Raw genomic sequence first — 71,553 nt, forward strand, 5'->3', positions numbered from 1 at the left:
CAGGTGCGAGATGGCCACTATGTCATGTATCCCTAATGACGTCCAAACGAAGCAAACTCAGAGTAAGTTGCTTGTGCAGACACCCCCTTGGTGAATATTCTCTTCATGATGCTTCTCCTGAGCAGTTAGAAAGATTGTGAATATTCCATTCTGTCACTGAGGCTCAAACAAATAGCTGGGGGAAGGGAGAGATCACAGGCAGGGACACTGAGGATAACAGTCTGTTCTTGGCCTGTTTTTATATGAGAGAGAAAGAGAGAGAGGAAGGGGGGGGGGAGAGAGAGATTTCCTGTTACAATGGAGGCAATCTTTTTACTTATATTTTTCGTCTGTTAGCATAATGTATTCACTAAGAGGCCAAGCAAAGAATAGCAAAGTCACTTGTTCGCATCTCACCTCTGCCCCAGAGGTGGCCTTGAGCAAGCCAAGCCTGCTCTGCTATAACTCCCCCACCTGCTAATGTCACCCTGGCCTGACCTACCCTGCAGGGCTGTTGTATGCATTATGATGTATGAATGAAAAAATAAAAACAAAGGACCATCATAGAAACGGTAGCTGCTCTTCCTACAATTCTTGCAATTTCACTGCAATTTGGGTGGGCTCGTTAAAGGTCATCTCTCCATAGTGTTGAATGCAAAGTGCTGTTGAACACCTTCCGGGGGGAGGCGGGGAGACAGAAGGGGGTTTCAGCCTGGAGTTCCTTTTCCCACACGGCCCAGCTTGGGTTCTGGGTCAGAGACGCATACAATGTAAGGCACAGTAAAACCCAGGAGTCAAGATGTGTGGGTGTCCTGTGTTGACAGGGTGAATGCAGGAGGGGAGAAAATCCCCATTTCAAAACTTCATGTAGACACCCAGGGGGCTAACTGAGGCAGGAGGCACTGTACATCAGGGGTGCAGAACCCCTGATGGCCATAGCCCCTTCCCCAGGCCCCACCCCATTCCCCCTGAACACCTCTCATTGGGTGGTTTCCCAGTTTTTGTCCCATTTTGTCCCCCATTCTAAAAGGTGCTCTCTCCTAAGGCTCAGTTACTGGCAGTCATTCTGAACTGCGCAGAGTTAACCTCTGGAACTCACTTCCACAACAAGTTGTGATGGCCACCTAGTTGGATGGCTTGAAAAGGTTTTCTCATGATCCTTCCTAGACACATCATAACGGAGGGCTGTGGAAGTTTGGGGAGCTGGAAAGATAAAGTTGACTCTTCACTTTCAAGATATGCCTTCATCTATCTGTCAGAGCTATCACACTCGAAAGATGGAGAAGAAAAAAGAGCCAGGGTGTGGAGCCATGCAGATAAGGGACTGGATGAGACTATGCAGGACAAATTCATGGGGATTGCACACATTCATGGGGAAGGCTATCGATGGCTACTAGCCCTGATGGCTCTATGCTACCTCCCGGATCAGAGGCAGTGTGCCTGTGTACACCAGTTGCTGGGGAACATGGGCGGGAGGGTGCTGTTGCACTCGTGTCCTGCTCATGGGTCCCCGGTCGACAGCTGGCTGGCCCCTGTGTGAACAGAATGCTGGACTAGATGGATCCTTGGTCTGATCCAGCAGGGCTCTCTTGATGTTCCTATGTTCTTATAAACTAGACGGATCAATGGTCTGAGCTTCCTATGTCCCTATTTAAAACAGACCTTTCTTTAGAACCCTCAGGACTGGAAACTTCCATTACTTTTAAATGAGTGACAGAGCACATGATTTGCATACAGAAGGCCCCAGGTCCAATTTCTGCCATCTCCATTTAAAAAAAGAGTCTCTGATAGTAAGTGAGGAGAAAGACCTCCAGAGACCCCCACTGCCAGTCAGAATGGACCTGGGGTCTCTAACCAATGTGGCTGCGGATGCCTCTCTTAGCACCCGCCAGGTTCCCTGCCCCTCCTGATTTTTGTTTTATTTCCAAAGGCATTTATAAATTGTTATTCTTTTTTAATTGGGAGTCTGGCATGCTGCAAAGCCAAGTCTGCCCTCCAGCACCACCTTTATCTGTGTTTCAGCAGAGTGGTTTTGCCTTTTAGAGCTCAGCCTCCATCTCTGCTGTTCGCTTAGGTTCTTGGGGAAGTTACTTTTCTTTCTGCGTCACCCATTTGCCTTCTGGGAAAGGAGTGGTTTGCGACTGGCTGAGCCTACCATGACAGCCATTTTAGGAAAGGGCAGCCCTTGCCCCTGCATGGCAGCCATTTTGTGGGAGCGCCCATGGCACACACTCAAAATTCCAAACATGCTCACTGACCCAGGAAGGTTGAGGACCCCTGGAACAGGCAATACTGGTCTAGATGGAGGGAAAAGGATCTGACCTGTCTCACTGACACAGGTTTGGCAGATATATAACTCTTAGATGCTCCTGGCTTTTATGTGGGTGGAAGAAAGGGAAACTTGGGGAAATCCAGGAAAAAATGACTTTAGCTGGGAGTAGGAGGGTGGTGTCTTCTATTTTTCATTTGGCGTTGTTTCCTTTTCAGTACATACAAGTGGAGAGGCGATGGGTTCGTCAACAGCACTCCCTCAGCTGTATTTAAGAACAGTAACAGGCCAAGTGATGACAGTGCAGCCTGCAGGCAGTGGCAGCACTAGAAGAAAAACACATGTGGCGAAGAGAGGAAGAAATAGAAAGAACATAAGATCAGAAGAGCCCTGCTGAATCAGACCCAGGGTCCATCTAGTCCAGGATTCTGTTCACACAGTGGCCAACCAGCTGTCGACCGGGAACCCACAAGCAGGGCATGAGTGCAACAGCACCCTCCCGCCCATGCGCCCCAGCAACTGGCGTACACAGGTATACTGCCTCTGATACTGGAGGTGGCACATAGCCATCGGGACTAGTAGCCATTGATAGCCTTCTCCTCCAGGAATTTGTCTAGTCCCTTTTTAAAGCCATCCAAAGTGGTGGCCATCACCACGTCTTCTGGTAGCGAATTCCATAGTTTAACTTTCCATCCTTCCTTTGATCTGTCCTGAATCTCCCACCACCCTATTGGGTTCTAGTATTATGAGAGAGGGAGAAAAATGTCTCCTTATCCACATTCTCCACACTGTGCATAATTTTGTACACCTCTCTCATGTCTCCCCAACTCTCCTTTTTTTTCCAAGCTAAACAATCCCAGCTGTTGTAACCTTCTCTCATAGGGGAGATGCTCAAGCCCCCTGATCATTTTAGTTGCCCTTCTCTGCACTTTTTCCAGCTGTACAGTATCTTTTTTAAGGTGCAAATTGCAGTGGAGGTTGGTGGCTCTGATGTCAGTGGGGCAGTGAATCCACTCCGAGTTTCAGTCAGAACCAGTCAGAACTGTGAAGGAGCTATCCAAGCACTTTGGATCACTCCTTCACAGTTCTGATTGAAACCCGGAGCGGATTCATTGCCCCACTGACATCGGAGCCACCAGCCTCCACTGGCAAAATGTGTATTTGGGGTGGGGGAGCGCAAAACCATTTTTACAGCATAATCCTGTACATGCCTACTCAGATGTATGTCCCACTGAGTTCAATGGGGCATACTCTCTGGTAAGTGAGTACAGGAGCTGCTTAGGGTCTCTAAAATGATGCAGACACAGATATTTTCCTTGATTTTGATTCGAACACCCCTCCATTCATCCCTTGCTGCCCTGGCCAGTGCATTCAGCATGCAGTGCATGCTCAGGGGCACCCTTGGGAAAGAAAGAAATCCCTCTCATCCACTCCCTTGTTAGGTTCTTCCTGCAAAAAAATGAAGCAAGATTCCAGTCCTCATGGTTTGGAATCAAGGGTGGATTTAATCAGGAACATAGGAAGCTGCCTTATATACTAAGTCAGACCCTTGGTCCATCTAGCCCAGTATTGTCCGCACTCACCAGTAGTGGCTTTTCAGAGTTTCAGATGAGGGTTTTTCCCAGCCCTACATTGAACCTGGGATTTGCTGCATGCAAAGTAGCTGCTCTACCAATGAGCTATGGCCCTTCCCCTAAATTTGAGGGCCTAAAGATAAAGATTCTAACTCTCCCTGGAACCTAACACAATTGTTGCCTATGCCTCCTTCTGGCCAAGAGGTGGAATTCATCTCTATGCCGCAGCTCAGATGCACAGGGCCTCCCTATACATGCTGGGTAATCAGAACCTAAAAACAGCCCTGCTGGACCAAACCAAATCTCCAGCTAATCCAACATCCTGTTTCCAACAGTGGACAGCCAAGTGCTGTTGGAAGAGACGACAAACAGAACACGGAGCGTTCCCAGTTTTTGCATCCCTTCCATATCTGCAAGGCAAACTATTTGCTTAGTTTCAGGCTGGTAGTAAAAATGTGCTTTTATTCCCTATGTCTTGGAATGGTTTTTCACATGAGACTAAGGTCCTCATCCTACTTTAAATGTGGGTGTGGGTGTGGGTGTGGGTGTGAGAGTGAGTAAGTGAAAATAGCTCTGCTCTTAATCTTGTGTGTGGTTCAATTTGGTTTCAATGTTTTGTTTTTGTATGCCCTTGTTAGGACCAAAAGGTGGCTTAGAAATACACTTTATGGATAAAATAGCATTGTAACAAGCTAGCCAGGTTGGCTCCCAGGTGGTGCTTTCTGTGGCGCAGAGATTAGCATAATCTGTCATTGGCTAATAACTGCAGATCACAGTGCCATTAAAGGCGGAGGAGCAGGGTGGCAGCAAAGAAATTGGCAACCCTAGTGAGTGAAGAGAACAGCTGTGTGGGAGATGAGAAAGGTCTCTCCCCTGCTCTCCCTGCCCCCAGAAACACATGAGTTTTCTGACATCAAAGAGGAAATGTTGGTGAGCATAACCATTGGATGGAGAAGTGCAGCGCAAGCAAGATTCAGACCTCAGGTACAGCTGTGAAGGAAGCTGAAGGCTAATACTCAGAGGTCTCATGAAATCCTACTCTGCCCACTCTGGTGTACCAGTTAGGCGAACGAGTCAGTAGCCGAATGTATGTATGCATCAATGCCTATATGTATATTAATAACTACATTTTTTAAAAAAATGACAACACAAAGAGCATTGGTGAAACTGGCCAGTTTCCAGGTGGGGTTTGAAGGAAAGAGGTAATGTTGAAAGGTAGGTAATGGACAAATAGGTAGTGAGAGCCAGTGTGGTGTAGTGGTTAGAGTGTCGGACTGGGACTCAGGAGATCAGGGTTCTAGTCCCCACTCAGCCATGAAGCTCACTGGGGGACTTTGGGCCAATCGCTGACTCTTAGCCTCACCTACCCCACAGGGTTGTTGTGAGGATAAAATGGAGAGCAGGAGGACCATGTAAGCCACCTTGGGCTCCTTGCAGGAGGAAAAAAGGTGGGATATAGATGTAATAATAAGCAATAATAAATATAAATAAATAGTAACAAATTTACTAACCTTGTCATTTTCACCTGACTCCAGAAATAAGGCTGAAAATTACACATTTATTCCACCCCCAAACCATTCTCAATTATTGTTTGGGAATCTTCCCCAGCATTTACAGCATAAAAAGATAAAATACAGTTGTTTTGTTGTTGTTGTTTTGTTGTTTTTAAAGAATATCATATAAAAGAGCAATTTGCAGCATAAATGTTCCAGCCTAGAGAAGAGGAATAAAAGCAGACTCACAACTATATAGCATGTAATCAGTGGATCAAAACACTAGAAACATAGAGGCCTAAGAGGATTTTTAAATAAAGTTTACATGTTGGCACCAACATGACCATAAAGAAGGTGGCCAGACGAGCCTCTCTGGGTGCCGCCACTGAAAAGGCCCTCTCCTACGTAGCCACAGGTTTTGCTTCACTTGGTGGACCCCTGTCTTGGAGTGGAGCCTCTGAACAGGATTTCAAGGTTAATTAATGCAAATTGCCATCATTCACAAGTATTTCTTTATACATCACCACACCCCCTATAGCTAGGATGGGAGAAAGTGCTGCTCTTCTTGCTTAACTTGGATGCCAGCCCAAACTGATATCATTGGTGATGAACAGGTAGTGTGGAGTCCCCATTTCTGAATTACATGCCTGTCCTCCTAAAAGCAATTTATTTCACTGGCTGGGTTCACACAACACGCTGACCTACACTCAGTGCTTGAGTGTGGGTTAGTGTGTTGTGTGAAGCCAGCCACTGTCTCTTTAGAGGTTTCCTTCACCAACTCTCTGTCTCACTTCACCATCTCTCCTGTCTTCTCTGAAACTGACAAGGTTAGGAGGAAAACATTGTTAACCCCACCAGTGTCCCCCTCTGGTGAAACTGATACAGTCAGCAGGGAGTTTGTCAATTTCATTGATCCACTTCAATCTTCCTTTCCCCAGAGTCAGGTGAAACTGAGTAGGTCTGAAAGCCTTGCCCATTTTACCTATTTCCTTCACACAGACACACAGACAAACGTCTGCAAAACTATGCACGCTAGAACTGATGCATATGCACATGTGTATCTGACTGGGGTGGTGTTGGAATAAACACAGTGCTGCAGTTGACAAGTCTTTTCCCCTGACCATGTCATCTTTGGCAAAGATCTAAGAGGAAAAGGGAATAGGAAAAACAAACAGCCATGTGGCAGATGCCTCCAAGCAAAAGACAGGAGATGCCTTAATAATAGTGGGGGAAGAAACATTTCTATGAGGACTCATGGTGAAAAACAGCCATTTCTAAGCTACAGCTTTGTCAGAAAAGTGCAGCTCAGCTTGTAACCAAGCCTAAGACATGCAACAGAAATAGTGGCATATACTTCCTCTATCTACTTCTGCCTCCCCTTCCTCTCTGTTGTTTCCCCTGTAATCAAAATTTAGTTTGTAAGCTCTTGTATCGAAATGATTACTGAATGGGACTCTGTTGTTAACCTCCAGTGAATAGAGGACAAAGCACAGGCTGTCCCAGTACCATCAGAAAGCTAGAAGCATAAAGGGAATAGACTATGGGAGGACAAGACTCTCCAGTGGTGGTGACCTGCAAGGTGTGTGCAATGTTTGTTTTCTTGCCCGAGATCAACATGGCCTACACCTGCAACAGGTGCAGGTTGATCACGCTGCTGGAAGAGAAAGTAAGAGGACTGGAGCGGTGACCCTCCAGGGAATATGAGAACACGAAGAGTTCTTGGACAGAACGGTGGAACTGCAACAGCAAAGCGAAGTACAGGAGCTAGAAGAGCAACAGCAAGCTAAGGCAGAAGAGGGAACTGCTGAGGTGAGGAAAAACGCAGTAGAGGATACTCCATGGAAAAGGGTGACAGGAGAAGAACTAGATGCCACTCTGCACCCGTGGAGGCAGTGGAACTATGGAACCGTTTCCAGGTACTCGAGGGCGAGACTGGAGGACAGGGGACCCCGCAGGAGAGCAAGCAAGAGGCTGAAGGCCAGTCAAGCAGAGGCAAAGGAACCAAGGCCTACAACAACAAGAGAAGAGTAGCCGTTGTGGGAGACTCCTGCTGCATGGGATCGAAACCCAAGTATGTCGCAAAGACCTGTGGACTTGCCAGGTGTGCCGTCTCCCAGGAGGACGGATTAGAGACGTGACGGAAGGGTTGCCTGCCCTCATAAAGCCCACTGACAGGTATCCCTTTCTTCTCATCCACGTGGGAACAAATGATACCGCCAAGCGGAGCTACGAAGAAATCACGTCAGACTTCGAAGCTGTGGGAAGGAAACTCCAGAACTTTGGGGCCCGGATAGTTTTCTCATCCATCCTTTCAGAAGTTAGAAGAGGGATAGTAAGGGAAAGGGAAATACTCCGGGTGAATGACTGGCTACGAAGGTGGTGCCAACACGAGAGATCTGGATTCTGGGACCACGGGCTATACTTCCTGGAAGATGGGCTGCTGGCAAGGGACGGGTTGCACCTCACAAAGGCTGGGAAGAATGTGTTTGGCCACAGCATGAAGAACTTCATCAGGAGGGCTTTAAAATGAATCCTACGGGGGAGGGAGACGTAATGTTGCGGGCAACAATGGACGGAGGCTCATGCACCACAACGGAGAGATCAACTCTAAGAGCACCCAATAATAGTCTTCGAAAACATGTAGGAAGAAAGCCAGACTATTAAGCACAGGGTCTTCAATGTCTATATTCCAATTAGGTATGTTAGAGAAATCCTCCACAGACCCCAATGAGGCTGGATTCTATTGAATCCGCCCCCCCCCCGAAGTCCATGGAGGATCGGATCTCCTACCTTGTCTGGCAGCATGAAGTCCTTGCCGGCGGATCCTCCCTGCCACCAGCTCCGAAGACCCAGCAATATGGCCGGCATGGCTGTATCTCCGGACTGTGGATGCAAATGGCATCCGCTATGCTGGACGCTTTGCGGACACGCCGCGGAGTGGAGCCGGCCTGGGAGGATTCCGGGGGGAGGACCAGATTGCCTCCCACCCCCTGCAGACCTCTCAGCAGACCCAGGTAAGTGGGGCTCGTACACCCCTAATTCTAATGCCCAGAGCATGGGAAAAAAACAGAACAAACTTGAACTCTTAATACAGGAGGGAAATTATGACTTGATAGGTGTAACTGAGACATAGTGGGATGACTCTCTGTTGCACAAAATGCTAGTTTCGCCCCCTGGAGGCTAGTCCAATTTGCCCCAAAGAGGAGAGTCAACTTCAGGCTGGGTCCAACTCGATTTTACTGTTTGCAGACAGTTCGACAGAGGAGCTCATGCTCATAGGCAGAGTCAAACCTGGGCAGCTCCTGCACCACAGTTTTATCACCTCAGCTTGCATTCCTCAGCCAGCCTGTCACTTTGATTGGTTGCTAGCAGTTTGCCTGGCTACCTTATCTTAGGGTTACTGTCTGCTCATTCCAGGCATGCGCGGCTCTCACAATACTACGTGCTGCTTAAGGCACTGTCAAGGGCTCCTTGGAGGCCTCTCTCAGTCTAATCCAGTAGCCAAGTCCAGACACAGACAAAGGGATTCTTTTCAAAGCTTTATTCTTCTTTTACAACTTAACAACTATACCGATTGCAACTAGATCTGAGCAGCAGAGTACCTATGCCCTACGTTGGAACAGTTGGTCCCCATTTGAAAGGGAATTACTGGCAGACCCCTGAACTTAAGGACTAGGGAGAGTCCCTCCCCTTTTCCCTTGGATCCTCGGGGCGCAGCCATTGTTTGCACGCCAACCTGGCTCTTCGCCTCCTTTCCGCGCCCTCCATCATCTGGCGCCGCTCTCTGCGTCTGCGTCGCGCATCCACTAAGTCTGCTATCTGTGCCTGGTCACTCCCTGGACTGCTGACTAAACTAGGAACACTGGTGGGAGGAATCTCCGTCAGCTGTGGGCCCTGGGAAAGAGGAGCGCGCTCCTCTCCCAGGAGCGACTGCTCTTCCTCAGAATCAGAACTACTCTGGGGTTCCATGGGCTCAGTGTCCACCCTGACATCATCCCCACTCCCATGAGGCCCCCCCTCCTGCTCCTCCCCTGGGGCCCCGGGTTTGTGGGGGTACAGCTGGTGGAAGCGCCTGAACAGCAACGGAGCATGCACATTTTCCGCGGGTTCCCAGGATCGCTCATCAGGCCCGTACCCCTTCCAGTCCACCAGATATTGCAGGCGGCCGCAAGAAAGGCAGGAGTCCAGAATCTCCGCGACCTCAAACTCCTCCTCCCCCTTCACCAGCACTGGCGGCGGGGGGGAGCCGACTGAGCAATGAGGGTCGCCAGAAACCAGGGGGGACAGCAAGGACCGATGAAAAGCAGGATGGATCTTCATGGAGGGGGGGAGAGCCAGGCAAAAAGCAACAGGGTTAATCTGGGCCGTAACCTGGAAAGGCCCCGTGCGGCGAGGCGCGAGCTTCCTTGCGGGCGAGTGAGAGGGGATGTAGTGGGTGGACAGCCAAACCCAGTCCCCCGCTTGCAGAGACGGACCCAGCTGGCGCCGCCAGTCTGCAGAGGCCTTGTAGGCTGTCTTGGCTTGCTCGAGGGAGTCCCGTAAGAGGTGGTGTACCGCTCGCAACTCCTCTAAAAAGTCCTGGGCCGCTGGCACCGAAGAGGGAGCTAAGGTCGACAGGAAAGCCTTGGGGTGGTAACCAAAACTGGCAAAAAATGGAGTTTGGCGGGTGGAAGCATGGCAGGCATTGTTATAAGCAAATTCTGCGAGAGGCAGCAAGGAAAACCAGTCATTCTGCTGGTAATTGACATAACAGCGCAAATATTGCTCCAGAGTCGCATTGGTGCACTCGGTCTGACCGTCTGTCTGTGGATGGCGGGCAGAGGAAAGACGGAGCGTCACATGGAGAAGCCCAAGTAGCTCCCTCCAGAAATAGGCAGTGAATTGGGGCCCCCTATCCGAAATGAGACCCTTGGGCCATCTGTGGAGCCGGAAAACATGCGCCAAAAACAGCTCTGCCATCTCCTTGGCTGTGGGCAACCCAGAGCAGGGGATGAAATGGGCCATCTTAGAAAACAAATCCACCACCACCAGAATAGTGGTCTTACCGTGTGAGGGAGGCAAGTCAGTGATGAAGTCAAGGGAGAGCAGTTTCCAAGGTCCTGAGGGGGTAGGCAGGGGGTGAAGCAAGCCTGTGGGCTTGCCTGAGGGGGCCTTCGCCCGCTGGCAGGTTGGGCAGGAGGCGACATAGGACTTGACGTCCTGACACACACGAGGCCACCAAAAATCCCTCGTCACTGCATGCAAAGTCTTGGTGACGCCAAAATGCCCAGCTGTGGGGGAGTCGTGGCACTGATGGAGGACCCTCTCGTGGAGGGGTCTAGAAGGCACATAGACCTGGCAGGAATGGTAAAGCAGGCCACCTCACAAAGAGAAGGGGGTAGAGTTGGGGGGCAGAGGCTAGCCCCAATTCCTCCACCTTTGTGCGAACAAAAGCATCCTGAGCCTGTGCAGAGAGAAGGAGCTCCTCCCAAGAATGAGGCACCGCAGCTGCCGCCTGGCCTTGCGGGGGAAACCGGTCAGCCTCCTTCTTGTCAAACACATCCCGAAAAGCTGCATACTTCTCTGGGAGGATGACGGTAGCTGAAGGACTGCCAGAAGCAGACAAGGAGGGGGAGGGAAGGGTTAAGGCCTGGGCTGGGACTGGCGCCTCCTCCGGGAGGCAATGCTGCCAGCGGTAGGGAGACGCAAACTCCACTTGCTGAAGCCCCCAAGAAATCTGAGGGTTGTGCTTAGAGAGCCAGGAGACACCCAGCACGATTGGGTATAAGGGAACCTTGGCCAAGTGAAACTGAATCTGCTCAACGTGGGACTGGGCGCGCAGAGTGAGCAGAACTGTAATACGGGTCACCGCGCCCGAAGAAAGAGGAAGCCTATCAATGGTCTCCACTGCCAAGGGGGCAGGAAGGGGCAGGGTAGGAATCTTGTGGAAGAGGGCGAAGGTCTTATCCATGAAACTGGTCGTAGCCCCCGAGTCCACTAAAGCTAGGGCCTCCACCCCACTGAGAGGAGCGGAGGTGAACATGCAACAGCAGATGGGAGGGTGGGGGGGTTGGGGAAGGCACCCACCTGGTGCGGAACTGACCCCCACACTGGAGGCCCCCAACAAGCTTGGGGGGCAGTCTAGTCAGGCCTGGGGATGAGGAGGGGGAAGGAGAGGAGGGGGAGGCAGCAGAGCTGTGGATTTAACTCGGCAGGTCTTGGCGAAATGCCCCAGCTTTCCACATCGAAAACATCGGCGCTCAGCATGCCGGCGCTCAAACTCCTCTGGCGGCAGCAAGGCTCGGGTAGCTCCCAGCTGCATCAGGGTCTCCTCCACCCCCAGCGCCGGAGCGGGGGGTGGGGGAGGAGGCAGGAAACGTGGGGGAATGGGAGGAGGGAAATCCCGGCCCCCGGCACCCCGCCGGATCTGCCGGCGCCCCTCCAGCCGACTATCTATCTGAAGGCAAGTCTGGATGAGCTCCTCCAAAGTAGGCAGGCTGGGTGTGCGCACCAACTCATCCAAAATCTCGTCATTCAAACCATCCAAAAACTGAGCCACTAGCACGGCATCATTCCACTGTAAATCCTGCATCAGCAAGCGAAAGGTTGTCGCGTAGTTGGAAACTTGAGTCCTTGCCCTGCCGGAGGCGGCGAATCTCCCGAGAAGCCGTCTGCATGCGCAGGGGGTCACCGAAAAAACGGGCCATGGCTGTCATGAAACCTTGATAGCCCCCGAGCAGGGGGTCATTAGCGAGAAGGAGCCCCGAAGCCCATCTAGCTGCCATGCCTGACAGTAGGTTAATGATGAAACCCACACGAACCTGTTCCATCTGGAAATCCTCAGGCCTAAGACGCATGTACAGCTCTGATTGGGCCCTGAAAATCTGAAAAAGTCCTTTCTCACCAGAAAACTTCTCTGGCAAAGCCACCGGGCACTTGTGGCAGGGGGGAATCGGAGGTGGAGGGGGTTGAAATGCAGCCTGTAGATTCTGCACAGCAGCTGTCAGTTGAGCCATCTGATCATGGAGCATCTGGTTCTCTTGCGCCAGAGCTTGCACCACTGGGTCCCCGGCACCCTCCATAAGGCAATAGGAGAAGAGAGAGAGAGAGAGAGAGAGAGAGAGGAGAGAAAAAAAAAAGAGGAACGGGGACCAAGCTGTCAAGGGCTCTTTGGAGGCCTTTCTCAGTCTAATCCAGTAGCCAAGTCCAGACACAGACAAAGGGATTCCTCTCAAAGCTTTATTCTTCTTTTACAACTTAACAACTCTACCGGTAGCAACTAGATCTGAGCAGCAGAGTACCTATGCCCTACGTTGGAACAGTTGGTCCCCGTTTGAAAGGGAATTACTGGCAGACCCCTGAACTTAAGGACTAGGGAGAGTCCCTCCCCTTTTCCCTTGGATCCTCTGGGCACAGCCATTGTTTGCGCACCAACCGGGCACTACGCCTCCTTTCTGCGCCCTCCATTTGGCACCGCTCTCTGCGTCGGCGTCGCGCATCCATCAAGTCTGCTTCCCATGCTCTGTCACTTCCTGGACTGCTCTCTAAGCTAGGAATGCTGGTGGGAGGAATCTCCGTCAGCTGTTGGCCCTGGGAAAGAGGAGCGCGCTCCTCTACCAGGAGCAACTGCTCTTCCTCAGAATCAGAACTACTCTGGGATTCTATGGGCTCAGTGTCCACACTGACAGGCACATACAATGCCTTTTAGGTTACATTTTTACTACAATTCCCCCCTCAAAAGGCTTTTCTCAAATTTATACTCTCTTTGGTCCAGCGGTAGGGATGTACGAATCCCTTACCTTGTTCCGGTGGCGACATCCGCTGGAGGGGGGGAGGCACTCCGTCCCTCCCCCTGGAATCCTCGACAGCCAGCTCTGCTCTGCGGTGGCTCCACAGAGCAGCCGGCCAGGCCAGGGCCGTCCGCAGCTGGATTTCCGGCCGTGGTGGCTGCTGGGTAAAACAAAAACAAAAAACGGTGTACGCAAATGGTGGCGGCTATGGCCGCCGCCATTTGCATTCCTTCCTTTTGGCCGTCTTAATCTACCTAAATATTTACCTAGACTATGACGGCGAAAATAAAGGGGAACACAAATAGCGTAGCGGGTGCTATTTGCATCCCTTTTTGATTCACTGTTTTAGCCTACGTAAATCTTTACGTAGGCTAAAACGGCGAATCAAAAGGGGACGCAAATAGCGCCTGCTACGCTACTTGTGTTCCCCTTTATTTTTGCCGTCATAGTCTACGTAAATATTTACGTAGACTAAGACAGCCAAAAAGAAGGAACGAAAATGGCAGCGGCCATAGCCGCTGCCATTTGCGTATGCGGGTTTTGTTTTGTTTTTAAACCCAACCAGCCATGATAGTCTACGTAAAGATTTACGTAGCCTATCACGTCTTTTTTTCTTTCTTTTTTTTTATCAAGACTGGAAATGGCGGTGTTGGCAGCTGGTCGGAAGACCAGCAGCCGCAGCCGCCGCCGCCCGGAAGATCCGCCCCAGGTAAGTCTCGTCCCAGAGGGGATCCGCGGGGGGGGCGGGGGTGGCAGGCCGTTCTGCCACAGATTTCGGGGGCTGAATGCACTGGCATTCAGCCTCACCGAGATCCGTGGCGGAATTCTCTGACATCCCTACTGAGATCCCTAAGGAACCCTTGAAACGAGAGTGCCCTCTTTCTGTAGAGCTACCTGTGGTTTTCTAATTAAGGCAGGCAACAAAGTAAAGTTTCTGACATTTGATGGGTGATCGTAATAGAGAGCAAAATTATCTCTATTCTGCTTAAACATAAGCTCAACATGCCTCTTAAACTAATGTTTCTTGATGTTGTTTTTTACTTGAGTGGGGAGAGTTGAGGCAACTAAACTTAAGAAGGAGAGAATAATGCACATGAGTAAGCGTGAGGAGAAAGCTCTCTCATGAACAAATACTTGAGTCCCTCCAGGGTTCATTATTCCAACGGCTGCCTTCAGGTGAGTCAGCTTCCGGTGTGACCCTCTCTGGTGCAGGTAATGCCTTTATTCAGTGTGATGAATCCACTTCTTCCCTTTAGCGACTTTTATAGCAGCGAGAGTGGTAAGCAGGATCTGAAACTGGACCCTTCCGCTTCTCGGTAGGTGGTTCATCTTTCTAGGACTGGATTAGCACCCAATCGCTGGGATTGAGATTATGCACTGGAGCGTCTAAAGGCCAGGATTGGTGCGGTGTCGCAAACCTGCGAAAACAAAACAGACTGCAAGGCAGTAACATAATCTTGAATCTTAAAACTCTTACTTCTAAATTCACATTTAAGATGTCAGCCATAGGTAATATCCAAGGTGGGCACTTATGGAACGTTTAAAGGGTGTCAATTTAATACTTCCCTTGGGGGTGCACCATACTCGAGTCAAGGTGATTGGCAAGGCCTGTGGCCTTTCAACTTAATCTTTAAACACATTCTAGTGAGCATTGTCTTTAAGGTGCAGTTCATCTTCTCAACTTGACTTGTGGATTGAGGTTTCCAAGGGGGGTGTAGCTTCTAGTTAGTTTGTCGGACAATGGCCTTAGACGTGGATCTGGGAACCCCGAGTACTCTGGATAGAAATTTATGCTGCACTGACTCCAATGAAGCAATGTTAGCATGGGTCCAGGCAGGTGCCCCATATAATATCTGGGGAAGTAATTTGCCCTTGTATAGCTCTATTAAAGGGGCCACCATCTTACCACCTGGTCCAGCAGCAAAACGAAGAATGGCATTACTAGTTACATTAGTTGTCAGGGCTATTGCATTCAAGTGCTCCGACCAAGATCCTGAACTTTGAAATGTCACTCCTAGGTATTTATATTTGTTGACCTGATCAAGCAGATGGTTATCCAGCTGCCATCGGTATTTTTTCCTACTTTTGCCGGAGACTAAGATTTTAGTTTTTTCGTAGTTGACCTGAAGGGCTTCTCTCACACAATATGAGCTTAGGGCTCTTAAAAGCCTACGCATCCCCACCTGGGTGTATGACAGGAGAACAGCATCATCTGCATACAATAACACTGAAATATTCCTGTCTTTTAAAAGAGGTGGGAAGAAGTCTGGATTAGATAAGTAGGGAACCATATCGTTAAGATATAGATTGAATAAAAGAGGTACAAGCAAACATCCCTGGCGCACTCCTTTGTTAACAATAATGGGGTCTGAAAGATCACCTGAAGACTCTCTCACATGCAAGATAGAATTCTCATACAGCCCCTGTATTCTCCTGAGCAATTTATGATCCACATTTAAAAGTGTAAGCTTCTGCCAAAGGCGGGGTCTAGATACAGAATCAAAGGCTGCTCGAAGGTCTACAAATGCAGCAAAACGTGAGTGATAAGGGGGAGATGTATATCGCCCAGCCAAATATTTTAGTAGAAAACAATGGTCTACTGTAGATCTGCCACATCGGAAGCCTGCTTGTTCTTCAACTAGGAGATCCTCCCTGAGCACCCAATTTTCCAGCTTATCTAAAAGATGTCTTGCATACAACTTACTTATAACATCCAGTAGACTTATAGGGCGATAATTCTTAGGGTCTGACCAATTGCCCTTTTTATAAATAGGCACTACAATAGCCACTGCCCAATCTTGGGGAAATTTCCCAGTTCTATCAATAAGTGTAAATAAGGTTGCTAACATTGGGATCCACCAATGAGGATAATCCATCAAGAAGTCTGGTGAAATGCCACTCCTTCCGGGGGCCTTTCTGTGCTTCAACTTCCATATCAACATAGCTATTTCGGTGACTGGGGGCCAACTAGGTGATTCTGGGTCTTCCTCCTGCAATGGGGGAAGACAGGCCATCTCATCATAAAAGAGGGAATGGAAGTGTCATTCCCATTCATGTGTCGTAATAACAGAGTCAATGGATGGAGTCCCAGAGTATCTTAAGTCTGAAGTAAGGTGCCAAAATCTAGGTCTATCATTTCTTTCGAGTGCTGATGCTAGTTCCACCCATTGCAACCTAGCATGCTCTTGCTTTTTTTCTTTAATTGTATTTTTATATAATTTACGCAGTGCCAAATAGGACTGTGGTAAAGGGACTATACCTCTGTCTCTTAGGAATTTATGTTGTCTTTTAATTTCCTGCTTAAGTTTCCTACAGTCTAGTCCGACTAGAAACAGCTTGTCACTCAGTGGGAATGCTTGTCCAAAAAGCTGCCACTTTCTTCTGGTTAAAGATAGTGTTCCAACTGGCCTCCCCCTTGGTCTTATTAGCATATGAAGCTATGGGAAGGGGCTCAGGGGCAGACAAGATAACCACATCTATCTCTGAGTTGGGCTTTTCACAATCATATTTGCTTGCGAGGGGCTATGATAGAGCTAGGGATGAGATTTCAAAGAGGTTACAGGATGTTGATATTCAAACAACAATGGCTGTTGCTGCTGAAAGTCACTCTAACAAGATCTATAAAAGCATCATGACCTCTCCGGGGAAGGCTCCCCCGTATTTGATTTCCATCACCTCACATGAATTGAGATGGCTCATGACTAGGTGTAGACCGAACTCACTCCCAATTGATGGAGGTGAAGGCACGTTATAGGACCCATCATGGCATGAGTGAAGATTGCCCAGCCGGTTGCCCCAAGGTAGAGGACATGGTACACTTTCTAGCAGAACGCCCATTGTATATCAATTTGAGGAAGCAATACCTTGAGCCCCTGTTAGCTGTGCTTGAGGATACTTCTGGTGCAAGCATAACTCGATTGTTATTAGCTGGAACAGATCATTATACATCATATAGGACTGCTAAGTTTGTCAGTCGAGCCCTGGAGAGGCGAAAGTCATTGACTGTTATAAAAAAACTAAATCCATAAACATGGTAATAACATTCTGGCAGATATTGTTTTAGGATTTTAAAATGTTTTTAACTTGCTCTTGTTAGTTATTTTATTAATAATTTGTATTTCGGTCTCCCTTTTGGGCTGATGTGAGAATTCTATTTGTTTAGTGTGCGGATGGCCTGATTGGCTAAAAAGCAATAAACTGTATGTATGTATGTTAGTTTGTTATGCCTGGGCCACTACTTGGATCACTTGTCCAATAAAATGGGGCCCCTGATTTGATTCAGTCTCTTTAGGTAACAAGAGCCTAGGGATTACTTTTTAACAGGATCTTGGCTACTGTCTGTGTGGTGCAGTCAATTGGTTTCATTATTACTAGCAGGTACCGATAGCCATGAGTCTGGGGCAACTCTGAAAAGTCAATTTGAAATCTCTGAAAAGGATAGTAAGCCCATGGGCGACTTCTCATTTGAGCTGGGGGCTCAAACATCTTTGAATTGTTTTTGAGGCACAAAGGGCAGTTAGCCACTGCTCTCAGGTCTTGGTCCAACCTGAAGGAGGTGCTATCTGCCTCGGCCACACCCATAATTGGGGTGTTAAAGGGGGATGAGCCCTCTATTAGCCAACCATAATTTTTTGAACTTCTCAATGAGCGGCTTCAAGCCTGCTCGGGTGGCTTTCTTCAGAGGATACTGCCTCACGCACACAGGGCTCTCTCCCTTTTTAAAGAAGATTTTAACTGGTGTTATGCATTTGCTCCCCCTTCATGGATCACTGCCTTGTTGTGGCGAAGGGGCTTGCGTAACTCAGTGAAGCCATAAGCTATGCCGTGCAGGGCCACCCAAGACGGACAGGTCATGGCAGAGAGTTCTGACAAAATGTGGTCCACTGGAGAAGGAAATGGCAACCCACTCCAGTATTCTTGCCAAGAAAACCCCATGGAACGTATCACAAGGCTAAAAGAGATGACGCCGGAAGATGAGCCCCTCAAGTCGGAAGGTGTCCAATATACTACTGGGGAAGAGCAGAGGGTATTTCCAAGTAGCGCCAGAAAGAGTGAAGCAGCTGGGCCAAAGCCGAAAGGACACTCAGCTGTGGATGTATCTGGTGGTGAAAAAAAAATCCGATGCTGTAAAGAACAACATTGTTTAGGAACCTGGAATGTCAGATGAATGAATCAAGGCAAGCTGGAGGTGGTCAAACATGAGATGGCAAGATTGAACATCAACATCTTGGGAATCGGTGAACTAAAATGGACAGGCATGGGCGAATTTAATTCAGGTGACCATCATATCTACTATTGTGGGCAAGAATCCTGTAGAAGAAATGGAGTAGCACTCATAGTCAACAAAAGGGTGGGAAAAGCAGTACTGGGGTACAATTTTAAAAACAATAGAATGATCTCAGTACGAATCCAAGGCAAACCATTCAACATCACAGTAATTCAAGTCTACGTCCCAACCACTGATGCCGAAGAAGCTGAGGTTGATCGGTTCTATGAAGACCTACAACACCTTCTAGAACTAACACCAAAAAAAGATGTCCTCTTCATCATAGGGGATTGGAATGCTAAAGTAGGAAGTCAAGAAATCACCGGGATAACAGGCAGGCATGGCCTTGGTGTACAAAACGAAGCAGGACAAAAGCTAATAGAGTTTTGCCAAGAGAACACGCTGATCATGGCAAACACTCTTTTCCAACAGCACAAGAGGCGACTCTACACATGGACATCACCAGATGGTCAATATCGAAATCAGATTGATTATGTCCTTTGCAGTCAAAGATGGAGAAGCTCTATACAGTCAGTCAAAACAAGACCTGGAGCTGACTGTGGCTCAGATCATGAGCTTCTTGTTGCAAAATTTCGTCTTAAATTGAAGAACGTAGGGAAAACCACTAAACCATTCAGGTATGACCTCAGTCATATCCCTTATGAATATACAGTGGAGGTGAGGAATAGATTTCAGGGATTAGACCTGATAGACAGAGTGCCTGAGGAACTATGGACGGAGGTCCGTAACATCATTCAGGAGGCAGCAACTCAATCCATCCCAAAGAAAAAGAAATGCAAGAAAGCCAAGTGGCTGTCTGATGAGGCTTTACAAGTAGCTGAGGAAAGAAGGGAAGCGAAAAGCAAGGGAGAAAGGGGAAGATATATGCAACTGAATGCAGAGTTCCAGAGAATAGCAAGGAGAGACAAGAAGGCCTTCTTCAATGAACAATGCAAAGAAATGGAGGAAAACAACAGAATAGGAAAGACTAGAGATCTCTTCAAGAAAATCTGAGATCTCAAGGGAACATTTTGTGCAAAGATGGGCATGATAAAGGACAAAGAAGGCAGGGACCTCACAGAAGCAGATGAGATTAAGAAGAGGTGGCAAGAATACACAGAAGAACTATACAAGAAAGATCTGAATGTCCCTGATAGCCATGATAGTGCGGTCACTGAACTTGAGCCGGACATCCTCGAGAGTGAAGTCAAGTGAGCCTTAGGAAGCATTAGTAACAACAACGCTAGCGGAGATGACAGTATTCCAGCTGAGCTATTTAAAATCCTAAAAGATGATGCTGTTAAAGTGCTGCATTCAATATGCCAACAAATTTGGAACACTCAACAGTGGCCACAAGACTGGAAACGGTCAGTTTACATTCCAATTCCAAAGAAGGGCAACGCCAAAGAGTGTTCAAACTACCGCACAATTGCGCTCATTTTACATGCCAGCAAGGTTATGCTCAAAATCCTACAAGCTAGGCTTCAGCAGTATGCGAACCGAGAACTACCGGAAGTACAAGCTGGGTTTTGAAGAGGCAGAGGAACTAGAGATCAAATCGCCAGTGTTCGCTGGATCATGGAGAAAGCAAGAGAATTCCAGAAAAACGTCTATTTCTGCTTCATTGACTACGCTAAAGCCTTTGCTTGTGTGGATCACAACAAACTGTGGCAAATTCTGAAAGAGATGGGAGTACCAGACCACCTTACCTGTCTCCTGAGAAACCTGTATGAGGGTCAAGAAGCAACAGGAAGAACCAGACATGGAACAACCGAGTGGTTCAAAATTGGGAAAGGAGTACGACAAGGCTGCATATTGTCACCCTGCTTATTTAACTTATATGCAGAGTACATCATGAGAAACACCGGGTTGGATGAATCACAGGTCGGAATTAAGATTGCTGGGAGAATTATCAACAACCTCCGATATGCAGACGATACCACCCTAATGGCAGAAAGCGAAGAGGATCTAAAGAGCCTCTTGTTGAGGGTGAAAGTGGAGAGTGCAAAAGCTGGTTTGAAACTCAACATTAACAAAACTAAGATCATGGCATCTGGCCCCATCACTTCCTGGCATATAGAAGGGGAAGAAATGGAAGCAGTGACAGATTTTACTTTCTTGGGCTCCAAGATCACCGCAGATGGTGACTGTAGCCATGGAATTAAAAGACACTTGCTCCTGGGGAGGAAAGCTATGGCAAACCTAGACAGCATAGTAAGAAGCAGAGACATCACCTTGCCAACAAAGGTCCGTCTAATCAAAGCTATGGTTTTCCCAGTAGTAATGTATGGCTGTGAGAGCTGGAGTATAAGGAAGGCTGAGTGCCGAAGAATTGATGCTTTCGAACTGTGGTGCTGGAGAAGACTCTTACGCGTCCCCTGGACTGCAAGGAGGTCAAATCAGTCCATCCTAAAGGAAATCAACCCCGACTGCTCATTGGAAGGACAGAGACTGAAGCTGAAGCTCAAATCTTTTGGCCACCTAATGCGAAGAGAAAACTCCCTGGAAAAGACCCTGATGCTGGGAAAGACTGAAGGCAAAAGGAGAAGGGGACGGCAGAGGATGAGATGGCTAGATAGCATCACCGATGCAATGAATATGGACTTGAGCACGCTCCAGGAGAGAGCGCAGGACAGGAAGGCCTGGCGTGCTATGGTCCATGGGGTCACGAAGAGTCGGACACGACTGAACGACTGAACAACAACATGCATTTGCTCAGGCAGGGGTTCTGTCTGCCCACACACACATGGATCAATAAAGCCCTGCTTTATTGGCAGCTGTACTACAATCTGATTATCACAGAAGAAGATTTTAGCTTGCAGTTTTGTTAACACGTCCCGCCCCAAGAGGGCAACTGGGCATGCAGATGAAACTACAAAGTCATGTTCCAATATGTTGTTTCCAATCTTTGTGAGGAGGGGCTTACACACAGGCAATTAGTTTTTCCCCCTTCAATTCCTTCTACAGTTACATGCTTTCCACTTTCTCTCGCCGGGGGGGCTTCACAGGGATCATAGAAAACGTTGTTAGATAAAAAGTTCTTGCTTCTGGTTGAAAGAAAGGATGCCAGGCAGGCAGCAGTGGATCCAACACTATTTTATTGAATGTTTTGCAAAACCGGTGCAGAGCAGTCTGGACCCCGAGCTAAGCATGCACAAGTCTTTTTATACCTCCGCCCCCTATACATTTTTGCTAGTGATAAGATATTTTAACCGACTAAGCTACTAGCTGACACAGCAGAAGCATTACCTGCAGATGTACAATGAGATAATGTCGGCATGTTTATTTTTGAGATTATGCTTATGTGCCTGTCTCACCAGACTTCCCCTTTTTAACCGATGTACACTGCCACTGGACATGTGTCCGGTGGGCTCAATAATTATGACTAATAGCTCAAAGGTCTAGCAAAGGGCTGACAGCCAAAGAATAAGAGGACAGTCTTTTCCTAACAATTCCCTCCTTTAAGTCTTTACTCATGTCTTAAAGCGTTTTAAAACGGGGTTTCTCTATCAGCACAATAAAGCAAGAGCATCTGTTTTGACAGGGCAGTTTCCATTAACTGCTGGGATTTATAAACAAGAGGCGATTGTGGCTCCTGGGTGGTTTCTTCGCCTGTGTCCCTGGCAGCTTCCGGTGGGGTGCCAGGGAGCAGAGGACCGTTGCCCGTGTCCTCCTGTTCTTTCCGGGTGACAGGAGGAGGCAAGGGTCGCCTAAATGGCTTTATCCGGCTGCAATGTGTCCATTTGCTAGAACCCACAAGTTTTACACATGAATGGCTGGTTGGTCCTACCAAGTAGGGCCCTTCCCACTTTTTTTTTTTTTTTTAGAGCTTCTTTATTCCACTTTTTCAGCAACACCTTATCTCCTGGCTGGAAGAGATGGATAGGTGCGTCTAACGGCAATCTCTGGAACGGAACCGAATAAGCTCGTAGCTGTGAAAGAACAGACTGTAGAGAAGTCAACTGATCTCTTAGCATCTGATCACCCACCTCCCACTTGACTTCCTCCCTCCTTCTGCAGTGTACCCGAGGCGGGAACCTAAACATTAGCTCAAAGGGGGACAGCTTTATGTCTTTTCTTGGCATTTTTCGAAGCTTTGTCAAAGCTATTGGCAGAGCCTCTACCCAAGTGAGTCTTACCCCTTGCTGGAGCTTGGTTAGGGTCTCCTTGGGACTCCGATTGGTTCTTTCAACCTGCCCACTCGCCTAGGGTCTCTAAGGGCAGTGTGAGTGCCACTCCACCCCCAGGGCTCGTGCCAACCCTTGCGTAACAGCTGAGGTGAAATGTGAGCCCTGGTCGGACTCTACAACCTCAGGCAGGGGGAACCGGGGCACCACCTCCTGTAACGACTTAGCAACTACAGTTTTTGCTTGACAGTTTCTGCATGGAAACGCCTCTACCCACCCTGTCATTTGACACACTATTACAAGCAGATGTCTGTAACCCCTACACGGTGGCATTTCAGCAAAATCAATCTGCACCCTCTGGAAGGGATAATACGCCCATGGTCGCCCTCCCCTTGGTGGAGGGGGTGCCCTGGGGGAATTAATTTTCTGGCAAACCTCACATGTTGCTGCTAATCGATGGGCGCGTACAGTTAGGCCAGGAGAGACGAACAGCCTCTTGCAGTGGTCAATCATGGCTGATGCCCCAGGGTGTCCAAGAGAATGATGCACTTGCTCTAAGATAGCTCCCTGCAGGGTCTGCGGTAGGAGCAGCCTCCCATCTGTCATCTGGATCCATCCGTCGCCACGGGGACTTACTCTGTGTTCTTGCGCCATCTGCAACTCGGAAGGGGAGTATGTGGGGGCTCCTCTCTTCTGGGTAAGACGAGAAATGTCTCTTGGATTCTTTCTTTGGCTGCCCTCTTTGCGGCCTCATTTGCCCTTGAGCAACTCGGCCAGCCTCTTGCCACGACATCAAGGACCTTGGAGTAATATCCCACCGGCCTCCAGGAGGGGCCCTTTCGCTGGCAAAGTACTCTCGAGGCTACGCCTTTATTCTCATGCACATAGAGTCTAAATGGTCGACTGGGATTTGGTATGGCCAGGGCAGGTGGCGACACAAGGGCAGCTTTGAGACTGAGGGAAGACTTATTTATCTTGTTAGTCCATTTCCATTTATCTAATTTATCTTTTTGCAGCGCCTCATACAGCGGTCGCGCCGTCTCCCCATCCATGTAGACAAGAGGGTGGGCAGCTGGCTGGGGTTGAGGCACATGGAGATCCACCCAGGAGGAGATTTTATATCCCACAGAGTTGCGTCAGGGCAGGGCCCCTAGAGGTCTTCATCACCAATGCCCTCAAAGGCGTCGTTGGCCCCAATGTCAGCAGAAGAGCTGGAACGGCTAATGGCACGCAGACCGACGGAGCCCAACTTGCTTGAGACTGTTGCAATAGACTCCCTGCTTGCATCAGGAGAATCCAAAAGAGGGGGAGCCTTTACTGCTTGCTGGCTGCCTGGCTGCTGCAGGGCTCCATTGACTCGCCTGCGGAACATCTTGCGGATGCTGCCTCTTGATTTTTTTCATCATCAGTTTATCCACCATAGACTGCAGGCAGATGCTCAGCATTATGGCCTGCAGGCTGGTGATTGTGACCCACTGTAGGCAGTCTTTATTTATCAGGTACTTAAAGGCAAGTTCTAGCTTCACCTCTGACTTGCCAGCGGTAGGGCCTGATGTCTCGTTGTGCACGGGGACCGAGGAAGTGACCCGCCAGCAGCGCATTCGGGTCACCTTGAAACTTCCCTCCTTGATCTGGTCATTGGGCAGCTTGACCTGGAAGTTCAGCTTACTATTCCCAGCCCCCACAATGACGTGGCAGCCCTTCTCGGGGAAGTCTGTGATGCAGGGGTCAAATTTGAGATAGCTGTAATACTTGAGGGTCTGTGCCAAGCGGATGAACTCCTTCTTGGAGACCTTATCTTGTAGGGACTTCAGCTGACGGTGTTGCCAACTTGGCACGAGAGGCCCTTCCGACCCCGGCCCAAACTAGGGGATTGACTCTGTTTTCTATGAAGCACCAGTCCTCGTCTGCCTCTGGGGCGGGCTCCTCTGCGACCTTTGAAAGGGCCATTTGATAGTTACTGCTCTGTTGCTTGGGGAGCTGTACTTCTATCCTTCCGTCAGAAGTGAAAGCAATCTCAATTTGGAGCTTAGTCAATAAGTCCCTTCTTAACAATGCCACCGGACAGGAGGGGGTACAGACAAAGGCGTGTTCTAGGTGTGTTTTCCCAACCTTGGTGAGCAAGGGACGAGAAAGGGGCACTCGGGTTGCCCTTCCCTCGACCCCCATTATGGTGGTAGATCCCCCACTTCCCGTTGGTGGTTGGCTAAGGGGGGAGGATGGACAGGGCGGCCCCTGTATCTACAAGGGCATCGTAGGAGCAGCCCCCAACTTTAATTTTGACTATGGGGTCCCGTCTTGCCTCAGAGATGGCTCAGAGGGGGCTGGGCCCCGGTCTGTCTTAGTCTCTTTCTTGTTCATGCAAAATCCTTTCTGCCCCCCCCTCCACACCCTCCTTTTCCTCTCTTCTTAGCTCCTCCTTTGTTGGGTCTGAGAACCGCAGCGAGGAGCTTCGCTTGCCTCTTGTCTTTCATAAACTTTCTGAGCTCTACTAAAACACTTAGGTCAGCCACCAATCTTCTCTCAACTTTCTGCAACTTCTTTCTGATGTCTTGGCAACTATTTCCCACAAACTGAGTCGTGAGAATCCTTAAATTATTTGGGTCCTTCAAGTCAATATCAGTATACTTGGCGAAGGCTTCTCTTAGCCTTTGGAGGAACACAGCAGGAGGTTCGTTTTTGTCTTGTTTTAAAGTCAGGACTTTTTGCAAATTGGGGGCCCCCCGCGCGGCTTGCTTCATGCCCGCTAAAACGAACCGAAAATACTCAGCATGTAGCTGTCTCTGTGCCGCCATGGCTACCCCCCAATCGGGCCGTCCTGTGGGCAGAGCCGCTGCCGTCTCATCCTCAGTTGCCTGGGGGTGTTCCTCTCTAAACCTGGCCCGTGCCCCTGCAAGGATGGTTGGTTTCTTATTGACCATCACAGGAGGGGCCAGAGACATGCATTTGACAACCCACAGAGCGGGCTTGCCGCCAAGGGGTACGCAGGTCGCCCATGAATCGATATAGGGGAACTGGTGTCAACTTCCCCTCTGTGTTACTATTATACGCACAGCAGATACCAGGGTTGGGTCAAAAGACCCCTCGGGTGGCCATCTGGGTTCTACTACCGGCCATTCCCGGGCACAAAGAAGGACAAGGCGATCCTTTGTCATCTTAGTTCTATAATCTTGCTTAAAATGTGACCAGTTGCACAAACAACACTCCAAGGGCATATGGGACTCTCCTGTAGGCCTGGATTGGGACCTGCCCATGACTGTGGGGATTTCAATCAACAATTCTCGCGCTTCGCCCTCCTCTGACCCAGCCCGTCTCCGGGGTAGGGAAATGCAGATCGGGGCTCCTCACTCGCTTCGCCCGTAGGCGTCTCACACAATCACAAACACACCACCGTCCCGCATTTATCCCCTAATGTAAGCTGTTTCACTTACCCCAAAAGCCTCTTCTGTCCCGCCCACAGCTGCGTCCAGCTGCTTATTGATCCACTGCCGGTGCCTAAAAGGAGTGATCACGTCTCCCTCTTCCTCTGGCGTTGGTCCCCAAGCACTTTCGCCGCCGCCATCGTGAGGAGAAGGCAGTGTAAACAACCGCCTGTGGCCACTTCTCCTCCACGGCCCCTCGGTTCAGCGCAAAGGGGACGCGCCCCGAAGCAGGATCTGAGTCACGGCACCAAATTGTTAGATAAAAAGTTCTTGCTTCTGGTTGAAAGAAAGGATGCCAGGCAGGCAGCAGTGGATCCAACACTATTTTATTGAACGTTTTGCAAAACCGGTGCAGAGCAGTCTGGACCCCGAGCTAAGCAAGCATAAGTCTTTTTATACCTCTGCCCCCTATATATTTTTGCTAGTGATAAGATATTTTAACCGACTAAGCCACTAGCTGACATAGCAGAAGCATGACCTGCGGATGTACAATGAGATAATGTCGGCATGTTTATTTTTGTGATTATGCTTATGTGCCTGTCTCAACCATGTTTTATGACTTCCCTTTTTAACAAATGTACATTCCCACTGGACATGTGTCCGGTGGGCTCAATAATTGTGACTAATAGCTCAAAGGTCTAGCAAAGAGCTGACAGCCAAAGAATAAGAGGACAGTCTTTTCCTAACAACGTGGCTCCAGTAGCTCCTAGGGACTCACAGTCCCTGCCACCAACCCTTACTTTTACCTTGGGATTCTCCTGAGCGCTTGTTCGTAGGGTGGTGGCCCTTCAGCTAGACTCCCCCCCGCCCCCGGAGGACTCTGCCCGTGATTGGCAGCCTTCAGGGTGAGTCTCTTTTCTGTCCTCTTTCAACTCTGGAAAATCTTTCTTCCAGACAATACGCACATTTATCGAGCCCCGTTCGATCCTTTCCTCCTCCCCCCCCCCCCGGTTGCTTCTGTGCTCTCAAGCCGCGGTTTTTATCTCCACCCATGGTGGCTGCCAGCATTGCCTTTTCCTTTTTTCAGGAATGGCACTCTTTTCATCATGTGCTCTCAGCCTCTCCCGTGCATCATAGCTCTAAAAATTTCATGATCTGGGGTCTGATAAGGCTAAAGCAGGTGATGATATTAAGGCTTCCTTCAATTTAAGAAAAGCCTTTTTTTTTTTTTTAATTGTCCACTTCTGGTGGGTAATATCTTTGTTAAAGCTTCATATGGGGGCTTCGCCCCTTTTTATGGCTACTATAGCCTCCCTCTTGTAACAGGCACACTTATCTTTTGGCTTGCCTGTTCTGCAGATCATGTTTCAAATTTTCTGTGCCATGCACCAGTTTTAACTCTTTGTCTTCTCTGCAAGTTAGGCTGTTTGCCATTGCTTCGACAGAGACTCACTTGCTTAGACCTTCTTACTAATCTCGACGACACACATTTGGGATAAGCTCTCTTTCTTCTTTAAGCCTTTTTGTCTGCTACTTTCTTCTGCCTTCTTTAATACCTTTTTCATATCATTAAAATTTAACACCATGAGTGGAAAACATTTGTTTTGCATCGTAGGGCATGGTGGAGCAGATCTAACCAATATACTGCTCCTCTGACTGCATGGTCAGGGCCCATCAAGATCAAGGGAAGGGCATTCTCCTACATGCAAAGAGTTCCAAGTAGGGATGTATGAAAATCACTTACCTTTCGGGGATTATGCTGATGGTGGGGGGGAGGCACTCCGTCCCTCCCCCTGAAACCCTGGACGGGGGGGGAGGCGCTCCGTTCCTAGTGATGTACGAAAGTCACTTACCTGGTCCCGCAGCTTGCTTCGCGGTGGGGGGAGGCGCTTCGGTTCTCCCCCCGAAGTTCAGGCTGGGGTGGGAGGCGCCCCGCCTCGCCCGACCGAAATTCAGGCCGGGGAGAAGCGCCCCGTCTCCCCAGCCGCGAAATACAAAAGTGAATTTAAAAAAACAACAACACACACCCGTGATAGGCTACGTAACGATTTACGTAGCCTATCACGGCTAGATTTCCAAAGTCAGCCCTGATAGGCTACGTAAATCGTTACGTAGCCTATCACAGGTGACTTTGAAAAAAAAAAAGTGTGTACGCAAATGGCGGCGCCCATGGGCGCCGCCATTTGTGTTCCTTATTTGGGCCCGGGTAGTCTACGTAAAGATTTACGTAGACTACGGCGAAAATAAGGGCAACACAAATAGCGTTGCCCTTATTTTCGCCGTAGTCTACGTAAATGTTTACATAGACTACCCGGGCCCAAATAAGGAATGCAAATGGCGGCGCCCATGGGCACCGCCATTTGCGTACGCGCTTTTTTTTTCCCCCCAAAGTCACCCGTGATAGGCTACGTAACGATTAACGTAGCCTATCATGGCTGACTTTGGAAATCTAGGTGTGTGTGTGTTTTTTTTCCATTCACCTTGTAATGGCGGCGGCAGCAGCCGGTCGGAAGACTGGCCGCTGCCCCCGCCCCTGCCATAACGCCGCCGGGACCCGCCACCGAGAGGGACATTCGAGGGAGGTAAATCCCATCCTGGGGGGGGTGGCGGAGAATTTCACCAACAATTTTGGGAGATTCGTGGAGAAATTCACGGCCATCCTTATCCGTTCCTCCCCCCCCCCAGAATCCTGGCTGGCCAGCTGTGCTCCACAGCGATTCTGCGGAGCCGCTGGCTGGCTCTGCCAGCAGCCGGACATCCGGCCGCTGGCTAGCAGGGACGCAAATGCTAGCAGGGACGTAGCGTCTACGCTATTTGCGTGCCCCTTTTTTTCGCCGACTTAGTCTACGTAAATGTTTACGTAGACTAAGATGTGCCAAAATAAGGAACGCAAATGGCGGCGGCCATTTGCATACGTGCATTGTTGTTGTTGTTGTTGTTTTAAGTCAGCCGTGATAGGCTACATAAAGATTCACGTAGCCTATCATGGTGTTTTTTTTTAAATCTAGCTGTGATAGGCTACGTAAATCTTTACGTAGCCTATCACGTTTGTTTTTTTTTTTAACCTGGAAATGGCGGCGGCGGCAGCCGGTCAGAAGACCAGCCGCCGCAGCCGCCTCCAAACCGCTGCCGAACCGCCACCGGAGCCGCCGCCAGAGCCGCCGCCGCCAGGAAGATCCGCCCCAGGTAAGTCTCGTCCTGGGGGGGCGGGGGGGGGGCAGACCGTTCCGCCACCGATTTCGGGGGGCTGAATGCGCTGGCATTCAGCCTCCCCGAGATCCGTGGCAGAATTCTCTGACATCCCTAGGCTCAGGACACCTTGGGCAGGGTCTCCCAATCTTCAAGCTCCTTCCGTGGGGCTTGAGTCAGGGAGAACAGGGGCTTTGGGCTTCACCTCGGAGCATACCATCATGACTTTACAATACTGAACTTTATATTCAACCTTTTCTCGCCTTCAGTGGATTTTGGTCGGCACTTATCCAAACGCCGATAACCTCACTCTCCCTGAGGCAAATCTATCTCACTACTTGATTCAGACACCACCGGGGTCTCTTGCCCCTGCGGTCCTTTGCCAGTAACACATTTACACATTTACACTTCCATAACTAGGGGGGATTCTTTCTGCACCAATTCAACCAACCATCAATATAGGTGAATTGATCCCATTGCCCATTATTCACCACATTTTTATATACAGCATTTACAAGATTTACATCGAAAGATCCTATGTCTGGCCAACTAATTCCAAATGCTGGCCAGTCCAGTTGGCAAAAGAAGGTCAATTTACCTTGGCCATCTTAATTCTAAAATCTCTTTTGAACTCCCTAAATTTCCTGAGCATGCATCCCAGTGGGGTTGCGGAGTTTTCTTAACGGGAGCTACCCGACCCCATTGTGCCTACCTCTGTTCAAAACCATACACGGAGCCTGACAAACCTCAGATGCTCCAAAGGCAACTCAAACAGAAAGGCACAAGGGAAATCAAATACTTACTCTGCCCAGCACCCTGGCGCCATCCCTTCGGACCCATTCAGCTAGGTTGACTCAATCTATGGATTCCACACCTTTAACCTCCCGGGTGTCCCAGCCCCTGTTCTCCGGTGCCATGGCAGCCCTCAAAGGCGGTCCAGCATGCCCCACTTGCACCTTTGCCGGTCTTGTCGTTCGACCCCGGAGTGGTCCAAGGGGACTCCTGACTGCTCCCCAGATTGTTGCACCAAATGCTAGTGTCGCCCCCTGGAGGCTAGTCCAATTTGCCCCAAAGAGGAGAGTCAACTTCAGGCCGGGTCCAACTCGATTTTATTGTTTGCAAACAGTTTGACAAAGGAGCTCACGCTCAAAAGCAGAGTTGACCCTAGGTAACTCCCGCACTACAGTTTTATCACCTCAGCTTGCATTCCTTAGCTAGCATGTCACTTTCATTGGTTGCTAGCAGTTTGCCTGGCTACCTTATCTTAGGGTTACTGCTTACTCATTCCAGGCATGCACAGCTCTTACAATACTACGTGCTGCTTAAGGCACATACAATGGCTTTTAGGTTACATTTTTACTACATCTCATGACTGGAATACAGCACTTGAAGGATATAACTTGTTCAAAAAGAACAGGAGGAACAGAAATGGAGGTGAAGTTGCACTGTATGTGAAAAATACATATCTCTGCACAGAAATAAAGGAGGATGAGTTTGGTAGCCCCATCCAGAGCATCTGGGTTAAAATAAACGGAGAAAAGAATAAAAGGAACCTGGTGGTCGGAGTCTACTCCCAGCCACCCTATCAAGGAGAAGACAAGGATGAAACTTTTGAAAAGCAAATTGCCAGTGTTTCAAGGAAGCATGATGTAGTAGTAATGAGGGACTTCAATTTCCCCAATAACTGTTGGGAGACAAATTCTTTAAAACATGGCCCCTCCGAGAAATTTCTGACTGGTGTCGCTGATAACGTCCTCCTACAGAAAGTCAAGGAAGGAACTAGGGCATCGGCTATCCATGACTTGATCCTAACCAACAGAGATGAGTTGGTGGATAATGTAGCACGTTACAGGAACTCTGGGGGAAAGCGACCATGTTGTACTTGAGTTCTTGGTTCTAAAGGAAGTAAAAGCCGAGTGTGGCCAAACGTGTACCCTGGATTTTAGGAAAGCCGATTTCAGTAAACTCAGAACAATGATCAGTAAGGTCCCATGGCAAGCGGCTCTAATGGGAAAAGCAGTCCAAGATGGGTGGGAGTTTTTAACTTTTTGAAGGCTGTTTCCTTTGTAGTCTGTGAATCTCTAGCAATTTGCATCTGCATGCTTCATTAGGGTAAATGAAATCAAAGCCTTGGAAATGCAGCTTTTTATCAGAGTGTTGAAGTTACAAATCAAACTGTACACTGAGCAAACACACCATCTACAACAACGGGAGTTTAAGGCTATGACAAGCCTCACAGTACTTTTCACGGCAAGTCTTTAACTGTCCAAAGTTCCAGTCCATGTGCAGAGTGCCTCTCAAAAGTCTGAACAATAATGGATCCAAACAAAGAAGGCTTTGGGCAATAAAGACGGGATGTTTTTAGCAAAGACTCTCTGTCTCTTCATTAGTTCAAAAGGGGAAGGTGTAACCTTACACCTCCTCTAGATTCCTCCACAGATAAGAACAGAGCAGTGCTGCTCAGCTTTCCAGCTGTGATGCTTTAACTTGGGCAGTTCTTTTGCAAATCTTACTGTTTCTATTAGGTCCTCACAGACATCTTCTAGCGGGGCCAGGCAACCCCCTCTTAGCTCTGCTCTGAGCAGACTGGCAGAGATAAGCTCACGCAGACCCAGACATTTTAAGAGCTTGCTCTGTCTTTGTTTTTTTTTAGTTTTGCCACAGTCTTTAAGACTTCAAACAAATCTCTTTCTTCAGAGTTTACAACTTTCTCAGCTGTTCTTGCTTCCTCTAACAAACTTGAACACAGTGGAGGATTTTTCAACATAGAAGGAGCGAGACGTGGGGATTTAACAGATGGGTTCTCCGGTGGGGGCTTCCCTCCCTCTCCCAGCAACCTCTCCTCCCAACCTAACAGGCGAAATAGGGCAGGGGAAACCCAGGGAGCCTTGGGCAGGATCTCTTAATCTCCAAGCTCCTTCCGTGGGGCTTGAGTCAGGGAGAACAGGGGCTTTGGGCTTCACCTTGGAGCGTACCATCATGACTTTACAATACTGACCTTCACATTTTCTTATCCAATTAGGATTTTTTTTTTCAACATTTAAGCATCAATATAAGGAAACTGATCCCAATGATTATCAACAGTCACTTTATTCTAAACCTTGGACACAACATTCTTTTCCCAGTTTCCCCTAGTCGTCCAGCTGACACTAAACATTACTAATTCTCTGTTGCAAAATTTTATGAGCTCTTCTTTTGTCATTTCAACACCATAATCCAGCTTGAACAACTTAAAATTTCTAAGCATGTGTCCCAATGGGTCTCGGCTGTTCTGTTCCACGGACCATCCCAATCCCCCCCCCCCGCCAGCCCTATATTATTTCTTTTTCTTTATCCAATTGCTGCTTAAGCAAGGCTCAATTGGACAAGATTTGGAGATTTTCACTCCCCAAATGGCTCAGACAGTGTGGATTTGACTTACCTCATAGTGTAGCCTAATAATGACCCCTCAGACAGCGTCCTGTCCTCCAAAAGTCCGCCACTCGCCTCGTCTCTTTAGGAGTCCTTTGCTAACCAGGTTGCCAGGCAACAGCCGGCTCAAACCTCATGGTGAACCAAAGAAGGTCCAGGACGCCCTCTGCTTGGGTTGCCAGGTCACACAGGGAGTCCTGTCTAGGTGCCAGAAATTGTTACAAAAATTGTGTTCTTTCCCTGGTAGACTTTCCAATTTGTTTACCAAGAACGAGAGGAGGCAGAGGTCTGGTCCAACACAGTTTTATTCTGCAGAATAAGGCAACCTTCGGGGCTAATACACCAGCAAAGGTCACAATCAAGTAACGTGATCCAGAAGCTTATATAGGCAAAGTCCTTGGGGGCTGTCTTACGCCTGCTCTCTACCACTTTCTTTGTCTAGCTGAAAGGGAGACAGGAAACAGGCAATGCCTTTCACATACTCAGGCAGGCGCAGAGAGAGGCAGCAGAGAGATGGTCACGTACGCTAACGTAAATACATTCTTGGCATTCCTGAGTCACTGATAAGGCGCTGTGTCTTTGTTTGGCATGACAATCTCACACAGAGGTAGAATAGACATAGCCTAGCTTATAAAATCATGGGATAACAGACATATTACAACTGAAATTTCTATAACTACCACCAGTGCCAATCCAGCAGGCCAAGTTCAGGGAGATGAGGGGGAGAAGCAAGGCTATTTCATCAGCCCTGTTGCAAGAATAAATCCTTACCCCCATCTTCCCTCCCCAGTCCTTTTTCCTTGTGTGTCATGTCTTTTCAGATTGTAAGCCTGTGGGCAGGAACTGTCTGGGTTCATTGATTCTACATAAGCTGCTCTGGGGGGAAGCAGCATAAAAATAGTTCACATAAATAATAATAAAAAGAAATAACACTGCCCCATGTCTACTGTCCACTCTGGCCCCTGCTCCCTGTAATAAAGCTGAACTGCAAACATCTGTGACTCAGGAGGGACCAACAGCAGATTGTCTGAATTTAACATCTCACTGTTTGAATGTCAAGGGCTGTCGCAAGGCCTGTTTGAAAGCAATGGGAGGCAGCTTTCCAAGAAACATAGGGGAGGTGGTTAATTTGTTTCCTAATGCTGCTGGAAGCGACAATGTGGCTGGTCCGCAGCTGGTTTGACTTTGAGGTTTAAAAATAAATATAGTTACGTTCCCACCATGATTCAGGCCCATGTCCTGGTCCTAGTGGTGATGAGCCAACATTCCAAGTGCCCAGAGAAATATGTAACAAAGCTTTCCCCCTGTCCCTCCCAATACAAGATCTATTTTTGCCAGACAATCCGCTTTGCCAGCCTTCATTTAAGTCTCAAAGATGGTCTTCTCGACATATGGGGTGTACTATGGATTAAGAGGTTTTAAGAGATTCTAGGTTCCAGGGAGGGTCTGTACAAGAATAGCCGGTTCTTATTCTCATTAGGGGGGTACGAAAATCACTTACCTGTTGGCAGATTATATTTATGGCGGGGGGGGAGGCGTTCCGTCCCTCCCCCCAGAATCCTGGACAGGGGGGAGGTGCTCCGTTCCTCGCCCCCAGAATCCTCCTTGGCAGGCTGTGCTCCGCGGCAGCTCCGCGGAGCAGCCGGCCAGGCCCAGCCAGGCCATAGCCGTCCGCAGCCGGATTTCCGGCCGCGGAGGGCTCTGGGGGGGAAAAAAAGCACACGCGTACGCAAATGGCGGTGGCTACGGCCACCGCCATTTGCATTCCTTATTTTTGATGTCTTAATCTACGTAAATATTTACGTAGACTAAGACGGCAAAAATAAGGGGAACGCAAATAGCATAGCAGATGCTATTTGCGTTCCCCTTATTTTTGCCATCTTAGTCTACGTAATTATTTACGTAGACTAAGACGGCCCAAAATAACGAATGCAAGTGGCGGCGGCCGTAGCCGCCGCCATTTGCATATGCCTTTTTTTTTTTTTACCCAGACGTTTTAGGCTACGTAAAAACTTATGTAGCCTATCACGTGGGTGTAAAAAAACCAAACAAACCCTGCAAATGGCGGCAGCGGCAGCCGGTCGGAAGACCAGCTGCTGCCGCAGCCACCGCCACCCGGAAGATCCACCCCAGGTAAGTCTCGTCCCGGGGGGATCCGCGGGGGTGGCTGGGGGGTGGCAGGCCGTTCCACCACAGATTTCGGGGGGCCGAATGCACTGACATTCGGCCTCCCCGAGATCCATGGCGGAATTCTCTGCCATACCTAATTCTCATGCAGGTCAGGCTACAGTGAGAAGGTGTGGGAAGAGGGCAGGATGGCCCCCATAGGTCGCGTCTAGTGCAGGTCGACACGGGGTAAGGATCCAACGCTGTTTTATTGCTGCAGCAAGGTAGTCTGCCTCAAAACAGAAAAGTGGCCTGGAATGTCTTTGTTCTGAGGTCTTGCTGCGTAAACGAGACACTCCAACCCATTCTTCCTGGAGGACTGGCCAATTCACCTCTCAAGAAGGGAACCAACACACAGCACGAAGGGTACAACTCAGTTTTATTATCTCGCAAAACAGATCAGCAGAGGAGCCCTGCTCAAAGCAAAGCTGACAAAGAGCAGTTCTTTCTTCAGTACACTTGTACTTCTGATTTACAACTATGTAGCTATGTGCTATGTGCTATGTGCTCTTCAGCAAAGGAGATCATTACCTTGTCGTGGTGCTGGAGCTTGAGCACCTCAATGATGTCATGAGCTAAACTGCAAAGGGACACCCAAGACGGGAAGGTCATGGCAGAGAGGTCAGACTAAATATGATCCCTGGGGAAGGAAACGGCAACCCACCCCAGTATTCTTGCCATGAAAACTAAATGGATCAGTACAACCAGAGATATGGCGGTATACCATCGGAAGATGGGACTCCCAGGTTGGAAGATGGTCAAAATGCTACTGGGGAGGAACAGAGGATAAGTTCAACTAGCCCCAGACGTGATGACGCAGCTAGCTCAAAGCTGAAAGGACGGCTAGCAGCCGATGGTGCTGGTGGTGAAAGACGAATCCGATGTTCTAAAGATCAACACACCATAGGAACCTGGAATGTAAGATCTATGAGCCAGGGCAAATTGGATGTGCTTATTGGGGAGATGACAAGATTAAATATAGACATTTTGGGTGTCAGTGAACTGAAATGGACTGGAATGGGCCACTTCACATCAAATGACCACCAGATCTACTAGTGTGGACAAGAGGACCACAGAAGAAATGGAGTAGCCTTCATAATTAATAATGAAGTGGCTAAAGCAGTGCTTGGATACAATCCAAGAAATGACAGAATGATCTCAATTCGAATTCAGGGTAAGCCATTTAACATCACAGTGATCCAAATATACGCCCCAACCACAGATGCTGAAGAAGCAGAAGTAGATCAGTTCTATGAGGATCTGCAGCACCTACTGGATAGTATGCCAAACAAAGATGTTATTTTCATTACAGGAGACTGGAATGCTAAGGTGGGCAGTCAAACGACACCTGGAATTACAGGCAAGCATCATCTGGGAGAACAAAATGAAGCAGGGCATAGGCTGATAGAATTTTGCCAAGACGACTCACTGTGCATGACAAACACTCTCTTCCAACAACCTAAGAGACGACTTTATACATGGACTTCACCAGGCGGTCGACACCGAGATCAGATTGACTACATCCTTCGTAGCCAAAGGTGGTGGACATCTATGCAGTCGGTAAAAACAAGACCTGGAGCTGATTGTAATTCAGATCAAGAACTTCTTATTGCACAATTTAGAAACAGACTAAAGAGAATAGGGAAGACCCACAGATCAGTCAGATATGAGCTCACTAATATTCCTCATGAATATGCAGTGGAGGTGAAGAATAGATTTAAGGGACTAGACTTAGTAGATAGGGTCCCAGAAGAACTATGGACAGACGTTTGCAACATCGTTCCGGAGGCGGCAACAAAAAACGTCCCAAAGAAAAAGAAAACCAAGAAGGCAAGATGGCTGTCTGCTGAGACCCTGGAAGCAGCCCAAGAAAGAAGGAAAGCAAAAGGCAACAGTGATAGGGGGAGATATGCCCAATTAAATGCAAAATTCCAGAAGTTAGCCAGAAGAGATAAGGAATTATTTTTAAACAAGCAATGCGCGGAAGCGGGAGAAGATAATAGAATAGGAAGGACAAGAGACCTCTTCCAGAAAATTAGAAACTTCAGAGGTAAATTCCAGGCAAAAATGGGTATGATCAAAAACAAAGATGGCAAGGACCTAACAGAAGCAGAAGAGATCAAGAAAAGGTGGCAAGAATATACGGAAGATCTGTATAGGAAGGATAATAATATCGGGGATAGATTCGACGGTGTGGTCAGTGAGCTAGAGCCAGACATACTGAAGAGTGAGGTTGAATGGGCCTTAAGAAGCATTGCTAATAACAAGGCAGCAGGAGATGACGGTATCCCAGCTGAACTGTTTAAAATCTTGCAAGATGATGCTGTCAAGTGATGCATCGCATATGCCAGCAAATTTGGAAAACACAAGAATGGCCAACAGATTGGAAAAAATCAACCTATATCCCCATACCAAAAAAGGGAAGCACCAAAAAATGTTCAAACTATCAAACAGTGGCACTTATTTCACACTTATTTCACATACAAGGTAATGCTCAGGATCTTGCAAGGTAGACTCCAGCAATTCATGGGACGAGAATTGCCAGATGTACAAGCTGGGTTTCGAAAAGGCAGAGGAAGAGACCAAATTGCCAATATCCGCTGGATAATGGAGAAAGCCAGGGAGTTTCAGAAAAACATCTATTTCTGTTTTATTGACTATTCTAAAGCCTCTGACTGTGTGGATCATAACAAATTGTGGCAAGTTCTTGGTGGTATGGGGATACCAAGTCATCTTGTCTGCCTCCTGAGGAATCTGTATAATGACCAAGTAGCAACGGTAAGAACAGACCACGGAACAACAGACTGGTTTAAGATTGGGAAAGGAGTACGGCAGGGCTGTATACTCTCACTCTACCTATTCAACCTGTACTCAGAACACATCATGCGACGTGCTGGGCTTGATGAAGCCGAGGCTGGAGTTAAAATCGCTGGAAGAAACATCAACAATCTCCAATATGCAGATGATACCACTTTGATGGCTGAAAGCGAGGAGGAGCTGAAGAACCTTATGACGAAGGTGAAAGAAGAAAGTGCAAAAGCTGGGTTGCAGTTAAACCTCAAAAAAACCAAGATTATGGCAACCAGCTTGATTGAGAACTGGCAAATAGAGGGAGAAAACGTGGAGGCAGTGACAGGCTTTGTATTGCTAGGCACAAAGATTACTGCAGACGCTGACTGCAGCCAGGAAATCAGAAGACGTTTACTTCTTGGGAGGAGAGCAATGACAAATCTTGATAAAATAGCGAAGAGCAGAGACATCACACTGACAACGAAGGTCTGCATAGTGAAAGCAATGGTCTTCCCCATAGTAACCTATGGCTGCGAGAGCTGGACCATAAGGAAGGCTGAGCGAAGGAAGATAGATGCTTTTGAACTGTGGTGCTGGAGGAAAATTCTGAGAGTGCCTTGGACTGCGAGAAGATCAAACCAGCCCGTCCTCCAGGAAATAAAGCCAGACTGCTCACTGGAGGGAAGGATATGAAAGGCAAAACTGAAGTACTTTGGCCACGTAATGAGAAGACAGGACACCCTGGAGAAGGTGCTGATGCTAGGGACAGTGGAAGGCCAAAGGAAGAGGGGCCGACCAAGGGCAAGGTGGATGGATGGTATTCTGGAGGTGATGGACTCGACCTTGGGGGAGCTGGGGGTGGCGATGGCCGACAGGAAGCTCTGGCGTGGGCTGGTCCATGAAGTCAGGAAGAGTCGGAAGCGACTGAATGAATAAACAACAACAGCTATGTGCTAACTTCTGATTGGTCAGGCTAGAAGTAGCTGCCCTGTAAGGAGACCCTTTTCCCTTTTAAGCTAATAACTTGCCCATTAGGTAATGGTCAGGCACTGTGCACGAGGTGCTTAGTTATCTGGTCATGTACTCTTCACGTGGCTAGGACTTTTCTACTGCAGTTGGTTTGCAGGCAAGTATTTTTACCACAGTAGTTATACAAGGCAGCATACAAAGCATCTCCTACACATGGGTATCACACTTAAAAGTGCTTACAAGTTTCTGATCGGCTTCAGGTTAGCAACTAGGCAGACTCAAAGTCTAAGTGGATGTGGCAGCACAGCCAACGCCTTTAGGCAAAGTTCCAGCTCTCTCACATACTTCAAAGTAATATACTGTTTAGCACTTTTCCATGATCTCAGGCTCTGTAAGGTCTTTAAAGAAACAGAGGCAAGCACACAAGTAGGTTCTGGCTTATCTCAACAAAGGAAACCTCTGCAGCACGGGATTTTGGGAGCAGGAGCTCCAACTGAATTAAAGGTTTCTTTGTATCATCACAAACACCTGCCTAGGGAGGGAATCAGGGGCATTGTTAGGTTAGGGTCCACAGGGCCCAAGCCCTGAATCTATTTCTCAGGGCCCCATATTTATTCCACAGAGCCCTGAGTGCAGAGGGCAATTTTCAAGGGGTTAACTCTCCCCTTTCCTCATGCTGCAACAGCCCCCCCCCCATCTACCCCTTCATGGTGATTAAACTTAGGGGGAAAAAAACCTGTTTCCATTGATTTTGGGATGATTTGGGTCAGAGTGCAAATGAGTGGAAGAATTTATTTTTTTTGGAGTTAATTTAGTGGATGAGAAAAGACTGGCTTAATTCCCCAGCAAGCTCAGGACCCAGGTCCTCCTGACACTGCAACTGCTCATCAGCCTCAAGCAGCCATGTGTAAGCAGTCCCTCAGGTTCTACTGCTCTGGGTGATGCACTCCAACCCACAGCTACCTGCATTGTAGACCTTCAGCCTGCTCCAGCAGATACTTACCTGTATTGCCCTGACAGCGTCCACCCCAGTCCTGCCACTACCTACCTCATGCTGTGAGCTGGTTTCCAGGACCCTGCAGTTAGTGATGGAGATACTCTGTGCTGTATCCTGGGACTACTTACAACAGGCACCAAAAGGAGACCCTGATCCTGCAGCTACTGATTTGACTGATCCTGTGCTGTAACAGGAGTTAATAAAATCTATAATTTCTGCATTTTTGTGGTCCCCCATAGTTATTTGGTGATGGAAAGAGGACAGAGGGACCTGTTCCCCTTGGCAGAGGGGGCACACATTGTGACATCCAGTTAGTTGAAAATGGAAGCAGACAGATCCGATTTCTTCCTTGTGGTCACACTAGAGGAGGAGAGGGGAGGGAGGGGTTATTGTTACGACAAAACCATGTGTATCTGGAAGGATCAACTCCTTTCCTATATACCTGCCTGGACCCTAAGATAATCCTCAGAGGCCCTTCTTCAGGTGTCCCGACTGAATGAGGTGAGGTGGGTAGCTACTAAGAAGAGGGCCTTTCGGTGGTGGCACCCCAGTTGCGAAATTTCCTCCCCAGAGAGGCTCACCCAGCACTTGCATTGCAATCTTTTCAGCACCAGGAGAAGATCATTCTACAAAATAAATCAATCCTTTAAAACTTGTATACTTTTAGTCTCTTGAACTTTTGAAAATCTGTTTTTGTTTTGTTTTTTTAAATTAGGGTTGCTTGGGAACCTATCTGGTTTAATTCTTGCTGTCTCTGGAATACACAGAGTCATAGCTTTCTTTTCTTGTCTACAATGGTAGTTGAATGTTTTAGCATGATTGGAAGCAAGCCAGGGAATTTGGGTGACTGTGTGGCATACGAATGCTGCCAATGCATCCATCAATTATATAACAACAAAAGGAAGAATACATCTGAGGTTGAAGCGTCTTTGCAATACTGCTACCAGCATAGGAGTAGTGCTGTCAGGACAGGATGCCAGGGGGAGATGTCTGGGGAGCACAAACAGGAGGGCCCCCCAAATGTGTTTATTGTGTTTTGAAGTGAGTGAAGTAATACACATTAAAATCTAAGGGGTATTCATAAGTCCAGAGTCTAAAAGAGCCTCCAGATGTGTTGGGCTACAATTCCCATTATCCATGGCCATTGTCCCTGCTGGGTGGTGCTGTAGTCCAACACATCTGGAGGGCACCAGAACGCTGGTCTAAAATTACCTAAAGATGCAAAAGTGGGAGAGCATCCAAAATCAACCCATGAATGGAAGAGAAACATCTCAAGATGCTGGAATAAAGATTTTATTTGTTAAAAAAGTCCAAAACATTTTCGAAAGCCATTTCTTTTCTATCAAACACTTTATCCCCTCAGGAACTTAATAAAGAAGTGCAAGGAACTCCAATTCCTCAATAATGATGTAGTTTTCAGACATTCCCTTTCCTCTCTCACACAGTCCTCTCCAGATATGAGAGAGCTTGAGCTAATTGGTGTATCTCAGGAACACCTGGAAAATCTTTTCTAACAGAATATAAATGACACCCTTCTGAACACTTTTCTGAGTTGCCAGTGAATTTTAGTAGGTGTCATTATTACAGGAATTTCTGCAGAGGTTTTTATAAGTAGGTATACACAGGCCTCTTTGCTGTGTGCAATGATTTAAACATTTTGTTCTTCAATGCCAAAAGTTCTATGCCATTTTAGTAATGTGTTGTCTTCTCTTGGATTATTTAACACCCCCTTGAAGAAGGCCTTAAAATAAAAATAGGCTGAAATGAGTTGGGCTTTTTAAACAAATAAAACCTTTGTTCCAGCATCTTGAGACGTTTCTCTGCTCTAAAATTACCTACATCACTGTGTGAGCACTCCCTGCCCCATCTCATATAAATCAATGCAGGTGAATTCTGACATGAATAGGGGAAATTATGGCCAAGGGGAAATCCAACAATTGCCAAAGATGACACAGGATCCTAATCCTTTCACTGAGACAGGGCAATAGCCAAGGAAAGTTCCCTACCATAATGGAATGTCACTGGCTGGCCATTGAGAACAACAGGAAGAAGGAAGCAGGCCAGAGTGAGGTGAACAGTTGAACTCAGGACCCAAGAGCACAGACCAGCCATTCCCAACCTGGTACCCTCCAGATCTTTTGGACTTAAACTCCTATCAGCACCAGGCAACAAGGCCAGAGTTCAGGAAATCTGGGAAATACAGTCCAGAACATCTGGAGGGCACCAGGTTGGAGAAGGCATTGATCCCCAAGTTGCCAGCTTTTCTGGTTGCTCTGTATGCACTCAAAGGCAGCATTCCAGTGGATTGGGTGGGGGTGGGGGTTACACAAAGAGTCAAAGAAACTTGCAACCACAAGGCAAGTGAGGGATGTTGAGTGAGGCTTGAAAGGAAGATTAGACACATGTATGGAGAAGGAGATGGCAGTTCAAGATCTTCCAAGAGCAGAAGGCAGAGGAGGTTTCTTTTCCATTGCTCCAGAGTGTGCAACTAGAACCAAGGGGTGGGAACTGCAGGGGAGCAGATTTCAGCCAAGCATTAGGAGAAATGTTCTCACACACTCAGAGGCACTTTCCCTTTGAAGATCAGATGATGGTATTCATCAAACTACACAAGAAAGGGCTGTGGGTTTCATGCCCTGGTTTTGGACTGGCTAACAGCATCTGGTGGGCCTCTGTGTGAGATGGGGATGCTGACTAGATGGGCCTTGGGTCTGCTCTGGCCAGGCTCTCCTTATGGCCTTCTCTTGTCAGGGTGACCTGCTTCTCTTGGCATGCAGTGCACCCCGTGCTTAATTTCTACAAAAGAGAAGAGCCAGGAGCCACTCAAGCGGAGCCAGGAGCCACTCAAGAAGAGCCAAGAGTCAGAAAGCCTTGCTCTGTAATGCCAAGTGACCATGGTAAGGGCTCAGTGGTGAATGACAGACACTCTGCTCATGCCCAGGGACTGTATCTTTGTGGTTATGATTATTTCAAGTCACCTATGTCTCACTTTTGTTGATCTCCCTGCCAAGGGAGGCTAGATTGGCTCCCTCTCTGTTGTCCTTCCACCAGCAGGCAAATGTGTTTTTTATTCAAGCAGGCCTTTGGCATGTGAGCTGTTGCATCAGGTGCTGTTTTTATTCTGTTCTTGTGTTTTTCACTGTTTCTAAAGTATTAGTTTTATTCTTGTTTTAATCAAGTTTTGATATTAAAATGTTTTAAGTCTTATGATTGTAAGCCACCTTCAGTGCCATTTTCTTGGTAGACAGGCAGGGTACAAATAAAATAAAATAAAATAATAAACAGTAAAACAAGGCCACCTATCTGGAAATGGTAGCAATAAAACTCAATATAGTATTGAAACAATGAGGCACCACAGACATAACGTCCTGTATTGGGAACCTACTGGAAGGTGAATTGTGCCTCGAGGAGTTAGGTGTGACCTGTCACAGCCTCCCTTCATGCCTTTACTCCCACGGGAAAAAGCTTGGACACGGCAGCTCCTAGAAGCTGCCAAGCTATAGGGCTGCTTGCTATGAGCAGCCATGGCAATATCCCTTTCAGCAGAGACTGCTAGGACTGGGTGGTGATGCTGCATTTCCCACACGTGTAGGCAATTGGCACAGGTGGGATGGACTAAGCCTACAGGACAGCCTGCTGAAAGGCCCTGCTAATGGACTACAAAAGACAGCTGGAGAAACAGGAAGGGAGGTGGTCAGCAGAGGCCTGGTGTGAGAGTCCATCACCAAAAGTTGCTGATATCACTGCTGCCTTGCTCCTTCTTGCCTCTGGGATTCCAGACCACTGAAGCCAGAGAGGTGCTGTGACTACAACCTCGAAAGAGACCCAGTCCGCCAAGGGAAAGAAGGTATCATGCCTTTGCCCAGGGGACACACCATAATTTGGGACCAGTTGAGTGAATTGCTGGTGTTCACATATGCCATGGATAGAACCCAGTGGGTCTATTTTGTAATATTTATGTTGGCCAATAAAGCCTTAGGATAGCTGCCTGCCTTGATCTGCCCTATGTTGGGTAAAATCAAGAACCAAATCACTCAGGCAATATATGTCCTTTCTCCCGAACCTCTTATGGTGTGTTCCCAATCAGCTAGCAACTGCAGTGCTCAGAATTCAATGTACATTATCACTGCTGTCTAAATATTAGATCAGTGGGTGTTCCTTTGTTTGCTGAACAAGCTGTTTAGCCAGGTTGCTCTGTTGTTTAGGGGGATCATTGAATCCCAGAGCTGGAAGGTGGCCCTTAAACAGCCCCATCTCCTCCTTGATGCAAGATATCCAGAATTCAAGCATTCCCAATGGAAGGGTGTCCGTTTCTTTCTTGGTCCTTAATTTCTGCTTTCAGTGGCTAGTTACACAATATTTAGGGCTTTTTAGATTAGAAAGATGTGAATAAGGGAGGTTCATCCAATGAAGCTTGTAGTAAAAATGTAACCTAAAATCCACTGTATGTGTCTTAAGCAGCACGTAGTATTGTAAGAGCTGCGCATGCCTGGAATGAGTGAGCAGTAACCCTAAGATAAGGCAGCCAGGCAAACCGCTGGCAACCAATCAAAGTGACAGGCTGGCTGAGGAATGCAAGCTAAGTGATAAAACTGCAGCACGGGGGTTGCCCAGGGTTGACTCTGCTTTGAGCGTGAGCTCCTTTGTCGAACCGTTTGCAAACAATAAAATCGAGCTGGACCCAGCCTGAAGTTGACTCTCCTCTTTGGGGCAAATTGGACTAGCCTCCAGGGGGCGACACTAGCATTTGGTGCAACAATCTGGGGAGCAGTCAGGAGTCCCCTTGGACCACCCCTGGGTCAAATGACAGGACCGGCAAAGGTTCCCGTGGGGCATGCCCATGGGGCGTGCCGGACCGCCTTTGAGGTCTGCCATGGCACCAGAGAATGGAGGTTGAGACACCTGGGAGGTTAAAGGCGTGGACTCCATTGACTGAGTCAACCAGGCTGAACAAGTCTGAAGGGATGGCACCAGGGTGTTGGGCGGAGTAAGTATTTTATTTCCCTTGTGTCTTTCTGTTTGAGTTACCTTAGGAGAGTCTGAGGTTTGTCAGGCTGCATGTACGGTTTCGAATAGAGGTAGGCACAATGGGGTTGGGTAGCTCCCGTTAAGAAAACTCTGCAACCCCACTGGGATGCATGGTCAGGAACTTCAGGAAGTTCAAAGGAGGTTTTAGAATTAAGATGGCCAAGGTAAATTGACCTTCTTTTGCCAACTGGACTGGCCAGCATTTGGAATTAGTTGGCCAGACATAGGATCCTTCGATGTAAATCTTTTAAATGCTGTATATAAAAATGTGGTGAATAATGGGCAATGGGATCAATTCCCCTATATTGATGGTTGGTTGAATTGGTGCGGAAAGAATCCCCCTTAGTTACAGAAGTGTAAATGTGTTACTGGCAAAGGACCGCAGGGGCAAGAGACCCTGGTGGTGTCTGAATCAAGTAGTGAGATAGATTTGCCTCAGGGAGAGTGAGATTATCAGCATTTGGATAAGTGCAGACCAAAATCCACTGAAGGCGAGAAAAGGTTGAATATAAAGTTCAATATTGTAAAGTCATGATGGTATGCTCCGAGGTGAAGCCCAAGGCCCCTGTTCTCCCTGATTCAAGCCCCACGGAAGGAGCTTGAAGTCTGGGAGACCCTGCCCAAGGTGCCCTGAGCCCCCCCCCGGTCTTATTCGGTCTGTTAGGTTGGGAGGAGAGGTTGTTGGGGGAGGGAGGGGGCCCTCCAGAGACAGTTTGTCTGCCACTGTATCCAAGTTTGTTAGAAGAAGCAAAAGCAGTTGAAAAAGTTGCAACTTCTGTAGAAAGAGATTTGTTTGAAGTCTTAAAGACTGTGGCAAAATCAAGAAAAAAAGACAGAGCAAGTTCTTAAAACATCAGGGTCTGTGTAAGCTTATCTCTGTCAGCCTGCTCAGAGCAGAGCCAAGGGGGAGCTACCTAACCCCCCTTCGCCATGGCTGGTTTAGCCTTAGCAAGCAGAGAGGCTGGAAGGTGTCTGTGAGGACCTGACAAAAGAGTGAGATTTGCAAAAAACAAAAGCATCACAGTTGGAAAGCACTGCTCTGTTCATACCTGTGGAGGAATCTAGAAGAGGTGTAAGGTTACACCTTCCCCATTTGAACTGATGAAGAGACTAGGGATGGCAGAGAATTCCGCCATGGATCTCGGTGAGGCCGAATGCCAGTGCATTCGGCCCCCGAACTCTGTGGCGGGACAGCCTGCCACCCCTCTGCCCCCCCGCGGATCCCCCCTGGGACAAGACTTACCTGGGGCTTTACATAGCCTATGATTTACGTAGCCTATCATGGCTAGGGTTTTTTTTTAAAAAAAACACTACATGATAGGCTACGTAAATCTTTACGTAGCCTATCACGTCTGACTTAGAAAACAAAAAAGCGCGTACGCAAATGGCGGCGGCTACGGCCGCTGCCATTTGCGTTCCTTATTTTGGGCTGTCTTAGTCTATGTAAATATTTACGTAGACTAAGATGGCCCAAAATAAGGAACGCAAATGGCGGTGGCTGTAGCTGCCGCCATTTGCGTACGCGCGTTTTTGTTTTTTGTTTTAAAGTCAGACGTGCTAGGCTACGTTAATCTTTACGTAGTCTATCACGGCTGACTACAGGGACGCAAACGGAGCCGGCTGGCGGCTCCGCGGAATCCCCGCAGATCGGAGCCGGCCGGCCAGGATTCTGGGGGAGGGATGGAGTGCCTCCCCACCCCCAACGGAACCCGGCAGAGCCAGGTAAGGGCAATTTCGTACATCCCTAGAAGAGACAGAGAGCTTTTGTTAAAAAACATCCTGTCTTTACGGCCCAAAGCCTTCTTTGTTTAGATCTATCATTGTTCAGACTTTTGAGAGGCACTCAACACATGGACTGGAACTTTGGACAGTTAAAGACTTGCCGTGAAAAGTACTGTGAGGCTTGTCATAGCCTTAAACTCCCGTTGTTGTAGATTGTGTGTTTGTTTGTGATCAGCTCAGTGTACAGTTTGATTTGTGATTTCAACACTCGGCTAAAAAGCTGCATTTGACTGAGGGAACTGGGTATGTTTAGCCTTGAGAGGAGAAGACTGAGGGGAGATCTGATAGTGCTCTTCAAGGACTTGAAAGGTTGTCCCAGAGAGGAAGGCCAGGATCTCTTCTCAATCATCCCGGAGTGCAGGACACGGAAGAAGGGGCTTGGGTTACGGGAGGCCAGATTCCAGCTGAACATCAGGTGAAACGTCCTGACTGTTAGAGCAGTGCAACAATGGAGCCCATTACCTGGGGAGGCGGTGGGCCCTCCCACACTGGAGGCATTCAAGACGAGGCTGGACAGCCATCTGTCTGGGTTGCTTTGATTTGGATTCCTGCACTGAGCAGGGTGTTGGACTCAATGGCCCTGTAAGCCCCTTCCAACCCTACTATTCTATGATTCTATGATTTCCAAGGCTTTGATTTCATTTACCCTAATGAAGCATACAGATGCAAATGTTAGAGATTCACAGACTACAAAGGAAACAGCCTTCAAAAAGTTCAAAGAGAAACTACAAAAGTTAGTTTCCCTTTAAAAGGGGGGCAGCAAATTCTCTTAACTTAAGAGGTGAGAGGGAAAGATCCCCCCCCTCCTGTGATACCTCTAAGCCCAGCTGTGCTTCTGAAGCCTGAGAACGTTCCTGCCCCATGTGTTCCAGCTCTTTCTCAAAATCTGAACTGTTCTGATGTTCCATTTGCTCAGAGGTAAACCTGACACTCTGCCAAAACTCATGCAGTGTGGAGTTGCCGATGCAAAAATGGTGGCTTGGAACTCTTTGGGTGCATAAGAATGCCCTTCCCTTGATCTGGATGGGTCCTGACCATGCAGTCAGAGGAGCAGTATAATGGTTAGATCTGCTCCACCATGCTCTATGATGCAAAACAAATGTTTTCCAGTCATGGTGTTAGATTTTAATGATATGAAAAAGGTATTAAAGAAGGCAGAAGAAAGTAGCAGACAAAAAGGCTTAAAGAAGAAAGAGAGCTTATCCCAAATGTGTGTCGTTGAGATTAGTAAGAAGGTCTAAGCAAGTGGGTCTCTGTCGAAGCAATGGCAAACAGCCTAACTTGCAGAGAAAACAAAGAGTTAAAACTGGTGCATGGCATAGAGAGTTTGAAACATGATCTGCAGAACAGGCAAGCCTAAAGATAAGTGTGCCTGTTACAAGAGGGGGGCTATAGCAACCCTAAAAATGGGCAAAGCCCCTGTATGAAGCTTTAACAAAAATATTACCCACTAGAAGTGGACAATTAAAATTAAAAAGGCTTTTCTTAAATTGAAGGAAGCCTTAATATCACCGCCTGCTTTAGCCTTATCAGACCCCAGATCATGAAGTTTTTAGAGCTATGGTGCATGTGAGAGCACATAAAAAGACTGCCATTCCTGAAAAAAGGAAAAGGCAATGCTGGCAGCCACCATGGGTGGAGATATAAACCACGGCTTGAGAGCACAGAAGCAACCGGGGGGGGGGGGGAGGAGGAAAGGATCGAACGGGGCTCGATAAATGTGCGTATTGTCTGGAAGAAAGATTTTCCAGAGTTGAAAGAGGACAGAAAAGAGACTCACCCTGAAGGCTGCCAATCACGGGCAGAGTCCTCTGGGGGCGGGGGGAGTCTAGCTGAAGGGCCACCACCCTACGAACAAGCACTCAGGAGAATCCCAAGGTAAAAGTAAGGGTTGGTGGCAGGGACTGTGAGGCCCTAGTAGATACTGGAGCCACGTTTTCTATGATCCCTGTGAAGCCCCCCCGGCGAGAGAAAGTGGAAAGCATGTAACTGTAGAAGGAATTGAAGGGGGAAAAACTAATTGCCTGTGTGTAAGCCCCTCCTCACAAAGATTGGAAACAACATACTGGAACATGACTTTGTAGTTTCATCTGCATGCCCAGTTGCCCTCTTGGGGTGGGACGTGTTAACAAAACTGCAAGCTAAAATCTTCTTCCGTGATAATCAGATTGTAGTACAGCAGGGCTTTATTGATCCATGTGTGTGGGCAGACAGAACCCCTGCCTGAGCAAATGCATAACACCAGTTAAAATCTTCTTTAAAAAGGGAGAGAGCCCTGTGTGCATGAGGCAGTATCCTCTGAAGAAAGCCACCTGTGCAGCCTTGAAGCTGCTCATTGAGAAGTTCAAAAAATTATGGTTTGCTAATAGAGAGCTCATCCCCCTTTAACACCCCGATTTTGGGTGTGCCCGAGGCAGATAGCACCTCCTCCAGGTTGGACCAAGACCTGAGAGCAGTGGCTAACTGCCCTTTGTGCCTCAAAAACGATTCAAAGATGTTTGAGCCCCCAGTTCAAATGAGAAGTCGCCCATGCGCTTACTATCCTTTTCAGAGATTTCAAATTGACTTTTCAGAGTTGCCCCAGACTCATGGCTATTGGTACCTGCTAGTAATAATGAAACCAATTGACTGCACCGCACAGACAGTAGCCAAGATCCTGTTAAAAAGTAATCCCTAAGCTCTTGTTACCTAAAGAGACTGAATCAAATCAGGGGCCCCATTTTGTTGGACAAGTGACGCAAGTAGTGGCCCAGGCATAACAAACTAACTAGAAGCTACACCCCCCTTGGAAACCTCAATCCACAAGTCAAGTTGAGAAGATGAACAGCACCGTAAAGACAATGCTCACTAGAATGTGTTTAAAGACTAAGTTGAAAGGCCACAGGCCTTGCCAATCACCTTGACTCGAGTACGGTGCACCCCCAAGGGAAGTATTAAATTAACACCCTTTAAATATTATATATAAGCGCCCACCTCAGATATTACCTATGGCTGACAGCTTAAATGTGAATTTAGAAGTAAGAGTTTTAAGATTCAAGGTTATGTTACTGCCTTGCAGTCTGTTTTGCTTTCACAGGTTTGCGACACCTCACCAATCCTGGCCTTTAGATGCTCCAGTGCATAATCTCAATCCCAGTGATTGGGTGCTAATCCAGTCCTAGAAAGATGAACCACCTATCGAGAAGCGGAAGGGTCCGTTTCATATCCTACTTACCACTCCCATTGCTATGAAAGTCGCTAAAGGGAAGAAGTGGATTCATCACACTGACTAAAGGCATCACCTGCCCCGGAGCGGGTCACAGCGGAAGCTGACCCACCTAAAGGCAGCCGTTGGAATAATGAACCCCTGGAGGGACTCAAGTATTTGTTCAAGAGAGAGCTTTCTCCTCACGCTTACTCATGCGCATTATTCTCTCCTTCTTAATTTTAGTTGTCTCAACACTCCCCACTCAAGTAAAAAACAACAACAAAACATTAGTTTAAGAGGCATGTTGAGCTTATGTTTAAGCAGAATAGAGATGATTTTGCTCTCTATTACGAACACCCATCAACTGTCAGAAACTTTACTTTGTTGCCTGCCTTAATTAGAAAACCACAGGTAGCTCTACAGAAAGAGGGCACTCTCGTTTCAAGGGTTCCTGATGAACTGAACAAAACTGAGTTCCCAAAGTTCAAAGTCCAGACTTACACCCAAAAATGTGTTTTTGTTGTCAACATTCTAGTAGCTAGAACAAGGGCGTCCCAGACCTCACTTGCTGTTTAGAGAAAAGCGTCAATGCCACAGCGATAATAGTTTGCGCCTTTAAGTGCGCAGTCCACCGCTGGACCAAAGAGAAAATTTGCAAAAAGCCTTTTGAGAGGGGAATTGTAGTAAAAATGCAACCTAAAAGCCATTGCATGTGCCTTAAGCCGCACATAGCGTTGTGAGAGCCGCGCATGCCTGGAATGAGTGAGCAGTAACCCTAGATAAGGCAGCCAGGCAAACTGCTGGCAACCAATCAAAGTGACAGACTGGCTGAGGAATGCAAGCTGAGGTGATAAAACTGTAGCACGGCGGATGCCCAGGGTCGACTCTGCTTTGAGCGTGAGCTCCTCTGTCGAACTGTTTGCAAACAGTAAAATCGAGCTGGACCCGGCCTGAAGTTGACTCTCCTCTTTGGGGCAAATTGGACCAGCATCCAGGGGGCGAAACTAGCATTTTGTGCAACAAGCTGAATAGAGGGGTATTCAGGACAAAGGCAGTCCATCTTCACACAGCACAGGGTCAAGCAATGGAGTTTGCTACCACAAGAGGTCTTGATGGCCACTGGCATTGATGCAGGAGCGGCCCAAAATTATGGGCAAGGTGGGTGGTGACCCCTGCCTCTCCCAGTTTCCCCAGACCCCAAGTAAGAAGTGCAGTTTAATTCTGACTGGAGCATGCTTGCTTTGTCTCCTTTCCCTGTCTTGTTCTCACTCTCCTGAGTCCTCCATTGCTGGCTGTGTCTCAGTTTCCCCTGGGGGTCATCCAATGAAGCTGACTGGTGGGAGATTCAGGACAGAGAGAAGGAAAGACTTCTTCACACAGTGCTTAGTTAAACTATGGAACTCACTGCCACAAGATGTAGTGATGGCCACCAAGTTGTTCAGCTTTAAAAGGGGATTACAGCAGGGATGTCAGAAAATTCTGCCACAGACTCCAGTGAGGCCAGATTCTGTGGTGGAATGGCCTCCCCCCCCCCACCACCCTGTGGAATCCCCCCAGGAGTCAGGCTGGAGCTTATCTGGTGGAGGATGCAGCGGCAGCGGCTCCAGCTGGTCTCCCAGCTGCAAATGGTGGCCGTTTTAGCAGCCGCCATTTGCATGGCTTCCTTTTGCTGTGATAGACTGCGTAAATACTTATGTAGCCTATCACAGCTTGACAGTCACACAAATGGCGGCTGGCATAACCCGGCCAGGGAGGATTCCAGGAGGGAGGGATGGAGCACCTTCCCCCCCACCACCGACGCCCCGGAATGGATTGGTGAGTGGGATTCGTACATCCTTATATTAGAGAAAGGCTACTCAGCATGATGGCTATATTTACCTCCAATATCAGAGGCAGTATACTGGGGAATACAAGTGGGCTGGTGTTCTTGCACTCATTTCCTGCTTGTGGCTTTCCTATTGGGTCATCTTGTTGGCCACTGTGGGAACTGAATGCTGGACTATATGGGCATTTGGTCTGATTCAGCGTGGCTCTTATTCAGAGTGTGGTCTGTGCTCAGACTTGATTTGAACTCACGCCCTCTGACCTGAAGGATTTCCCCACAAATCTTACAGATGTGGGAGGGCATCCTATGGCATCTCAGCCAGGTATGGAAAATATGCCTAGAGACACTCTCCTTGATCATTACTGGCTACAGCCACTCAGCAAGGCCCAGGAAGCATACACTCTTCATATGCTCAGAGGCAACCTCTGCTGTGATAACTGGCTGCCACCACTCAGCAAGGGCAGGATATGCCTGCATTTGGCATATACCCAGGGGCACTCTATCACTTGCTGGTGGTGGCTGCTTGATGTGGCACAAAATGGATGCCCTCTGCACATGCCTAAAGGCCCTCCCCTCTATCATTCCTGGCTGTGCAGCCACTCTGTCAGGTATGAAATGGAGATCAGTCCCTCACCGTCCCACTCTTTTTTCGTGCAAAACAAGTTCAGGCCTGCTGCCCTGGGGTTCCTCTTTCCATTGAAAAAACATCTAGCGCAGCCCTTGCAATGGAAAGATAAACCCTGCAGTGCTCTCCTTGTGTGAATCTATTAGGAAAGATTGCCCTTGTAATGGGTTGGTACATTCAGCACGTACATGTGTGTGTGAGTGAATGATATTTATGAATAATTTCTATTCAAGAAAGCTCTATGTGATGTGCAAAAACAGGCCTTCAAATGGAGGGGAAAATTACCTTCCTGGGAATGCCTCTTGGAAATGGGATGTTTCGGTAAGCACCAAAAACACAGACAGGTTGGTACCTGCCAAATTTAAGGGAGGGGCCATGTTTCAGTGGTACAGTCCCCGCTTTGCCCACTGAAGGTCCCACATTTGCTCCCCAGGTAAGGCTGGAAAAACTCCAGCATGAAACCCTGGAAAGCCACCACCAGCCAGTTTAAAGAATAGTGGCTAGATGAAGCACGGTTTTCATTGGGAATAAGGCAGCTTCCTATGTTCCTATCTGAATCAGCCCCTTATTGGGAACCATGAGGACTGGAAACTTTGCTTACTTTACAGGCAGAAGACCACAGGGGCCTAGCTCAGAGGTAGGTTCCCTGCTTCCTATGCAGAAGGTCTCAGGTTTGATCCTCCAGTGTCTTCGGGTAGGGCTGGAAATTTTCCTGCCTGAAACCCTAGTCCGTTCCTGAGCTGAAACTGGTCTGTTCTTGAGCCAAACAGATCAGTGGTCTGACTCAGGATAAGGCAGCTTCTTACAGTCCTAATGCTGAGACGTTCTTCCCATCAAGAATTTCATTATGTTGCTCTGGGATTGTTCTTGGAAGGGGCTATTCCAGGTACCAAAATTGAGCTGGGCTTTGCCTGCAAGTGTCACAGAATTACCAAGATTAATAATAGAGCTGGAAGGGACCTCGGAGGTCATAACCCCCTGCTCAATTCCAACCCCCTGCTCAATTCCAACCCCCTGCTCACTACATCTGATAGTAATGCCCTAGATGGATGAACTAGTGGTCTCATTCAGTATAAGGCAGCTTCTTAAGAAAACTACTCTGGCCACTCTCAGAGGCTGTCTCTCCTTGACAATTCTTCCCAAGTTCCACCCTGGTATCCCCACCCATTCAGGAGCATTCCATCCTGGTTGATGGAGAGAACCCAAAAATAAACATGGCCTGAAGCACTTCCAATGGCTCACTCCACTTGGCACAGCAGATGGGGCAGCAGCCCCCAAACCCATCAATGACCCCCTGCTCATTTATCAGTGCAGTGCAGAAATCAACCTGCACTGTGCCTGCAGTGGTGGGGGGTGACTGAGAACTGTTGTGGAATAATAACAACCGTCTACCAGAGGACGAGGAAGGAAGGGCACACACTGAGAAGGAAATTTACACCATATTTGCAAGTACACGTCCTTGAGCCCTGAAGGAGTGGATACATTTTCTGCTTCTGCCCTTGTGTGCTGGCCAAGCACCAGTATCAACAATGCCCCAAGTAATTTGCGAAAGGCACCCTTCTACACTTTCCTCCACCACCATGACTTGAGCTTCCTTCTTACGAGGTAAGGTTATCAATGGCAGTGGCTTGTCAAGATGGCTATATCTTACCTCCAGTATCAGAGGCAGTATACTGGGGGATGTAAGTGCAGGGATGCTCACACTTCATGATAGCAAAATGAAATCTTCATGTTCAGGGGCAGCATACACCTTGGTGCCCTGCGTGTGGACTTCCTGGGGGCATCTGCTTAATGAGCAAAGGAAACCAGTCTTATCCAGCAAGGTGATTCTAAGGGAGGAGAGAAGTCTTAGCAGCATCTGTTTGTTTATTTATTTCATTTCTATACCGCCCAATAGCTGAAGCTCTCTGGGCGGTTGAAAACCGCTGGTACAGTGTTTAAGAGCTGTTCTGGATCAGACCAAGGGTCCATCCAGTCCAGCCTTCTGTTCCCACAGTGGTCAACTAGATGCCCCAATGGGATGCTCAGAGGCTGTACCTGAGCACAATAGCACCCTCCTGTTCATGTTCCCCACTATACTGCCTCTGATACTGGGGGTAATATACAGCCATCAGGACAACAAGCCATTGATAGCCTGATCCCCCATGACTCTGTATAATCCTCTTTAAAGCCATATATCTCTAATGTTGAGGATAAAAGTCCTTTTATCTCCACTGAATCTCCCACCCCTCACCTTCATGGCATGACCCCACTGGGTTCTAGTATTCTTGTATTACTTCTCCCAATCCACTTTCTCCACCCCATGCATCATTTTGGACACCTCTATGATGACCATGGAACAACGGACTGGTTTAAGATTGGGAAAGGAGTACAGCAGGGTTGTATACTCTCGCCCTACCTATTCAACCTGTACGCAGAACACATCATGCGACATGCTGGGCTTGATGAAGCCAAGGCTGGAGTTAAAATCGCTGGAAGAAACATTAACAAGCTCAGATATGCAGATGATACCACTTTGATGGCTGAAAGCGAGGAGCTGAGGAACCTCATGACGAAGGTGAAAGAAGAAAGTGCAAAAGCTGGGTTGCAGTTAAACCTCAAAAAAACCAAGATTATGGCAATCAGCTTGATTGAGAACTGGCAAACAGAGGGAGAAAACGTGGAGGCAGTGACAGACTTTGTCTTCTAGGCACAAAGATTACTGCAGACACTGAGTGCAGCCAGGAAATCAGAAGACGTTTCCTTCTTGGGAGGAGAGCATCGACAAATCTTGATAAAATAGTGAAGAGCAGAGACATCACACTGACAACAAAAGTCCGCACAGCGAAAGCAATGGTATTCCCCGTAGTAACCTATGGCTGCGAGAGCTGGACCATAAGGAAGGCTGAGTGAAGGAAGATTGATGCTTCTGAACTGTGGTGCTGGAGGAAAATTCTGAGAGTGCCTTGGACTGCGAGAAGATCAAACCAGCCCGTCCTCCAGGAAATAAAGCCAGACTGCTCACTGGAGGGAAGGATATGAAAGGCAAAACTGAAGTCCTTTGGCCACATCATGAGAAGACAGGACACCCTGGAGAAGGTGCTGGTGCTAGGGAAAGTGGAAGGCCAAAGGAAGAGGGGCCGACCAAGGGCAAGGTGGATGGATGACATTCTGGAGGTGACAGACTCGACCTTGGGGGAGCTGGGGGTGGCGACGGCCGACAGGAGGCTCTGGCATGGGCTGGTCCATGAAGTCACAAAGAGTCGGAAGCGACTGACCGAATAAACAACAAATGATGACCCTTGCCTTTCTCGCCTTTTTCCAAAGCTAAAGGGCCCCAAACATCATAACCTTTCCTCACAGGAGAGTTGCTCTTTCCGGGACTTTTTCCTGCTCTAAAAAGTTGAACTGGCAGACTAGGACAGCGGAGAGCTGGGTTTGAATCCCCCTGCTCAGCCATGAGGACACTCCCTTGGGGAAGTCATTGATCTCTCGGCCTAACCTACCTTGCAGGGTCCTTGATGAAATGGGGCGGGGGTGGGTGGGAACACCTAGGCCACCACTGTGAGCACCTTGTGGATGGAAAGGCAATAAATAAATATAGCCAGGATTAAAATAACAACAGCTCTCCATCCTGAGAGACAGCATGCTGCTGAATAGCAACATCAGGGAAAATGTTTCCCATTGTGGGGAAAAAGGTGCTAGACTAGAAAGGCCTGTGGTCTGATCCAGTATGGGTTGCCTTATGTTTTTATGTTAACCCAAACTTGATTGTCACATTTACTGCAAGCCCTGCTAACATTTTTGGATTGACGCTTGTGCCAGAAGTGGGTAGAGATGAAGTGGTAGGGTCCTCAAATGATGGGAAGAGCTGTACTGGTTTCCAATGTTTCCCTCATCTGGGAAAATAAAAAAAACAACCACCAACCTCTCTGCAGCAGGGAGAAAGGTTCTCACTCAGCAACTTTCTCTTTGTGTCGCTAGTTTTCGGCTTGCAGGTTGTTGATTTGATGCAGAGGAGCATTCAGAATGAGGACCCCCAGCCTAGAGCCTAAAGTGTTGTTGTTGTTTATTCATTCAGTCGCTTCCGACTCTTCCTGACTTCATGGACCAGCCCACGCCAGAGCTTCCTGTCGGCCATCGCCACCCCCAGCTCCCCCAAGGTCGAGTCCGTCACCTCCAGAATACCATCCATCCACCTTGCCCTTGGTCGGCCCCTCTTCCTTTGGCCTTCCACTGTCCCTAGCATCAGCACCTTCTCCAGGGTGTCCTGTCTTCTCATTACGTGGCCAAAGTACTTCAGTTTTGCCTTTAAGATCCTTCCCTCCAGTGAGCAGTCTGGCTTTATTTCCTGGAGGATGGGCTGGTTTGATCTTCTCGCAGTCCAAGGCACTCTCAGAATTTTCCTCCAGCACCACAGTTCAAAAGCATCTATCTTCCTTCGCTCAGCCTTCCTTATGGTCCAGCTCTCGCAGCCATAGGTTACTATGGGGAATGCCATTGCTTTAACTATGTGGACCTTTGTTGTCAGTGTGATGTCTCTGCTCTTCACTATTTTATCAAGATTTGTCATTGCTCTCCTCCCAAGAAGGAAACGTCTTCTGATTTCCTGGCTGCACTCAGCGTCTGCAATAATCTTTGAGCCTAGAAAGACAAAGTCTGTCACTGCCTCCACGTTTTCTCCCTCTATTTGCCAGTTCTCAATCAAGCTGGTTGCCATAATCTTGGTTTTTTTGAGGTTTAGCTGCAAGCCAGCTTTTGCACTTTCTTCTTTCACCTTCGTCATAAGGTTCCTCAGCTCCTCCTCGCTTTCAGCCATCAAAGTGGTATCATCTGCATATCTGAGATTGTTAATGTTTCTTCCAGCGATTTTAACTCCAGCCTCGGCTTCATCGAGCCCAGCACGTCGCATGATGTGTTCTGCATACAGGTTGAATAGGTAGGACGAGAGTATACAGCCCTGCCGTACTCCTTTCCCAATCTTAAACCAGTCTGTTGTTCCGTGGTCTGTTCTTACCGTTGCTACTTGGTCATTATACAGATTCCTCAGGAGGCAGACAAGATGTCTTGATATCCCCATACCACCAAGAACTTGCCACAATTTGGTATGATCCACACAGTCAAAGGCTTTAGAATAGTCAATAAAACAGAAATAGATGTTTTTCTGAAACTCCCTGACTTTCTCCATTGTCCAGCGGATATTGGCAATTTGGTCTCTTCCTCTGCCTTTTCGAAACCCAGCTTGTACATCTGGCAATTCTCGTTCCATGAATTGCTGGAGTCTACCTTGCAAGATCTGGAGCATTACCTTACTGGCATGTGAAATAAGTGCCACTGTTCGATAGTTTGAACATTCTTTGGTGCTTCCCTTTTTTGGTATGGGGATATAAGTTGATTTTTTCCAATCTGTTGGCCATTCTTCTGTTGTCCAAATTTGCTGGCATGTGGCATGCAACATCTTGACAGCATCATCTTGCAAGATTTTAAACAGTTCAGCTGGGATACCGTCATCTCCTGCTGCCTTGTTATTAGCAATGCTTCTTAAGGCCCATTCAACCTCACTCTTCAGGATGTCTGGCTCTAGCTCACTGACCACACCGTCGAATCTATCCCCGATATTATTATCCTTCCTATACAGATCTTCTGTATATTCTTGCCACCTTTGCTTGACCTCTTCTGCTTCTGTTAGGTCCTTGCCATCTTTGTTTTTGATCATACCCATTTTTGCCCAGAATTTATTTATTTATTTATTACATTTATATCCTATTTTTTTTCTCTTTTGAGGAACCCAAGGTGGCATACATAACCCTCCTACTCTCCATTTTAGCCTCACAACAAGAACCCTGTGAGGTAGGTTGGGCTGAGAGTCTGTGACTGGCCCAAAGTCACCCAGTGAGCTTCCATGGCCGAGTGGGGACTAGAACCCAGATCTCCTGGCTCCCAGTCCAACACTCTCGCCACTACACCACACTGGCTCTTTACCTCCGATGTTTCTAATTTTCTGGAAGAGGTCTCTTGTCCTTCCTATTCTGTTATCTTCTTCCGCTTCCGCGCATTGCTTGTTTAAAAATAATTCCTTATCTCTTCTGGCTAACCTCTGCAATTTTGCATTTAATTGGGCATATCTCCCCCTATCACTGTTGCCTTTTGCTTTCCTTCTTTCTTGGGCTGCTTCCAGGGTCTCAGCAGACAGCCATCTTGCCTTCTTGGTTTTCTTTTTCTTTGGGACGTTTTTTGTTGCCGCCTCCGGAACAATGTTGCGAACCTCTGTCCATAGTTCTTCCGGGACCCTATCTACTAAATCCAGTCCCTTAAATCTATCCTTCACCTCCACTGCATATTCATTAGGAATATTAGTGAGCTCGTATCTCACTGATCTGTGGGCCTTCCCTATTCTCTTTAGTCTGATTCTAAATTGTGCAATAAGAAGTTCGTGCTCTGAACTACAATCAGCTCCAGGTCTTGTTTTTACCGACTGCATAGATGTCCACCACCTTTGGCTACGAAGGATGTAGTCAATCTGATTTCGGTGTCGACCGCCTGGTGAAGTCCATGTATAAAGTCGTCTCTTAGGTTGTTGGAAGAGAGTGTTTGTCATGCACAGTGAGTCGTCTTGGCAAAATTCTATCAGCCTATGTCCTGCTTCATTTTGTTCTCCCAGATGATGCTTGCCTGTAATTCCAGGTGTCGTTTGACTGCCCACCTTAGCATTCCAGTCTCCTGTAATGAAAATAACATCTTTGTTTGGCATACTATCCAGTAGGTGCTGCAGATCCTCATAGAACTGATCTACTTCTGCTTCTTCAGCATCTGTGGTTGGGGCGTATATTTGGATCACTGTGATGTTAAATGGCTTACCCTGAATTCGAATTGAGATCATTCTGTCATTTCTTGGATTGTATCCAAGCACTGCTTTAGCCACTTCATTATTAATTATGAAGGCTACTCCATTTCTTCTGTGGTCCTCTTGTCCACACTAGTAGATCTGGTGGTCATTTGATGTGAAGGGGCCCATTCCAGTCCATTTCAGTTCACTGACACCCAAAATGTCTATATTTAATCTTGTCATCTCCCCAATAAGCACATCCAATTTGCCCTGGCTCATAGATCTTACATTCCAGGTTCCTATGGTGTGTTGATCTTTAGAACATCGGATTCGTCTTTCACCACCAGCACCATCGGCTGCTAGCCGTCCTTTCAGCTTTGAGCTAGCTGCGTCATCACGTCTGGGGCTAGTTGAACTTATCCTCTGTTCCTCCCCAGTAGCATTTTGACCATCTTCCAACCTGGGAGTCCCATCTTCCGATGGTATACCGCCATATCTCTGGTTGTACTGATCCATTTAGTTTTCATGGCAAGAATACTGGGGTGGGTTGCCGTTTCCTTCCCCAGGGATCATATTTAGTCTGACCTCTCTGCCATGACCTTCCCGTCTTGGGTGTCCCTTTGCAGTTTAGCTCATGACATCATTGAGGTGCTCAAGCTCCAGCACCACGACAAGGTAATAATCTCCTTTGCTGGAGGCCTAAAGTGGTACACCTCAGATTTTACAGCGAGTGCACAGAAAGCGCTGGGTTAATATTTATTGTCATTCCACAACTCAGTCCCTGACCACCCACTATTAGCCAGACTGCAGTATGCTTAATCTCTTGACCCAGAAAGGTATAGGGGCTCAGGAGTACCTGAAATCACTTGTTCTGGCCCCATATCCCTCCCCAGAATCCCAGATGGTATGAAGGTGGGCTGCAGATCCTCAATGATTTTTATAAGGACTTTGTACATGCTCAGAGGTGCCCTCATCTTGATTATTGCCACATCCCCTGGCATTGGGAAGCCATTTCCAGAGGCCAAACCCTAACTGTCTGGCCCCCAAATGAGCACAGGTTGCTGAAGTAAGTGAGCCAAACCACAAACACTGCAACACAATGTACAAGGAACCACATTGGCTCATGTATATTTCTCCCTCTGTCTTCTTGTCATCGGCCCCCTCTCTTTTCTGTGTGTTACCTCTCCCGTCCATCTCCTTCCCATGTTATTTTGCCCCCACTCAATGTTGAAATTTAAATTGCAGGCTCCCTGCAGGCAGAGACCTGTCATTTTTAGTTTATGAAACTATCCAAAGGTCAGGCCATGTCCATTGATTGGGTTAGATAAAATAATAACAACAATAATAATGATTATGATGATAAGAACAATTATTATTATGGGGAGGAAAAGGTTTGCCACGTGATTAACAACAACAAAAAATGATGGAGTCTTTCCAATACTTAAATTTATAAGGGAGAGTGGGCAGGCAACATCCTAGAGTCTGTCTTCAGCATTGATGGTGGGATGGCATCCTTCACTGCATCTGTCAGCAGCAGGATAAGGTAGGGGGCACAGAACAGGCTGCATGGCACAGAGGTCTCTCTTCCAACACCTTGCTGCCTCCTCCCAACATCTGCCGCCTGAAGCAACTGCTTCGCTCTGCCTAATGATAGGGCCGGCCCTGATTATGACAGTTCGCTTAGCCAAGGACAGTTCAAAACTGCAGGCTGCTGGGTTGATTCATATCAACAAACCAGTTCTAGTGGTTTTCATCTCCACCAGGAGCAGGTCTTTTGTCAAGCAAATGGGTCGTTCTTATCTGCTGTGGCAAAGGTGTGGAGGTGGGCAACCACACCTTTGGCAGTTGGATTTGGCAGGCCTTTTCAGCTGCCTTGTGGGCATGGTGTTCCCCCCTCTTCCCCCACCTCAAACACTCCTTCCTCTCCGACTTCCTTGAAACGCACAGAGCGTGAAACCATCTGAGTTTCTCGCAGAATGCTGCAAGGCTGGAGGGCAGGAAAGCTTGAGATCTCATGTGTTATTTTTAGCACCTTATCGCAACCCTCACTTATCAACAATGCGCAGAAAACAACAGGCCCCTAATTATCCCATGTGCCATGAGCCTGCCTAGCTCAGCACTTGAAATCCCTGAGCATATGACACGGCAGTGGCATCAAGAGCATCTGCGGCTAGGGATGTACGAAAGTCACTTACCTTTTAACGAAATTGATTCGCGGTGGGGGGGAGGCGCTCCGTCCCTCCCCCCTGAAATTCTGGCTGAGGGGGGAAGCGCTCCGTCCCTCCCCCCCCGAATCCTGGCCGGCCGGGTCCGCAAATGGCGGTGGCTGTAGCCGCCGCCATTTGCGTCCCTGCAGTCAGCTGTGATAGGCTACGTAAATGTTTACGTAGCCTATTACGGCTGATTTAAAAGAAAAAGAAAAAAACGCACGTATGCAAATGGCGGCGCCCATGTTTACGTAGCCTATTACGGCTGATTTAAAAGAAAAAGAAAAAAACACACGTATGCAAATGGCGGCGCCCATGTTTATGTAGCCTATTACGGCTGATTTAAAAGAAAAAGAAAAAAACGCACGTATGCAAATGGCGGCGCCCATGTTTACGTAGCCTATTACGGCTGATTTAAAAGAAAAAGAAAAAAACACACGTATGCAAATGGCGGCGCCCATGTTTACGTAGCCTATTACGGCTGATTTAAAAGAAAAAGAAAAAAACACACGTATGCAAATGGCGGCGCCCATGGGCGCCGCCATTTGCGTACACGCGTGTTTGTTTTTTTGTTTAAATCAGCCGTGATAGGCTACGTAAACTTTTACGTAGCCTATCATGGCATTTTTTAAAAATCTAGCCGTGATAGGCTACATAAATCTTTACATAGCCTATCACGTTTTTTTGTTTGTTTGTTTGTTTTACTGGAAATGGCGGCGGCGGCAGCCAGTCAGAAGACCGGCCACCGCAGCCGCCGCCACTGAACCACTGCCGAACAGCCGCTGGAGCTGCTGCCACCGCCGCCGCCAGGAGGATTCGCCCAAGGTAAGTCCCGTCCCGGAAGGGACGGGGGGGTGGCAGACCATTTCGCCACCGATTTCGGGGGGCCAAATGCACTGGCATTTGGCCTCCCTGAGATTAGTGGCGAAATTCTCTGACATCCCTATCTGCGGCCTCCAACAGCTCACAGACAAAAAGAAGGGACAGGCTTGCAAAACTGTGCTTCTCATACCCAGGAAGGGATTGCTGACCGAACGGTCTTTCCATGCACATCTCGTACATCCAGAATGATTTTGTCTGCCTGGAGGTGTATGCGATATCCACTTGTCACTATGATAGGTAATCCAGGGTTCACATCAGACCTCAGGCACTGCCGTGGCGTTCACGCACATGCACTGAGATGCAGATTTAATTTATGTATTAATTTATTACATTTCTATACTGCCCAATAACCAAAGGTCTCTGTGATAGAGAGAAGAGGTATCACCTTGTATGCCCCAGCTGTGGGCTGCTAAGGTTTGGAGGTGCCAAGATAATGGTAAGCAAACCTGGATCTGGATTATAAGGAGCCTTTATTGAGTACTTACAGCTGTCAGGAACACCCTAGCTGGCTCTTGCAGTCCCCTCCAATAGCCAACTCAGGACACAGACGACGAAGATTCTTTCCGAGGCTTTATTCCTTTACAACTTAATGACTCCTTTAGATTCTAATCACTAGCGACTAAGCAAGGAACAGCACTGGGGAAAGATAGCAGAGTAGCCTAAGCTCCAGGTAAGGCAGTTGGTCCCCGTTTGAAGGGGCCCCGGGTGTGTGGGGGTACAGCTGGTGGAAGCGCCTGAGCAGCAATGGAGCATGCACATTTTCCGCGGGTTCCCAGGATCGCTCATCAGGCCCGTACCCCTTCCAGTCCACCAGATATTGCAGGCGGCCGCAAGAAAGGCAGGAGTCCAGAATCTCCGCGACCTCAAACTCCTCCTCCCCCTCCACCAGCACTGGCGGCGGGGGGGAGCCGACTGAGCAATGAGGGTCGCCAGAAACCAGGGGGGACAGCAAGGACCGATGAAAAGCAGGATGGATCTTCATGGAGGGGGGGAGAGCCAGGCGAAAAGCAACAGGGTTAAACTGGGCCGTAATCTGGAAAGACCCCGTGCGGCAAGGCGTGAGCTTCCTTGCAGGCGAGTGAGAGGGGAGGTAGTGGGTGGACAACCAAACCCAGTCCCCCGGTTGCAGAGACGGACCCGGCTGGTGCCACCGGTCTGCAGAGGCCTTGTAGGCTGTCTTGGCTTGCTCGAGGGAGTCCCGTAAGAGGTGGTGTACCGCTCGCAACTCCTCTAAAAAGTCCTGGGCCGCAGGCACCGAAGAGGGAGCTAGGGTGGACGAGAAGGCCTTGGGGTGGTAACCAAAACTGGCAAAAAATGGAGTTTGGTGGGTGGAAGCATGGCAGGCATTGTTATAAGCAAATTCTGCGAGAAGCAGCAAGGAACACCAGTCATCTTGCTGGTAACTGACATAAAAGCACAAATATTGCTCCAGGGTCGCATTGGTGCACTCAGTCTGACCGGGCGAAGGAAAGACGGAGCGTCACATGGAGAAGCCCAAGTAGCTCCCTCCAGAAATGGGCAGTGAATTGGGCCCCCTATCCGAAATGAGACCCTTGGGCCATCCGTGGAGCCGGAAAACATGCGCCACGAACAGCTCTGCCGTCTCCCTGGCTGTAGGCAACCCAGAGCAGGGGATGAAATGGGCCATCTTAGAAAACAAATCCACCACCACTAGAATACTGGTCTTACGGTGTGAGTGAAGCAAGTCAATGATGACGTCAAGGGAGACAGTTTCCGAGGTCCTGAGGGGGTAGGCAGGAGGTGAAGCAAGCCTGTGGGCTTACCTGAGGGGGCCTTTGCCCGCTGGCAGGTTGGGCAGGAGGCAACATAGGTCTTGACATCCCGACACACACGAGGCCACCAAAAATCCCACATCACTCCGTGCAGGGTCTTGGCGAAGCCAAAATGCCCAGCGGTGGGGGAGTCGTGGCACTGATGGAGGACCTTCTCGTGGAGGGGTCTAGAGGGCACATAGACCCAGCCGGAATGGTAAAGCAGTTGTTGTTGTTGTTCAGTCGTTCAGTCGCGTCCGACTCTTGGTGACCCCACGGACCATAGCACACCAGGCCTTCCTGTCCTGCGCTCTCTCCCGGAGTGTGCTCAAGTTCATATTCATTGCATCGGTGATGCTATCCAGCCATCTCATCCTCTGCCGTCCCCTTCTCCTTTTGCCTTCAGTCTTTCCCAGCATCAGGGTCTTTTCCAGAGAGTTTTCTCTTCACATTAGGTGGCCAAAAGATTTGAGCTTCAGCTTCAGTCTCTGTCCTTCCAATGAGCACTCAGGGTTGGTTTCCTTTAGGATGGACTGATTTGACCTCCTTGCAGTCCAGGGGACGCGTAAGAGTCTTCTCCAGCACCACAGTTCGAAAGCATCAATTCTTCGGCGCTCAGCCTTCCTTATCGTCCAGCTCTCACAGCCATATATTACTACTGGGAAAACGGTAGCTTTGATTAGACGGACCTTTGTCGTCAAGGTGATGTCTCTGCTTCTCACTATGCTGTCTAGGTTTGCCATAGCTTTCCTCCCAAGGAGCAAGCATCTTTTAATTTCATGGCTACAGTCACCGTCTGCGGCGAGCTTGGAGCCCAAGAAAATAAACTCTGTCACTGCTTCCATTTCTTCCCCTTCTATATGCCGGGAAGTGATGGGGCCAGATGCCATGATCTTAGTTTTTTTAATGGCGAGTTTCAGACCAGCTTTTGCACTCCCCACTTTCACCCTCAACAAGAGGCCCTTTAGATCCTCTTCGCTTTCTGCCATTAGGGTGGTATCGTCTGCGTATCTGAGGTTGTTGATAATTCTCCCGGCAATCTGAATTCCAACCTGTGATTCATCCAACCCGGCATTTCTCATGATGTACTCTGCATATAAATTAAATAAGCAGGGTGACAATATACAGCCTTGTCGTACTCTTTTCCCAATTTTGAACCAATCGGTTGTTCCATGTCTGGTTCTTACTGTTGCTTCTTGACCCTCGTACAGGTTTCTCAGGAGACAGGTAAGGTGGTCTGGTACTCCCATCACTTTAAGAATTTGCCACAGTTTGTTGTGATCCACACAAGCAAAGGCTTTAGCGTAGTCAATGAAGCACAAACAGACATTTTTCTGGAATTCTCTTGCTTTCTCCATGATCCAGCGAATGTTGGCGATTTGATCTCTAGTTCCTCTCCCTCTTCGAAACCCAGCTTGTACTTCTGGTAGTTCTCGGTTCACATGCTGCTGAAGCCTAGCTTGTAGGATTTTGAGCATCACCTTGCTGGCATGTGAAATGAGCGCAATTGTACGGTACTTTGAACACTCTTTGGTGTCGCCCTTCTTTAGAATTGGAATGTAAACTGTCCTTTTCCAGTCTGGTGGCCACTGTTGAGTGTTCCAAATTTGTTGGCATATTGAGTGCAGCACTTTAACAGCATCATCTTTTAGGATTTTAAATAGCTCAGCTGGAATACTGTCATCTCCGCTAGCTTTGTTGTTAGTAATGCTTCCTATGGCCCACTTGACTTCACTCTCTAGGATGTCCGGCTCAAGTTCAGTGGCTCAAGTATCATGGCTATCAGGGACATTCAGATCTTTCCTGTATAGTTCTTCTGTGTATTCTTTCCACCTCTTCTTAATCTCATCTGCATCTGTTAGGTCCCTGCCTTCTTTGTCCTTTATCATGCCCGTCTTTGCACAAAACGTTCCCTTGAGATCTCCAATTTTCTTGAAGAGATCTCTAGTCTTTCCCATTCTGTTGTTTTCCTCGATTTCTTTGCATTGTTCATTTAAGAAGGCCTTCTTGTCTCTCCTTGCTATTCTCTGGAACTCTGCATTCAGTTGGATATATCTTCCCCTTTCTTCCTTGCTTTTCACTTCCCTTCTTCCCTCAGCTACTTGCAAAGCCTCCTCAGACAGCCACTTTGCTTTCTTGCATTTCTTTTTCTTTGGGATGAATTGAGTTGCTGCCTCCTGAACAACATTATGGACCTCCGTCCATAGTTCCTCAGGCACTCTGTCTATCAGGTCTAATCCCTGAAATCTATTCCTCACCTCCACTGTATATTCACAAGGGATATGATTTAGGTCATACCTGAATGGTTAAGTGGTTTTCCCTACGTTCTTCAATTTAAGCCAAAATTTTGCAACAAGAAGCTCATGATCTGAGCCACAGTCAGCTCCGGGTCTTGTTTTGACTGACTGTATAGAGCTTCTCCATCTTTGGCTGCAAAGGACATAACCAATCCCCTATGATGAAGAGGACATCTTTTTTTGGTGTTAGTTCTAGAAGGTGTTGTAGGTCTTCATAGAACCGATTAACCTCAGCTTCTTCGGCCTCAGGGGTTGGGGCATAGACTTGAATTACTGTGATGTTGAATGGTTTGCCTTGGACTCGTACTGAGATCATTCTGTCGTTTTTGAGATGGTAAAGCAGGCCACCTCACAAAGAGAAGGGGGTAGGGTGGGGGGGGCAGAGGCTAGCCCCAATTCCTCCACTTTTGTGTGAACACAAGTATCCTGAGCCTGTGCAGAGAGAAGGAGCTCCTCCCAAGAGTGAGGCACTGCAGCTGCCACCAGGCTCTGGGGGGGGGAAGAATCAGAGTGGGGGGATCTTCCTCACCCCCTGGATGGAGGTCAGGCTTATGAGAAAGAGCATCTGCTTGTAGGTTGTCGGAGGCTTTCACGTGGCAAATCTTAAGGTGGAACCGGGGGAAAAAAGCGACCACCTAATCTGCCACTGGTTTAAGGCACGGGCTGTCTGAAGATGTTCCAGGTTGTGATGGTCAGTTCTGACTTCGACTGGGTGCTGCGCCCCCTCCAGGAGATGACGCCAGGTCTCCAAAGCAGACTTGATGGCCAACAGTTCCTTCTCCCAGATGGTATAATTCCTCTCAGACATGTTCAGCTTCCTGGAGTGGTAGGCGCAGGGTTGCAACCCACTGCCTGCCCGATCTGGCTGAAAAACACTGCCCCCACCGCAAAGTCAGCGGCATCAGTTTGCACTACAAAAGGCTTCCTCAGGTCGGGATGTAACAGGATCGGCTCAGAACTAAAAAGCTTCTTAAGTTCCTCGAAAGCCTGTTGGGCAGATGCCGTCCAATGAAAAGGAGATTTCCTGCCCTTAAGGAGGTCCGTGAGAGGAGATGTCAGCCGAGCAAAGCTGGGCAGGAACTTTCTGTAAAAATTAGCAAAGCCCAGAAAACGTTGCAAGTCCTTCTTGGTGGATGGAGCCTGCCAGGAGAGGACAGCCTGGACCTTTGCAGGATCCATTCTGATACCGTCAGCTGAGATAACGTAGCCGAGATAGTCCAAAGAGGTTAGGTCAAACACACATTTCTCCACCTTGGCATAAAGATGGTGCTCGCGGAGGTGCTGGAGGATGGCGGAGACATGGTGCTGATGGGCATGGGGGTCCTCAGAAAATATAAGTAAATCATCGAGATACACAATGAGGAAAGTGTCCAAATAGTCCCGGAAAATGGCACTCATAAAACACGAAAAGATGGGGGGGGGCGCAGGCGAGCCCAAACGGCATCACTAGGTATTCATACGCTCCATACCGGGTGCCGAAACAGGTCTTCCACTCATCCCCCTCCCGAATGTGGATCAGACTGTAGGCACCACACAGGTCCAACTTTGTGAAAATCTTGGCTCGCCCCAGGCGCTCCAGCATCTCCAGTATGAGGGGGAGGGGGTACTTGTCAGGGATCGAGACCGAATTCAATGCTCGGAAGTCATGCACCAGGCAACGTTCTCCCAATTTTTTGTGCACAAACATGGTAGGGGCGCAGGTGGGGGAGGAGGAAGGGCGAATGAAGCCACGTCTGAGGTTTGTGTCCAAGAACTCCCGCAGAACTCAAAGTTCCGGTTCCAACATCGAATACAGCCGGCCAGCAGGTATGGTCGCCCCAGGAATGAGGTTAATGGCACAGTCAAAAGGGCGGTGGGGGGGAGCTGGTCACCCTCCTTCTTGTCGAAAACATCCCGAAAAGCCGTATACTTCTCTGGGAGGATCACGGTAGCTGAAGAACTGCCAGAAGCAGATGAGGAGGGGGACGAAAGGGTTAAGGCCTGGGCTGGGACTGGCGCCTCGGTCGGGAGGCAATGCTCCCAGCAGTAGGGAGACGCGAACTCCACTTGCTGAAGCCCCCAAGAGATCTGAGGATTATGCTTAGAGAGCCAGGAAACACCCAGCATGATTGGGTATTGGGGAACCTTGGCCAAGTGAACCTGAATCTGCTCAACGTGGGACAGGGCGCGCAGAGTGAGCGGAGCTGTAATCCGGGTCACTGCGCCCGAAGAAAGAGGATGCCCATTGATGGTCTCCATTGCCAAGGGAGCAGGGAGAGGCAGGGTAGGAATCTTGTGGAGGTGAGCGAATGTTTCATCCATGAAACTGTTTGTAGCTCCAGAGTCCACTAAAGCCAGGGCCTCCACCCCACCCCACTGGGAGGAGTGGAGGTGAACATGCAATAGCAGATGGGAAGGTGGGGGGGTTGTGGAAGGCACCCACCTGGTGGGGAACCGACCCCCACACTGGAGACCCCCACCAGGCTTGGGGGGCAGTCTAGTCAGGCTTGGGGGTGAGGAGGAGGAGGAGGAGGAAAGAGAGGAGGAGGAGGCAGTGGGGCTGCAGGTCTGGCGTGGCAGGTTTTGGCGAAATGTCCCAGCTTTCCACACCAAAAGCATCGGTGCTCTGCGTGCCGCCGCTCTAGTTCCTCCGGCGACAACGGGGCTTGGGTCTTCTCCACCCCCACCGCAGGGGTGGGGGGTGGGGAGGAGGTAGGAAACATGGGGGAATAGGAGGAGGGAAATCTCAGCCCCTAGCGCCCCGCCGGGTCTGCTGGCGCCCCTCCAGCTGACTATCTGGAGGCAGGTCTGGATGAGGTCCTCCAAAGTAGGCAGGCTAGGCGTGCGTGCCAACTCATCCAAGATCTCGTTGTTCAAACTGTCCAAAAACTGAGCCACCGGCGTGGCATCATTCCACTGTAAATCCTGCATCAGCAAGCGAAAAGTTGTCACGTAGCTGGAAATTGAGTCCTTGACCTGCCTGAGGTGGTGAATCTCCCGAGAAGCCGTCTGCATGCCCAGGGGGTCACCGAAAAAACGGGCCATCGCTGTCATGAAACCTTGATAGTCCCCGAGCAGGGGGTCATTAGCGAGAAGTCCCGAAGCCCATTTAGCTACCACACCTGAAAGTAGGTTAATGATGAAGCCCACATGAACCTGTTCCGTCAGGAAATCCTCAGGTCGAAGGCTCATGTACAGCTCTGATTGGGCCCAGAAAATCTGAAAAAGTCCTTTCTCACCAGAAAACTTCTCTGGCACAGCCACTGGGCACTTGCGGTGGCGGGGAATCAGAGCTGGTGGGGGTTGAACCGCAGCTTGCAGAACGTGTACGGCAGTTGTCAGTTGAGCCACTTGATCACGAAGAGCCTGGTTCTCTTGCACGAGAGCTTGTACCGCCGAGTCCATGGCAGTCTCCAGAGGCAGTAGGAGCAGAGAAAAAAAAAAAGAGGAATGGGGACCAAGCTGTCAGGAGCACCCTAGCTGCCTCTTGCAGTCCCCTCCAATAGCCAACTCAGGACACAGACGACAAGGATTCTTTCCAAGGCTTTATTCCTTTATTACTTTATGACTCTTACAGATACTAATCACTGGCGACTAAGCAAGGAACTGCACTGGAGTAGATAGCAGAGTAGCCTAAGCTCCAGTAAGGCAGTTGGTCCCCATTTCAAGGAGAACCACGGGAAGACTCTGAACTTATGGGCTAGGGAGAGATCCTCCCTCTTTCCCTTGGGTCCTCAGGACACGACCGTTGCTTGCACGCCACACGAGTGGAGCACCTCCTTTCGGTGCCCTCCATCTGGCGCCACTCCCTGTGTCTGCGCCGAGCGTCCAGCAAGCCCCTCTCCAGCGCTCTCTCACTGCCAGGGTCACTATCTCTCCCAGGAATGCTGGCAGGAGGAATCTCTGCCAGCTGCTGTGCTTGTGAGAGATGAGCGAGCTCCTCTCCCATGGATTGCTGTTCCTCCTCAGAATCAGAACTGCTCTGGAGCTCTATGGGCTCAGTTTCCATCCTGACAACAGCGCACAGGCGTACCCAATGGTTGAATCAGACAGCTTCTCTGAACCCAGAGCTGTGGTGCAAGATGGGCCTTATACCCTACATGTCAGCAGTGAGGCAGCATGACAGCAGCAAGAGTTAATTAGCGTTCATCTGCAACTTTCCCAGCATAGCCTAACAGTGCTTGGTTCCCAGCACAAACACCTGTAGCTTTAAGACAAACAGTGCTCCACTTCCCAGGCTCGTCCTAGGCCCTGAAAAGATAAATAGTACCTGAGCTCGTTAGCATGGAATGTGCTGAGGCGGTCATATGACCTTTGACTCATCTTACAAGCCAAGGAGCCCACTTGCAAGGAAATTGCACTTAACAGTCAACCAAGGCAGAGAGCATTATGGATCTCTAAGCCTCTCTAAACTACTATTAACTTGCTTACCGACCTGGGGCCTTACACACCTCATTGAGACTTTGTTTTTATCCAGGACAGGCAACAGGAAAATAGGACAAGGTGAAACATAGGGTAGCTTGGTTTGCTTAGGGATGTCAGAGAAATCCATCTGGGGGGCTGGACCTTGACAAGCTTCTCTTGGCTCAGCCTCCCAGACTTTGGCCCATTTTCCGCTGTGGAGCCCAACTCGATGCAGATCAAGTTGGGCCAGTTCGCAGATTTTCTGTATTTTTTTTATTTGCACAAATCAATTGTGCACCAATTTGCATAATTTGCAGAAATCACGCAAATTTTGGCTGCCATTTGCACAAGTCGCCATTTGCACAAATTTAAAAAACATATGCAAAAAGTTCCCAGAGTTTGGGGAAAAACCACAGCTCAGCCTGCAAATGTGAGCTGAGTCAGGAACACTGCAGAAATCCACTGGGCCAAAAAAGAAACAGATTTCCCAGTGACAGACATCCCTAGGTTTGCTACACTCTCTCCTCTGGCTCTCCACCCTCTCCTGGCCTCTCAAATTGATGGTTTCATTAAAAATTATATTTATAAAATGTCTAGTCCATCTTTTGCTGCAAAACAGCCTCCAGACAGCTGACAAGAAATGCTGGACTTCTACAAGGGGAGACGGGAGGGCACGGGAAGGAAACCTGGCAACCTAGTGATGTTTTGGACTGCAGTGCCCATCAACCCCAGCCAGCTTGGCTGAGGGTCAGAGATGATGGGAGTGGAAGTCTAAAACATTGGCTTGGTGCTGGGTTGCCTCCCCCTAGTTGGGTGGGTATCAAATTTTAATTTCCCCACAGGGATTCTCATGCTGTGGTTCATGGCCTACTGGTGTTCCCCACATTCCATTCAGGTGGTCTGTAGAAATGTCCGTCCTTGCCCCTGCATTCAATGTTTATTTTTCTTTCCTGCCAATGGAGATTGAGGCCATTTTGGCTGGGGCTGGATTATTGGACAGACAACCAGGCCCTAGCGTAGTGGCTGCAATTTTCCTAATAAAGTGCTGGTGTAGTCGACTCATTTTCCCCTAAAAAGAGAACTGTGAAAAGCAAGACTTGTGGAAAATAACTAAGGCAAAGCCATGTTGTCTCAGCTTCTTCGTGCCTATGTGGCAGATTCCTCAAAGGCCTAAAACTGTTGTCTCTGTTTCTTCCGTACTGAAGGAGAAACTGCTAGGACAGTAGAGATAGGTTATGTTGTTGGCACAGCACACCTATGAACCATCGTGCTTGCAAAATAATTGGGTCATAAATCCTGGGATAGTTGCAGGGCTCTGAGAGAGGAAGCCGGGGCTGGTGGTTCAGTAAAAGTTCAGTTGACAATGAGCAGACGTGCGCACTGGGCTTGGCTGATGTCA

At 48.4% G+C, this 71,553-nt stretch overlaps 1 protein-coding gene across 1 annotated transcript; it reads right to left on the minus strand.

Annotated features, from left to right (window-relative positions):
• Window positions 1-23,697: 23,697 nt before the first annotated feature.
• LOC146334105 (sorting nexin-17-like) lies at window positions 23,698-42,887 on the minus strand. Its single transcript, XM_084824924.1, has 5 exons — window positions 42,747-42,887; window positions 42,057-42,157; window positions 31,542-31,614; window positions 23,839-24,291; window positions 23,698-23,754 (listed from the first exon to the last, which is right to left on the minus strand). The coding sequence occupies exons 1-5, from the start codon at window positions 42,885-42,887 to the stop codon at window positions 23,698-23,700; spliced, it is 825 nt and encodes a 274-aa protein (XP_084681050.1).
• Window positions 42,888-71,553: the final 28,666 nt, after the last annotated feature.

Source organism: Heloderma suspectum, chromosome W, assembly GCF_057233095.1.
Source record: "Heloderma suspectum isolate Gila_16-S chromosome W, 16-S_ref, whole genome shotgun sequence".
NCBI lineage: Eukaryota > Metazoa > Chordata > Lepidosauria > Squamata > Helodermatidae > Heloderma > Heloderma suspectum.

What these genes read in the sequence shown, in the direction of transcription:
- LOC146334105 (XM_084824924.1), bottom strand. Translation starts at nt 42,887, where the DNA reads ATGGCTGCTCATAGCAAGCAGCCCTATAGCTTGGCAGCTTCTAGGAGC. An exon ending in GCAGACCCAAGGCCCATCTA is followed by an intron (nt 31,615 to 42,056) that starts GTCAGCATCCCC and finishes TATCTCTGCCAG; the next exon opens with TCTGCTCAGAGCAGAGCTAA. An exon ending in GTGAGGACCTAATAGAAACA is followed by an intron (nt 24,292 to 31,541) that starts GTAAGATTTGCA and finishes CAACACCGTCAG; the next exon opens with CTGAAGTCCCTACAAGATAA.